The sequence below is a fragment of the Oncorhynchus clarkii genome, chromosome 29 (genome assembly GCF_045791955.1).
Source record: "Oncorhynchus clarkii lewisi isolate Uvic-CL-2024 chromosome 29, UVic_Ocla_1.0, whole genome shotgun sequence".
NCBI classification, from domain to species: domain Eukaryota; kingdom Metazoa; phylum Chordata; class Actinopteri; order Salmoniformes; family Salmonidae; genus Oncorhynchus; species Oncorhynchus clarkii.
This window is the reverse complement of record NC_092175.1, coordinates 27,248,663-27,320,751: the sequence shown is the minus strand read 5'-3', so window position 1 is coordinate 27,320,751 and position 72,089 is coordinate 27,248,663. Positions and strand designations below refer to the sequence as shown.

General features: G+C 43.8%; 2 protein-coding genes across 5 annotated transcripts; both read right to left on the bottom strand.

Annotated features, from left to right (window-relative positions):
• Positions 1 to 3,483: 3,483 nt before the first annotated feature.
• LOC139387907 (nucleophosmin-like) lies at positions 3,484 to 10,584 on the bottom strand. Its single transcript, XM_071134264.1, has 11 exons — positions 10,292 to 10,584; positions 9,037 to 9,116; positions 8,791 to 8,910; positions 8,589 to 8,682; positions 5,614 to 5,714; positions 5,310 to 5,338; positions 5,186 to 5,231; positions 5,007 to 5,087; positions 4,699 to 4,821; positions 4,452 to 4,526; positions 3,484 to 4,213 (listed from the first exon to the last, which is right to left on the bottom strand). The coding sequence occupies exons 1-11, from the start codon at positions 10,329 to 10,331 to the stop codon at positions 4,163 to 4,165; spliced, it is 840 nt and encodes a 279-aa protein (XP_070990365.1). The 5' UTR covers positions 10,332 to 10,584; the 3' UTR covers positions 3,484 to 4,162.
• Positions 10,585 to 13,264: 2,680 nt separating this feature from the next.
• LOC139388541 (A-type potassium channel modulatory protein KCNIP1-like) lies at positions 13,265 to 67,332 on the bottom strand. 4 transcript variants are annotated; one of them, XM_071135256.1, is made up of 8 exons: positions 31,220 to 31,560; positions 20,015 to 20,139; positions 19,361 to 19,430; positions 19,165 to 19,235; positions 18,583 to 18,690; positions 18,386 to 18,490; positions 18,181 to 18,243; positions 13,265 to 16,007 (listed from the first exon to the last, which is right to left on the bottom strand). In XM_071135256.1, exons 1-8 carry the CDS (start codon positions 31,278 to 31,280, stop codon positions 15,960 to 15,962), a joined length of 651 nt encoding a protein of 216 aa, XP_070991357.1. In that variant the 5' UTR covers positions 31,281 to 31,560; the 3' UTR covers positions 13,265 to 15,959. The 4 variants fall into 4 exon arrangements, with proteins under 4 accessions (XP_070991357.1, XP_070991358.1, XP_070991356.1 ...); XM_071135257.1 differs by lacking the exon at positions 31,220 to 31,560 and adding an exon at positions 22,314 to 22,814; XM_071135255.1 differs by lacking the exon at positions 31,220 to 31,560 and adding an exon at positions 67,233 to 67,332 and having other exon boundaries at positions 14,968 to 16,007.
• Between the last annotated feature and the right edge of the window lie 4,757 nt (positions 67,333 to 72,089).

Here is a 72,089-nt window from a genome sequence, read left to right as displayed (position 1 = left end):
TCCAACACCGATGACACATCTGTGGTAGGCCTGATCACCGACAACGAGACAGCCTATAGGGATGGGGTCAGAGACCTGGCCATGTGGTGCCAGGACAACAACCTCACCCTCAACGTGATGAAGACAAAGGAGATGATTGTGGACTACAGGAAAAAGAGGACTGAGCACGCCCCCATTCTCATCGACGGGGCTGCTGTGGAGCAAGTTGAGAGCTTCAAGTTCCTTGGCGTCCTCATCCCCAACAAACTAACATGGTCCAAGCACACCAAGACAGTCGTGAAGCTGGCACGATAAAACCTATTCCCCCTCAGGAGACTGAAAAGATATGGCATAGGTCCTCAGACCCTCAAAAGTTTTGACAGCTGCACCATCACTGCCTGGTATGGCAACTGCTCGGCCTCCGACCACAAGGCACTACAGAGGGTAGTGCGAACGGCCCAGCCAAGCTTCCTGCCATTCAGGACCTCCATAACAGGCGATGTCAAAGGAAGGCCCTAAAAATTGTCCAAGACTCCAGCCACCCTAGTCATAGACCGTTCTCTCTGCTACCACACGACAAGCGGTACCAGAGCGCCAAGTCTAGGTCCAAGAGGCTTCTAAAACAGCTTCGACCACCAAGCCATAAGACTCCTGAACATCTAGTTAAATGACACCATTCTATCTAGTTTGTGCTTAGTGGGACTGTCATTTGTTTTTCAACAGGACAATGACCCAACACACCTCCAGGCTGTGTAAGGGCTATTTGAACAAGAAGGAGAGTGATGGAGTGATGCATCAGATGGCCTGGCCTCCACAATCACCCGACCTGAAGCCAATTGAGATGGTTTTGGATGAGTTGGACCGCAGTGAAGGAAAATCAGCCAACAAGTACCCAGCATATGTGGGAACACCTTCAAGACTGTTGGAAAAGCATTCCAGGTGAAGCCGGTTAAGAGAATGCCAAGTGTGCTGCCATCCTGTTAGAAGGTAACAGATTATTTTATTACAAGGGTTCAATTGGATTTTCATTGTGTGCAATGGTGTTATTTGCCCCCTAGTGGATGTTTCTGGTACTTAGAAAGACTACGCAAACAGAAAGTAGAGAATTTGTTCTGCACGCATAGAAGCAGCTACAAACAACGCTACGGTGCAGGTCTTTCAATGTAGTTATTTCTTGTCACGCTTCAGCCTTGGAAAATATTTGTTTGTAAGTTCAATTCAAGCATTTAGCTAATGGTTATAATCTTGTTATTGATAGAGTTGCTTACATGTCAATGTTGGTTGCATTTACTCACAAATTGCAATGCTTTTCATGTATGTCGTTAGCTGTATTACTTTGCTCGTGCGTCATGCAAACGAATTGTAAAATATACAATACTGTAGTTTGTTACTGTTCCTAGTGTAATATGCTTTGTTATTCTACATAAATGGTTGTACATTATTAGAGTAATGAAAGGAGCTAATTACCATATGAGTAACAATTAGCTATATGGTTTGGCATCATGCCAGATGCATGGTACCTTAGCGCGTGCTTTGTATTTATGCAACTTCAAATGTATAATGTACAGCTACTGTCGGTGTGAATTGAATACTAAAGTATATTATTTTCTGTATTTTGCAGTTTCACAACATAAACGTTTTCAATATATTCATTCAAGAAAAGTCACGCCTTGGGAGTTTTATTGAAGACTTAGTTGTTAGCTATCTGTCTAGTTTTGCATGGGAACGCAACTCAAGGGCAGAATACTAAGTGCGCAAAGCTGCCATGGCAAAGGGTGGCTACTTTGAAGAATCTAAGATATTAAACAAATTTTGGTTTAACACTTTTTTGGTTACTACATGACTCCATATGTGTTATTTCATAGTTGATGTCTTCACTATTCTACGATGTAGAAAATTGTCAAAATAAAAACCCTTGAATGAGTAGGTGTGTGCAAACTTTTGACTGGTACTGTATATCTCAGCATCACCAATAGCTATTTGTATGGTAGGACTATTCATAGCCACACACAGTAGAGCTGAACGTGATGGTGCAACAGTACTAACCCTCTTCCTGACAGTCTGATGCCGTTAGGGAGAGCAGCCATTAATACAGCGTAACTGCTAAGGTTAATTGATACAGGAAGTGTTAGTGTTCAAATACTGGAGAGTTGAGACCAAATCACGGACGCTGGACAGAGTGGATTTCAGTTGTAACGAAAGACAGTTTTAATGAGTCAGAGATATCTTGTCCCGCAGTTTTACGTGCACGGACCTAGTTCACATAACTCGGCAAGGAGCCAGGTGAAAAAGAGGCCTATACAATGGTTACATACATTTTTATACATAGAATAAAGTAGGTGGAGTCTTGTCGTTTCGGTCTTCTTGACTGGTCGGAGGGTTGGAGGCGGGCCTTGCTCTAGCCAGAGCGGGCCCCATTGGTGCACAGCAAAAGTTCTTTGCTCTTGGGACCGGCCAGTTAGAGGGAGATGAGATGTGTGTTTATATAAGGAAGAGGGGGTCAGTCTTCTGGCTGGGTGTATGTGTTCTTACGACGGAATGTCTTTGTTTATATGAGCTATGTGTATGAATATTTATATAACAGAAGTCTCCAGGTCTGGGGGGGGGGGGGGGGGGGATAAAATCACCCCTCATGGATGCAACACAACCAAGGCTGCCGGGCAAAGGGATGATTTGTACACTAGCCCCTTTACTGGCCAGAGTCAATACTGACCCGTAGGGGAATGAGACAATGACATCCCAAACTTACAGACTTTCATCCAGTAAAGGGTGTCATCCCTCAGTCAGGGAAGTGGACACAATGCAGCTGTCATCAGTGATGGAGGTCCTGGAGGTAGCAGGCCTTCAAGGAAGAGCAGTGCTGTCTAGTCTCAGCAATGTCTGCCAGACAGAGATTGACATTTAGCCTGAGGTGAGACAAAGTTGGAAACTATCTGCATAACAGTGATGAGACCTTTTGAGGATGTAACAAGTGATTGTGTATGCGAAAAACCAAATGAGAGCTAGTACAGACACCCAGTGGACACCCACCAGTAGTGAGACAGCGCAGACCATGTTCTGGGGTGGGGAGTTTCTCTGCTCATACAGGACCAATGGAAAGCCTAATTCACAAATTGTAGTTTTCTGCAGTTGCTATGGGCAACAAAGAAAAATCAACTGTCTTGTAGCTTCTGGTCAGACAATGCCCCTTTTCATGTCTGAATGAGTATTAAGAGTAGGCCAATAGTTTATCAACCTTAAGGTATTTTGTAATTCAGACTAAGTCTGTATTATGGTATTAAACTGGAACACCGTCCAGATCATTAATCCTTATGCTCATTAACAGCCATGCAGATAGAGGGGTCACAATTATATTGTACCATGTAGTCATCAATAAAAGGCAAGTGTTCCCCCAATATTTTTTTTTTTATTGCAGATCACAATATTCCTGTGGCTAGAGAGCTGTTAATTTTACATTGTATAGCAATTCAATGGAACAGAAGTTACAAGGTCACAAAGCAGGTATGATACAATATAATTATTTATTAACTTTCAGATGACATCTGACACCGGTGCGTTAGCTGCTTCACTCTACCCTTACAGCAAAATATAAAACCGTGAGCATGACTTAAAACCTGATTGGACCAGTTAACATATTGTCTTATATTAAGTGTTCAATGTTAACATCTCAGACCCTGAGGAACCTACCCTCTGGAAGGGATTGACAGGAGCATCCAGACACCCAACAACTTATGGATGACATGAACAGCCATCAAGTCACTTGACCCATTTACAAACATACCCCCAAAAAGAACATGCATATGAACAGATATCTTCCAAACTGCCAGAGGGACAGTCCTTCAAAACAAACTGACCAGACTTTAAAAATGCTACATTCAAACAGTAACAAGTATGTATTTTACACATTTATAAAATGTTATGTTCCAAGTGGGTTTTCCCAGGTCTACCCACATGAAAGCTGGAATAGTATCACTCCTCCCACCCTCTGAGAGGGTCGTGGTGCTGGTAGGGTCAGGGGCTCAGTCATTAGTTCCATATTAGTCGGTGTGCCACAGCAGTACACTGGGGACTGGACGGGCTGCAGAAGTTTGATTGACATGGGAAGGGCCAGGAGAGGCCAGAGCAGGTCAAGGGGGGGGGGGGGGGTTGCAAAATAAAATCAAAAAAAGGTTTACCAAAATATTTATTTTTTGTCTTCCACAGTCTGTCTCCACTTCCACAGTTCAGCCATTGCCTGAAAAAAGATGGGAAAAACATTTACCAAAGCATAAATCATAATGTCATAGTGAGAGCTCAGAACTTTAGAGGTACTGGTGTTTCTCACTGCTGATCAAAACCAAGTTGTGTCTTCATTGCTCTTCCAGGATGTGTTCCAACAGCACTATGGTTGTCATTTCACAAACATCCAATTGAACCACATTACGTTCCAGACAGGTCAAATTTCACAACGTTCCTGGGGAGCATTACCATACCTTGGTGTCTGTGACTCTGAAGCTGTTCTTCACAAAGCTCTCGAACTTGGGCTGGAGTTTAGGCAGGTTCACTCCCTGAAATAATATGACATTACTATAGGTATTCAGATGTCCCTTTAATCTTGTGTTCGGTCAGTTTTTTGGTTAACAGTTCTTTAACATCAGCTAGATCAGTTCATCCTATCTCCGTTTTAGGCAAGTGTATTTCCAGATAATATATACATCAAGACAGAAAACATACACCCACCTTCTCCATAGTCGCCTTCATCTTGGCCTTCAGCTCAGGGATGGTGAGGACTGGTTTGGAGGTCTGAGGTGTTTTAGGGGTTGCTTTGGGGGTCTGGCCATTTTTGTCACCAGGCATATTTGACTGAAAAACAGAACTTGTTAGACAAGACATGTAACATGACTAACAAGCATCACTACAATACTCATCTTCAGTCTCAGTCTTTTGGTAAGCAGTGTTGAAAATGCATCAGTAAATCAACTCAACAAATATCATCTTTGACTAGAAACAATGTGATGGTAGGGCAAAAGATGTGTGAAGAGGACTACCTGTTTGCCAGCTGGTGTGTTGGCTTTAGGGCCCTTTCCATTCTGGGCAGGAGTCTGAGGTTTGGACGGAGTCTTCTTAACCTGAGTAAAACAGAGGTTTCTTGTGTCATTTTCAAAGGTAGAATGAAAATAGGCTGAACTAAACTAAATATTACAGGTGGGCAAATAAATGCACTCACCTTAACAGGAGTTTCTTCAGCCTCACTCTCCTCATCATCATCATCCCTAAAGAGATGTTACAAATCAATTCTAGATTAAACCTCACCATGGAACATTGGTTAGTCAGTCAAACACTACACTTACTCCTCATAGTCATCCATCTTCATCTTCTTCTGTGAAGAGGAGAAAGGGAAGGATATAGTAAGTGTCATGAGGTGAGGATGTGACGCAAGAGTAAAGAGTGGATAACATTCAGAAATGGGAATGACCCTCTTCAGTCTCAGTCTTTTGGTAAGCAGTGTTGAAAATGCATCAGTAAATCAGCTCAACAAAGATCATCTTTGACTAGGGAGGCCATGCAATATTAGGGCACCAGATATATACATTTTGTAACGCAGGTTATTTCCCCGTTGGCGTGTTGGATCAAAGGCCAGTATCCGGGACCAACCTGAGATTTAAGTGCTGGTACTGATGCAGCCCTTTTCTTGGGCGTTTGTACCCCTTCCTCTTCATCATCGTCCTCGTCAAAAGTTTGGTCTCCTCCCATCACTGGTGGAAAAACAACAAGTTAACTTTGAGTAGATAGAATATGACAACTTCCCTAGGATCGGGGGCAGCATTTGGAATGAAAAGCATGCCCAAATTCAACTGCCTGCTACTCATCCCCAGAAGATAAGATATTAGTAGATTTGGATAGAAAACTCTGAAGTTTCTAAAACTGTTTGAATCATGTCCGAGTATAACAGAACTTATTTAGCAGGCGAAACCAGAGGACAAACATTCAGATTCTTTTTTTTGGAGGTCCCTCTTTTCAATGGGTATCCAGATTTCCAAGGGACCTTCTTGCAGTTCCTACCACTTCCACTGGATGTCAGTCTTTAGAAATTGGTACAGGTTTTTCCTTTGTGTAATGAAGGAACACTGTCCAGAACGAAGCTAGAGTGAAGAGGACTGTTAGAGGCGCGTGACCTGAAAGCTAGCTACAGTTTGTTTTCCTCCTGTATTGAACAGATCCAGCCATCAATTTGATCTAATATTTACATTAAAAAATACCTAAAGTTGTATTACAAAAGTAGTTTGAAATGCTTTGGCAAAGTTTACAGGTAACTTTTGAGATATTTTGTAGTCACGGTGCGCAAGTTGGTACCGGTGTTTTTCTGGATCAAACGCGTCAAATAAATGGACATTTTGGATATATATCTACGGAATTAATCGAACAAAAGGACCATTTGCGATGTTCATGGGGACATATTGGAGTGCCAAAAGAAGCTCAAAGGCAAGGCATGAATAGTGGTGTGGGGGCTGTGCTTTGGCAAAGTGGGTGGGGTTATATCCTTCCTGTTTGGCCCTGTCCGGGGGTGTCCTCGGATGGGGCCACAGTGTCTCCTGACCCCTCCTGTCTCAGCCTCCAGTATTTATGCTGCAGTAGTTTATGTGTCGGGGGGCTCGGGTCAGTTTGTTATATCTGGAGTACTTCTCCTGTCCTATTCGGTGTCCTGTGTGAATCTAAGTGTGCGTTCTCTAATTCTCTCTTTCTCTCTCTCGGAGGACCTGAGCCCTAGGACCATGCCCCAGGACTACCTGACATGATGACTCCTTGCTGTCACCAGTCCACCTGGCCGTGCTGCTGCTCCAGTTTCTTTCAACTGTTCTGCCTTATTATTATTCGACCATGCTGGTCATTTATGAACATTTGAACATCTTGGCCATGTTCTGTTATAATCTCCACCCGGCACAGCCAGAAGAGGACTGGCCATCCCACATATGCTCTCTCTAATTCTCTCTTTCTCTCTCTCAGAGGACCTGAGCCCTAGGACCATGCCCCAGGAATACCTGACATGATGACTCCTTGCTGTCCCCAGTCCACCTGACTGTGCTGCTGCTCCAGTTTCTTTCAACTGTTCTGCCTTATTATTATTCGACCATGCTGGTCATTTATGAACATTTGAACATCTTGACCATGTTCTGTTATAATCTCCACCTGGCACAGCCAGAAGAGGACTGGCCACCCCACATAGCCTGGTTCCTCTCTAGGTTTTGGCCTTTCTAGGGAGTTTTTCCTAGCCACCGTGCTTCTACACCTGCATTGCTTGCTGTTTGGGGTTTTAGGCTGGGTTTCTGTACAGCACTTTGAGATATCAGCTGATGTACAAAGGGCTATATAAATAAATTTGATTTTGAATTATATCTTTATTTCTGCATTTTGTGTCGCTCCTTTAGGGTTGAAATATGCTTGTCAGTGTTTGTTTACTATGGTGCTATCCTCAGATAATAGCATTGTTTGCTTTTTTGAAATCTGAAGCGTTGGCTGGATTCACAGCGTGTGGCTTTAATTTGGTGTCTTGCATGTGTAATTTCAAGTTAGATTTGTAGAGTAATTTTTGAATTTGGCGCTCTGCATTTTCACTGGCTTTTGGCCAGGTGGGACGCTACCGTCCCACATATCCCAGAGAGGTTAAGATTATATGAGAACATCGCCCAGCAGACAAATCATTACAAACAGTAACCAGCCAAGTAGAAGACCTACACAAGTCAGAAATAGAGAAAATGAATCACGCGCCTTTGATGATCTTCATTCATATGGATGCAATCAGAAGATATTCATTTACTCAATAAATGTTCCTTTTGTTCGATAAAGTCTCTCTTCATATCCAAAAACCTGTTTTGTTAGTGCGTTTTCTTCAGTAATTCACAGGCTCAAACGCAGTCACAACAGGCAGACAAATTCCAAATTGTATCCGTAAAGTTCAGAAACATGTCAAACAATGTTTATATTCAACCCTCAGGTTGTTGTTAGCCTAAATAATCAATATTTCAACCTGACAATATCATCAATATAAAAAGGTAAACAAGACACTCGGTCGCGCGCATGAAAAAGCTCTGTGACACAGCAGGGTCCACTCATTCAGACTTGCTCTTACTCCCTAATTTTTCAGAATACAAGCTTGAAACAATTGCTAAAGACTTGACATCTGGTGGAAGGCATAGGAACTGCAATTTGAGTCCTAAGTAAATGGATACTGTAATGGCACTGAATAGAAAACTACAACAAAAGAATCCTACTTCCTGAATGGATTTCGCTCAGGTTTTCACCCACCAAATCAATTCTGTTATACTCACACTATTTTAACAGTTTTGGAAACATGTGTTTTCTATCCAAATCTACCAATTATATGCATATCCTATCTTCTGGGCCTGAGTAGCATGCAGAATTCAAAATGCTACCCTCTACCCCAGAGGAGTTAATAAAGATACATTAAAACAAAAATCTAATAATTCTCTGTATTTGATATTTCAGTATTTTGGTATGCAGTGTTGAAAACACATCAGTAAGTCATCTCAACAACTATCATCTGACTACAGAGGCCATGGCAGCACCAAATATACCATGGGAGTAACAGTCCTGAGATAAGCAATACTCACTGACAAGGTGCTGGCCACTGATGTGGATTGGACCAGAACCAGCCTTGAGACGGAAAACTGCTGGGGATGTGATTGCGAACCCACTAAGACACACCTGCAACACACAATTAACTGCTCAGTAGGCATGAACTCTACACAAGGCCATACAACCACCATCTCCCACTCAGGGATAGAAGATAAGTATTGACAACTGACTACTCACACTTGGCAAGGTGGAGGGTTTGAGCGCAGCTAGCACAGCCTTCACCTTCTCACCCTCTGCGTCCTGTCCTTCCACCTCCACAACATGCAGCTCATCCTTGGTGCTGGGGTCCACACACACCTAAGACCAATCAACAGGAGACATATAAAGTTCATAAATAGTTTATCATACCTATAACAAGAAATGGTTAAACAGAAATATTGCCATCAATTCACATTATATAAAATAAGCACCAGTAACCCTCACCATCCTTAGGTCCAGTTGGTGCTCAAAGTCATCCTCTTCTGGGTTGAAGACAACATCCTTCCCAGATTTCAACTCGCACCCTATTGAAAAAAAAGTGTCAATTACATATGAGGAAATACTACCCTTTCCCTTAGTTGATGGCAATGTTGGGCTGGGCAATTTCTTATCCTGTAATAAAATGGTGGGTCTTCAGGCGTTTTTCCAGCCAGTAAAACGGCTGATGCAACTAATAACGACTCAATTGAAGACTGCCATGTTGAATCACTTGCGTTCCTGGAAAAGGAAAATGCACGCACCCAAACCGTTAACTTGTGGAAAAGGTTGCCCATTACTGGACATCTCCCAGTTTGAGGTGTCTGAGGTGAGGCCAAAATATGGGTCACATACTCACGTGGTTGGAAGAGTTGTGAGCCCTGACAAAGGGAACGTGTTCAATGCAACTAACTAGCTCTTAGACATGCTGCTATGAACATTATGTGAGTCAAACTACTTACAAAAACCACCACATGTACCATTTGGAATTCACGTATTATTTTAATTTTCCAATCACCATTTCAATCTGGGACTTAATGCCACGTCTTTAACAATAACATGTTAATTTATCACAGGTAACTAGTTAAAACAGCTTTAGCCAAAACTAGCAACTTAGGCAATGTTAACATCTTGCTGCACAGCATGAGCACGTTTCTAGACGGCCTTGTGCGCCATCTTTAAAACACGTGTTCAGACGCATGGAGGGCCAACTAGCTAGCCCGGTAGTTTGTGGAACATCGCCTGTAATGTCAAATTTGTCCAGCAATGTGAACTTATCAGTCTGGCCCAACTACCACAACAAATTAAATCAACCAGGGAACCAATATGATGAAAGCATTACCCAATTTAGCGAACTACTAAAAAAAGGTCTCAAGATGGTTTGCAAGCTAACTACTATAATACCGTCCATGTCTCGTGGCTATCTACTAAGCTGACAACTGGGTACATTATTTCCATTCCCAAGCATTGTAACTAATGACATTGTATTCAGAAATCTTAACGTTATTGAACCATGCATTGACGAAACTCACATCGCCCAATTAATTTTAGCTAACTAACATTAGTTACTGTAGCTAGCCATTGTGCTGGCTGTGTAGCTACCTCGTGCGATGTTGGCGTCTGATGAACAGCTCTTTTTCTTGCTAACTAGTTGACATGGATTTGAAACTATACTGAAAACACCAAATTATGTTACTTAAAAAAATAAAATAAAACATCTCACCATAGAGAAAGGTCTGTGGTCCCATTTGTTCCTCGTCCATCCCGTTCAATTTGATTACTAACAGCGGGCTCTTCCGAAATGAACTGAAATACCTCTTTCAACGCAGGCATACGCTACACGGACTCAATGGCCACACCTCCTTTCTAGATTGATGGAAGATTTTCTTTGGTATAGCCCAATCATCACAGTTATTTACTGAAAGAGGCGTATTTATAAATATTCATGATCTTTAGAGACAAAGTGGAGTCGCAATTCAACCGCTGACCTGCGTCCGCCATCCCGCTTCTTGATTTTGTCTACCAACACCAGACACGATCAGGACACACAGGTTGAAATGTCAAAACGAACTCTGAACCAACTATATTAATTTGGGGACAGCTCAAAAAAACATGTATGGCAATTTAGCTAGCTGCTTGCTGTTGTTAGCTAATTTGTCCTGGGATATTAACATCGGGTTGTTATTTTACCTGAAATGCACAAGGTCCTCCACTCCTCTACAATTAATCCCACAGTTAATTTCCAGTAATCTCTCCTCCTTCGGGCTTCTTATTTTTTGGACTTTATATGGCGGTTGGCAGCCAGTTTTAAGGTGCACTACCAACAGGACTGGATTGTGGACCTCAGTTCATCTTCAATCACCCACATGGGTATATGCTCTTAAAAACCAATGAGAAGATGGCACATGGGTATATAACCAACGAGAAGATGGGAGAGGCGGGACTTGCGTGTCAAGCACAACAAATAGAACAAAGTTCTATTTTAGAGCCTGGCTACGCAGACACTCGCAAGCAGTGTTGGAGCAATGATTGGATAACATGTATGTGTACATTTATTTTACAAAGCTCGTACACGCTACGCAAGCGGTGTGGTCAGCATGTCAGACACTAGACATATGTGGCAAGGTCTACGGACTACAAAGGGAAAACCAGCCACATCACGGACACCAATGTCTTGCTTCCAGACAAGCTAGACACCTTCTTCACCCACTGTCAGGAAAGTGCAACCAACGCAGCCCGCTACCAAGGACTGTGGGCTCTCCTTCTCCATGGCCGACATGAGTAAGACATTTAAGGGTGTTAACCCTTGCAAGGCTGCCGGCCCAGATGACGTCCCTAGCCGCGTCCTCAGAGCATGCACAGACCAGCTGGCTGGAGTGTTTGTGGACATATTAATCTCTCCCTATCCCAGTATGCTGTCCCCACTTGCTTCAAAGTGTCCACCATTGTTCCTGTACCCAAGAAAGCAATGGTAACTGAACTAAATGACTATCGCCCCGTAGCACTCACTTCTGTCATCATGAAGTGCTTTGAGAGGCTAGTTAAGGATCATATCACCTTTACCTTACCTGACACCCTAGACCCACTTAAATTTGCTTACCGCCCCAATAGGTCCACAGGCGATGCAATCACCGTCTTACTGCCCTATCCCATCTGGACAAGAGGAATACCTATGTAAGAATGCTGTTCATTGACTATAGCTCAGCATTCAACACCATACTTCCCGACGGGCCGCCCCCAGGTGATGAAGGTAGGAAACAACAACACCACTTCGCTGGGTACTCCCTGTTCACCCATGACTGCGTGGCCATGCATGCCTCCAACTCAATCCTCAAGTTTGCAGACGTCACAACAGTAGTAGACCTGATTACCAACAATGACGAGAAAGCCTACAGTGAGGAGGTGAGGGCCTTGGGAGAGTGATGCCAGGAAAATAACATGTCACTCAACGTTAACAAAACTAAAGGAGCTGATCGTGGACTTCAGGAAACAGCAGAGGGAGCACGCCCCTATCGACATCAACGGGACCGCAGTGGAGAAGGTGGAAAGCTTCAAGTTCCTCTGCGTACACATCACTGACGATCAGAAGTGGTCTACCCACACAAACAGTGTGATGAAGAAGGCGCAACAGTGCCTCTTCAAACTCAGGATGCTGAAAAAAATTGTCTTGCCCCTAAAACCCTCACAAACATTATCACTGCCTGGTATCACCGCCTGGTATGGCAACTGTACCGCCCGCAACCGCAGGGCTCTCCAGAGGGTGGTGTGGTCTGCCCAACGCATCACCGCGGGCAAACTGTTTATCTATGCATGGTAACTTTACAAATTACCTTGACTAACCTGTATTCCCGCACATTGACTCGGTACCGGTACCCCCGTATATAGCCTCGTTATTGTTATTTTTCTTGTTACTTTTTTGTTTTATAAAATGTCTTCCCTTTATTTAGTCAATATTTTCTTAACTCTATTTCTTGAACTGCATTGTTGGTTAAGGGCTTGTAAGTAAGCATTTCACGGTAAGGTCTACCTACACCTGTTAAATTCGGCACGTGACAAATAAAATGATTTGATACTACCTGCCCTCCAGGACACCAACAGCACCCGATTTCACAGGAAGGCCAAAAAGATAGTCAAGGACATCAACCACCTGAGCCATGGCCTGTTCACCCCGCTATCATCCAGAAGGCAAGGTCAGTACAGGTGCATCAAAGCTGGGACCGAGAGACTGAAAAACAGCTTCCATCTCAAGGCTGTCAGACTGTTAAATAGCCATTACTAGCCGGCTTCCACCCGGTTACGCAACACTGCACCTTAGAGGCTGCTGCCCTATATACATAGTCTTAGAATCACTGACCACTTTAAAAATGTTTACATACCGCTTTACTCATCTCATATGTATATACTATATTCTATTCTATTCTACTGTATTTTAGTCAATGCCACTCCGACATTGCTCGATCTAATATTTATATATTTCTTAATATTATTATTTTACTTTTAGAGTTGTGTGTTTTGTTAGATACTACTGTGCTGTTGGAGCTAGGAACACAAGCATTTTGCCACACCCGCAATAACATCTGCTAAATATGTGTATGTAACCAATAAAATGTAATTTCATTTGACTGACTAACTTCATATTTTATTTAATCCAGAGATCCCTCTTTCTCTCCTCTCCCTCTGTGCACACACACACACATTTTCTCGAAACATTTTATTGGTAGCATTTGCAATGTACAACAGAACATGAAAGCTTAAGCTCTCTCCTATCTGTCTATCAAATATAGAGTATTGTATGAGGTGAACCTCTTTGTTACATTTTATATTCAGATTGTTTTAAGCGCTGATTATCATTCATCATTATTTACCCCTTTGACACCTGAGGCAAAAATAATTGCAACATAATCAATATATATCTATAGTGCATTTGTAAAATAGTCAAGACAACGTCCCTTTTTCCTCTTTTCAAACTTTACAAACTCAACTATTCATGGGTATGACGCTACAAGCTTGGCACACCTATATTTGGGGAGTTTCTCCCATTCTTCTCTGCAGATCCTCTCAAGTTCTGTCAGGTTGGATGGGGAGCGTCGCTGCACAGCTATTTTCAGGTTTCTCCAGAGATGTTAGATTGGGTTCAAGTCCAGGCTCTGGCTGGGCCACTTAAGGACATTCAGAGACTTGTCCCGAAGCCACTCCTGCATTCTCTTGGCTATGTGCTTATGGTCATTGTCCTGATGGAAGGTGAAACTTCGCTCCAGTCTGAGGTCCTGATGACTGCCACCAACATGCATCACTGTAAGGATGGTGCCAAGTTTCTTCCAGGCGTGACACTTCGCATTCAGGCTAAAGAGTTCCATCTTGGTTTCATAAGACCAGAGAATCTTGTTTCTCATGGTCTCAGAGTTGTTAGGTGCCTTAAGGCAAACTCCAAGCAGGCTGTCATGTGCATTTTACTGAGGAGTGGCTTCCGTCTGGCCACTCTACCATAAAGGCCTGATTGGTGGAGTTCTGAGAGATGGTTGTCCTTCTGGAAGGTTCTCCCATCTCCACAGAGTAACTCTAGAGATTTGTCAGAGTGACCATTGGGTTCTTGGACACCTCCCTGACCAAGGCCCTTCTCCAGCTCTCAGATCGAGTCTTGGTAGTTCCAAACTTCTTCAATTTAAGAATGATGGAGGCCACTGTGTTCTTGGGGGCCTTCAATGCTGCAGACATATTTTGGTTCCCTTCCTCAAATCTGTACTTTGACACAATATTGTCTCTGCGCTATACGGACAATTCCATCGACCTCACTGCTTGGTTTTTGCTCTAACACGCACCGTCAACTGTGAAAACTTATATAGACAGGTGTGTGCCATTCCAAATGATGTCCAATCAATTGAATTTACCACAGGTGGACTCCAATCAAGTTGTAGAAACAGCTCAAGGATGATCAATGGAAACAGGATGCACCTTAGCTCAATTTCGAGTCTCATAGCAAAGGGTCTGAATACCTATGTAAATAAAGGTATTTCTGTTTTTTATATTTAATAAATTAGAAAACATTTCTAGAAACCTATTTTTGCTTTGTCATTATGGGGTATTGTGTGTAGATTGACGAGACAAATAATTTAATTAATTTTAGAATAAGGCTGTAACACAAGAAAATGTGGAAAAGGGGAAGGGGTCTGAATACTTTCCGAATGCACTGTATCTATTTGCCATAATGTACACTGAGGAGGAACTGACAAAGTCAGCACAAATTAGTAATTCGTTGAAGAAAAATTATAGTTGTTTCACATTAGAAGAATGTTGGTTTTGTCCTGTGATGAGTTTGGGGGTTTAGCTTAACTCCTGTATCCCTCACTACACACTTCAACAGACAGGTCAAAACACCAATGACCAACACCTTTCACGTTGCGTTACTCAGATGTTCATCTTCTATCATTAGTTTGATTCAGCCATCATGCAAGAGGATGTATCATCAGTCATAAACCAAGTCTATTAGGTGTATTTATAAGCATACAGTAGAACAGGCATCAGGACAGACACAATTACAAGGATAGACAGGAGTGCGACAGCCAAGCCAACAGAGGTACAGAGGTCACCACGACAACAGTGAAACAGAAACAACAATTAAAACAAACAAATAATACATTAGGACAACCGCATATTTTTCGAGCATAAACACATTAATAAATAAGCAGATATGTAGATCATAGCTATCGATAAATCAATCACTGAATGAATGAGTTTAAAGGTCCAAGTCCTGGACAAACAAATGGTTGGTAGGGCGCATAGACGTAGAATCATGATTCTATTTCTATGGTAGGGAGGGAGGAATCCCTCTGGCTCAAGCATGCATCTATTTTGGCAAAAAGAACAGAGTCAAAAGAACCCAAAGTATCCCGGCGTAGTTTCAGTGTTTGACAGGTAGGGGTCAGGAGTCTTTCAGGAGTTTCCACATAGGCCTAATTGGGGAGCAGCGTATGGGTTTGAGTTTTCTCAGCTGTATCCCACTGCAGTCTATATTGTATGATCATCTGATTTACAAACCTTTATGTCACATAAAAAGGCAGAAAGCATTTTCCAGGTAATTTGTTTGCATACTCCCAGGCTCAGCAATATGACTAGCAAGTCCAGGGTTCTCTCAGCGGTTCTGGCTTCATCTGATCCATACCCAGGCAGGTAGCCAGGCAGAGACATTATTTGGCAAACACATGAATGCTGACAAGTTAGATGAGAGGATGAGAGAGATTGATATACATCCACATTCATCCACTCTGACAGACGCACGGATAAACAAACGTGTGGACACACGCACATGCGCACATGAACTCACACGAATGCACTGAAACACACACAATCTCTCTCATTATCTAATTCTCTCCTTCCTTCCATCGGCTCCTTTTTTACATCACATTTTCGAAGAGCTGCATGGATCTCATCATCATTTCATCCTGAGGGGAGAAGAGGAGAAAGATGGTAAGACAGAATGTTGCAGCTCGGATGGTTGAGGGGCAGCTCTCTGAGAACTGCTGGAGGATCTTGGATGGTTGGTGGCCTGGCAGTTGGGAGCTTGGGCCGGAGGCAGAAAGGTCGCTGGTTCGGGTCCCCATTTTGACTTAGTGGGAGACGTGCCCTTGGGTGAGGTGCTTGACCCTGGTTGCTCTTGTGGGTCGCTCTGGACAAGAGCCGGTTAGATGACTGAATGTAATGTAAATTTTGAGCAGCTTCACTGCACGTAGATTGTATGTTTTAACAATATTCAATTATAAAAAATATATACAGTGCCTTGCGAAAGTATTCGGCCCCCTTGAACTTTGCGACCTTTTGCCACATTTCAGGCTTCAAACATAAAGATATAAAACTGTATTTTTTTGTGAAGAATCAACAACAAGTGGGACACAATCATGAAGTGGAACGACATTTATTGGATATTTCAAACTTTTTTAACAAATCAAAACTGAAAAATTGGGCGTGCAAAATTATTCAGCCCCCTTAAGTTAATACTTTGTAGCGCCACCTTTTGCTGCGATTACAGCTGTAAGTCGCTTGGGGTATGTCTCTATCAGTTTTGCACATCGAGAGGCTGACATTTTTTCCCATTCCTCCTTGCAAAACAGCTCGAGCTCAGTGAGGTTGGATGGAGAGCATTTGTGAACAGCAGTTTTCAGTTCTTTCCACAGATTCTCGATTGGATTCAGGTCTGGACTTTGACTTGGCCATTCTAACACCTGGATATGTTTATTTTTGAACCATTCCATTGTAGATTTTGCTTTATGTTTTGGATCATTGTCTTGTTGGAAGACAAATCTCCGTCCCAGTCTCAGGTCTTTTGCAGACTCCATCAGGTTTTCTTCCAGAATGGTCCTGTATTTGGCTCCATCCATCTTCCCATCAATTTTAACCATCTTCCCTGTCCCTGCTGAAGAAAAGCAGGCCCAAACCATGATGCTGCCACCACCATGTTTGACAGTGGGGATGGTGTGTTCAGCTGTGTTGCTTTTACGGCAAACATAACGTTTTGCATTGTTGCCAAAAAGTTCAATTTTGGTTTCATCTGACCAGAGCACCTTCTTCCACATGTTTGGTGTGTCTCCCAGGTGGCTTGTGGCAAACTTTAAACAACACTTTTTATGGATATCTTTAAGAAATGACTTTCTTCTTGCCACTCTTCCATAAAGGCCAGATTTGTGCAATATACGACTGATTGTTGTCCTATGGACAGAGTCTCCCACCTCAGCTGTAGATCTCTGCAGTTCATCCAGAGTGATCATGGGCCTCTTGGCTGCATCTCTGATCAGTCTTCTCCTTGTATGAGCTGAAAGTTTAGAGGGACGGCCAGGTCTTGGTAGATTTGCAGTGGTCTGATACTCCTTCCATTTCAATATTATCGCTTGCACAGTGCTCCTTGGGATGTTTAAAGCTTGGGAAATCTTTTTGTATCCAAATCCGGCTTTAAACTTCTTCACAACAGTATCTCGGACCTGCCTGGTGTGTTTCTTGTTCTTCATGATGCTCTCTGCGCTTTTAACGGACCTCTGAGACTATCACAGTGCAGGTGCATTTATACGGAGACTTGATTACACACAGGTGGATTGTATTTATCATCATTAGTCATTTAGGTCAACATTGGATCATTCAGAGATCCTCACTGAACTTCTGGAGAGAGTTTGCTGCACTGAAAGTAAAGGGGCTGAATAATTTTGCACGCCTAATGTTTCAGTTTTTGATTTGTTAAAAAAGTTTGAAATATCCAATAAATGTCGTTCCACTTCATGATTGTGTCCCACTTGTTGTTGATTCTTCACAAAAAAATACAGTTTTATATCTTTATGTTTGAGGCCTGAAATGTGGCAAAAGGTCGCAAAGTTCAAGGGGGCCGAATACTTTCGCAAGGCACTGTATATATTTAATAAATTAGCTAAAATCTATAAAAGCCTGTTTTCACTTTATCATTATGGGGTATTGTGTGTAGATTTATGATAATTTGTTATATTTAATTCATTTTCGAATAAGTCTGTAATGTAACAAAATGTGTAAAAAGGGAAGGGGTCTGAATACTTCCTGAATGCACTGTGGACACCAACAGCACTATAAAATGTATAAACATGCATGTTCTATACATACCTCCTGGCATGCGACAATGAACTCCTCTAAAGTCACAACTCCAGCTTTGTTTTTATCCATTTTCTGTGGGAAGGGAAAAAGTGAGTGAAATGTAAATTTGTAGGTAAGTATGAAATTGTTATGTGGTTTAAACTGTTGTGCCCTACTAAGGGGTAGAGTATGCATGTGCTTTAATATTACATTATACTCTAGGATATCAAGTCACCTGGAAAAAAGCATCCACATGCTGTTTAGGGACATCTCCCTTGAGTGCAGGGTAGGTATATTTCCCCATCATGTCGTAAATGGCCCTCACAATCTCAGTCATCTCCTGAAACACATAAATACAAACGGTATTAAAACAAGATTACTTCATATGTGAATCTTTCAATACATAACTGACATGTAAATACAAACAGAGACCTCTCTGTTAATGTATCCATCGTTGTTGATGTCGTAAAGATGAAAAGTCCACTCCAGCTTCTCTCTCATAGTACCCCGCAGCAGTGTAGACAGTCCCATTACAAACTCCTGAGAGAGTCACCACATGAGCGAGATTAAAGATAAAATACTTAGTAAAGACTGAGTGAATAAGATAGACATAATTCTTCATATCCCTTCATTTAAAGCAGGGGTCGGCAACAGGTGGCCCACGAGTGATTTCTTTTGGCGCCCAAAAGTTTTCAGTAAAGAAAGAAAAAAATATATATATTCGGGGAAAAGAAAATGTTGAATTTAGGAAATCTGTTCCAAAGTATTCCCACTAATAAAAAAATATACATTATATGATTGTATCTCAATGTAATCAAGGTATGAATGTATTTTTATTTTCAAATTACAATGTCTTTTTGGGCTTAGTTGTGGTCAATTTGCAGTGTACAAATTATAAATATGTTCTGTTCCCCCGTCCTTCGGCTCCAACAAAAATCGTCCCACGGCTGAATCTAGTTGCCTCCCCTGATTTAAACTGTCCACTGAGTAATAGTGATGGTGTTTGGTTTTTACCTCAAACTTAATGGATCCATTGTTTGTTGTGTCAAATGCATTGAAGAGATAATGAGCGTAAGTGCTGGCATCTGCAACACAACCAGATACAGGCATGAGATTTTATAATCCCAAAGTAGTGCTAGTAAATGAGTCCCAAACAAGTAAGGAAGGGCATGTTATGTGTCTAAATGAGAGGTATCTGGCTGTACTGTACCTCCGTGGGGGAAGAACTGGGCGTAGATGTGTTTAAATGTTTCTTCATTCACCACTCCACTTGGACACTCCTGTGGAAACCATGTGAAAACACTATTTCAAGCTAAAATAATGCAGCTTCTTCTGGGTAACGGCCAGATCAACCAATCATTTACACTCGAATGGCACCACCCATGGTTACAGAGAATTAGCGTCAATCAAATCTGACAGCTAATTAACTGGAAATTAACTATCAATTTCCATATAACTTGTACGTGGGTGTATGTCAATGTGTGGGTGGGTATTTGAGCATGTGTGTATGTAGAGAATATATGTTTATATATATTTTATTTAAAAAATGTTTGGTTTATATGGGTAATGCAGCATGTAATTGTTGCTATGGTGTATGATAGGCTTAGTTGTTCTGGCTGCAGGCAGTACAATCTGATTAGCACCATATGAAGTGATGAAGGCGCGAAGCTAAAATAATTTACATATTGGAGTCGCAGATGAAAGAGAACAGAGCTTTGACAAACACTTGTGAAGATGAGAATCAACATAAGCAGGAGTATACATAAGTGGCAGGGAGAGAGATAGAGTAAAGACAGGCAGAAAGAGAGAGGAAAAGAAGACAAAGATAGACAGACAGTAAAGAAAGGGAGAAGGCTGTGCGTACATTCTTGAAGCCGCGGTAGAGGATCTGTAGCTCTCCCTTGGTGAAGTTGGTCTGGGCCTCCAACTGCTCCAGACCCTCAGGCCTGTGACACACCATGGTCATCTCCAACTCATCATCAATCTTGTCTAGATAGATAGAGAGAGATTCATTGTGTGTTTATATAAGGGACAGATCAAAATGTATTGTGGGGAGAGGCTGTTCCAACTTAATGTGTCATAAAAAAAATGCACCCCCCCCTCCCCAATACAACAATGATCAGCTAAGGGGAAATCAGATTTTCAACATAATTATATAAAATATATTCAATGAATTTTCCGACAACAGGTTTCTATGCCAATGCACCATACAACCAATAAACAAAGCATACCGACTTCGGCACTTCAATATCATGGCACTTCAAAAGTTTGGAAACACCTACTCATTCCAGGGTTTTTCTTTATTTTTACTATTTTCTACATTGTAGAATAATAGTGAAGACATCAAAACTATGACATAACACATATGCAATCATGTAATAACCAAAAAAGTATTAAACAAATCAAAATATATTTTATTTGAGATTCTTCAAAGTAGCCGACCTTTGCCTTGATGACAGCTTTGCACACTCTTGGCATTCTCACAACCAGCTTCACCTGGAATGCTTTTCCAACAGTCTTGAAGGAGTTCCCACATATGCTGAGCATGTGTTGGCTGCCTATTCTGTCCTCACAGGCACCTGTGAGGCCCAAATGGCCTAAATGTTCCATCCTAACAGGCACCTGAGTCTGTGTAGGGATGTGATTTGAATGTGACTGAAGGAGTGGGATGGTTGTTTTGATTTATTTTTCTATTTTGCAAAATCATGAAAAATAAAAAACTGAAAAGCTTTATTTACATAAGTATTCTGACCCTTTGCTATGAGATTCGAAATTGAGCTCAGGTGAATCCTGCTTCCATTGATCATCCTTGAGATATTTCTGCAACTTGATTGGAGTCCACCTATGGTAAATTCAATTGATTGGACATGATTTGGAAAGGCATACAGCTGTTTATATGAGGTCCCATAGTTGACAGTGTATGTCAGAGCAAAATCCAAGCCATGAGGTCGAAGGAATTGTCCGACACAGGATTGTGTTGAGGCACAGATCTGGGGAAGGGTACCAAAACATTTCTGCAGCATTGAAGGTCCCCACAAACACAATGGCCTCCATCATTCTTAATTGTAAGAAGTTTGGAACCACCATGACTCTTCCTTGAGCTGGCTGCCCAACCAAACTGAGCAATCGGGGGAGAAGGGCCTTGATCAGGGAAGCGACCAAGAACCTGATGGTCTCCAGAGTTCCTCTGTGGAGATGGGAGAACCTTCCAGAAGGACAACCATCTCTGCAGCACTCCACCAATCAGGCCTTTATGGTAGAGTGGCCAGACGGAAGCCACTCCTTGGTTTGCCAAAAGACGCCTAAAGGACTGTCAGACCATGAGAAATATGATTCTCTGGTCTGATGAACCAAAGATGGAACTCTTTGGCCTGAATGCCAAGTGTCACGTCTGGAGGAGACCTGGCACAATCCCAATGGTGAATTATGGTGGTGGCAGCTACATGCTGTGGGGATGTTTTTTAGCAGCAGGGATTGGGAAACTAGTCAGGATAGAGGGAAAGATGAACGGGACAAAGTGGGGCGAAGGTTCACCTTCCAACAGGACAACGACCCTAAGTACAGTGGCTTCGGGACAAGTCTCTGGATGTTCTTGAGTGGCCCAGCCAGAGCCCGGACATGAACCCGATCGAACATCTCTGGAGAGACCTGAAAATAGCTGTGCAGAGACGCTCCCGATCCAACCTGACAGAGCTTGAGAGGATCTGTAGAGAAGAATGGGAGAAACTAGAGGTGTGCCAAACTTGTAGCTGATGGCAGAGGTAGTGCTTGGGGCCAGTGAAAAGGCAATGCTAGGGCGCAGAGAACAAACCAGGTGGTGTCTCCATTCACTGGTGTTTGAGCGTTGAAAAAGAAAAGTAAAGGGCTGTTTAGTACACATCCAAAACATTAATGAACATCGAATATCATTAACCGAGACTACAATAGACTATATATTGTTGCAAACATTTGAGCAGAGTTGAGTAGGCCTGGCCTAGCTACTCAACTTTGCTCAAACAAAATTATTTTCTTTCTATGACAAAATGGCATTGGATCAAAAGTTGTAAAGATCTTTAGTTTAGTTGGTTGGCTTGCTATCCCTGCCTGTGTACGCTGCTAGCCAGCCAAATAGCTAGACATGGCTACTCTTTTCGCCGACTACAATATAACATACAATAACATACCCCATCCTTTGGTGAAGACGGCATGTTGCTTTCAGTCTTCCCATGCTCCACGTGCCAAACAAGCCAGCAGCAACATTTCTGGAGTAGCCTTTCTTCTGGAATCTCCACTGCAGCCCTTGGTTCTTTTCTTTGCATTGTCGAACTTGTCACAAACTCTTCCCCAATTTTTTGAACAAGCGGTTGGGTCGGACCCCAGTGTCTCTGCAATCTCCCTCCATGAATTGGCATTTACATGCTAGTCTTTATATAATGCAGTGGAGAAGGTACTTCTCAGTCAATCGATGCTCGATGTTGTCGTTTGTCATGTCGAATCCACATAGTTTCGTGCTAAATCAACAAAAAGCAGAAACTCGTGTCAACCCTACAGTTGACCAATCAAGGACGAAGGTGCACACTTTGTACAAAATGATAAAATGCAGTACTACAGGATATTTATTAACGTAGCTCTTTATTAGCTAGCTATAACTGGCATGTTCACGTATCGCCAACCAGGATCAAACTAACGATGACCTAACCATTTGGGTGGTCTTAACCAACCATAGCACAGTATGATATGGCGGTAAAATGCATCCAATTACAATTCAGTATGTTTACACATATGAATATTACAGAAGGGGTGTAGACTTCGGCTTCCAAACTTCGGGTGGGTGTGCCCGAACAGCCGACGAACCCTAACCGAACTCCAAAACGAACAAAAACATCGCAAAATGAAGTCATAATATATGCACAAACTGTACCTGGAAGCATGCGGCCGCCTTTGAGGAGGGAGGGAGCAGGTTAGCATTTTTTGTCATCAATCTTGTTCTGGAGGTAGCTCTGCAGAGTGTCACTACCTGGCACAGCCACAAAATCAGATTTTTTAAAGCCTTAACCTTAAGCACACCGCTAATCCTAATGCCTAACCCTAACCTTAAATGAAGACCAAAAAGTAAATGTTTGGTTTCAGGAATTTTTACAAAATAGCCAATTTTGACTTTGCAGCTGGCCCATCTAGTGGAAATGACTTAGTTCTGCCTCCTGGACAAGACTCATAAACATCAACCTGGGCCTCCTGAGTGGCACAGTTGTCTAAGGCACTGTATCACAGTGCTAACTGTGCCACTAGCGATCCTGGTTCGGGTCCAGGGACTGTCGCAGCTGGCTGATGTTCTTGTCCCATCACACTCTAGCAACTCCTGTGGCGGGGCGGTCACCAGGTGTACAGTGTTTCCTCCGACACATTGGTGTGGCTGGGTTAAGTGGGCATTGTGTCAAGAAGCAGTGTGGCTTGGCTGGGTTGTGTTTCGAAGGATGCATGTCATCCTGAAGGGAGGGAGGAGGGATGAGAGGTATGGCAAATTGGACTCCCTCCATTGACTTGGGGAACTGTACTGATGGTAACTTTGTGCTTTGGGTGCCAGAGAGAGATGGATGTTGGGTAATGATGTGATGAGCTGGTGTCCTCTCAGGGGAGTATACTCTCCTCTGGTATACTGTAGGAGAGGAAACAGACACATCAGTGCTCCTCTCAGAACAAACATAGGGGCGTCACGCACTCCAAAAATCTGATGGGGCACAAAGTATGTGAGGAAGGCTCGAGGGTGGTCCGGGAACCCCTCCCTGTCCGTAAATTGGAGAATTTGGCATTTTCAAAAAGCTCTTTCCTGCAATCTAGAGCCATAATCATTATGCTTAATTCTATGTAAAAAATACAGTATGTCTATTTTTCTGCATATCTGAGCTGCCTGTATCCGACTGGTGGTTCTATTTTTTAAGAAACTAAATATGCTTCTCTGCATCGCTGCTAAAATCTGGGTAAAAGAATGAAAGGATTGTGAGTCTTATTCAGTACATTTAGTTTAGTTTTTCTAAAGTCTACCAACCTTGCCAGCAGGCATGCCAGGTAAGATACAGTAGTTAGACAAGCTACCCACTGGGCACAGACATCAATTCAAAGTCTATTCCACATTGGTTCAACGTAATTTCATTGAAATGAGGTGGAAACAATGTTGATTCAACCAGTGTGTGCCCAGTGAGTAGCTACTCTGACTTGATTGATAGCCTGAAATGGCTTCTTGGTAGCTAATTATGAGGTTGGGCGATCTTTATATACAGTCCAACTGTTAGGAGAGGGAAACTGCTGAGGGGGGAAAAGACCGCAATGGAATGATAGATGTGAAGGGTCCCTGATGATGCCGCGCCCTACGCAGACACCACTTGTGCTGGAGGTCTACGATGGCAGGGAGCTGAATCAGGGACCCTTCACATCTATGCCACAAACTGTTTGCCCTCCTACCATCAGGCAGGCGGTACAGGTCTCTACATTCCTGCACTAGCAGGCTCAAGAACAGTCTCTTTCCAACTGAACTCTGTGACACGGCACTAGCCACATCCAACCACCCACCACTTAGTACTGCCTCTCAGGGACCTTGTTGTATTACTCTCTTTGCACTCTTCACGGTACTACTGGACTCTGATATTGCTTTGCAAAGTCTGATTAAGGACGTTATTCAGTTGTACATGTGTACCTCGGTAACCTCATTGCTGCTATTCCTGCATTTCAATTGCATGCCTCCTTGTACTTTCAATTTGCCTTCATTGCACATTTAGACTTGCCATTTGTACTTGCCATTTGCCTTCATTGCACATTTATACATCCCACTTAATGATATACATTGTACTTAATTGTTAAACTTGTAAATTTTTTGTACTCTTTTATTTGCGCTTCTGCTTAGATGCTGACTGCATTTTGTTGTACTGTACTTGTACTTGTTCAATGACAATAATTTTGAATCTAATCTATACACTCACATATGCATGTGCTCACACGCACATGCATACATACACACACACACACACACACACACACACACACACACACACACACACACACACACACACACACACACACACACACACACACACACACACACACACACACACACACACACACACACACAGGGTGCGAGGGAGGGAAAGGGTGCTAGGGAGGGACATGAACATGAACGAAATGAGACTGATGCAGGGGAAATGGACCATGTGGAAGGTGGTACTTTGCAGAGGGTGTCAGTGAGCCCCCCCCCTCCCATCATTCAGACTGAAAAGACTTACTGACTGCTGTACTGACCTTCCTGTAACTCCTAATGAGTCACACTGCATCACAATGGGTGTCTGTCTGTACCTCTTGGGTATAACTCCAGCAGGATATGACAAAGCTATAATCCCCCTACAGCTGTGTCTTATGGGCCCTACACACTTCACGCAAACTCAGCGACAGAGAGTCGCTTTCACATCATAGTTCTACATACTTTTGTGTGGTAATCATTTGGGAACGGACCATATATGACACTCCATCGCTCTGTTTGCGTGAAGTGTGGAGTGGTCTTTAGTGCCTAGCTCCTACACGCAGCTCCTTGGTAATAGGTCCCTTAACACACTGTGTAATCACCACTCTACCATCCTGGACACCCTTGCTGGATAGGCTTTTCTTTATCCGTTGAATCCATTTGTGCAGTACAACTCATATTGAATCTTGATATATTGTGTTTTGGTTGTTAGAGGGTTAAATCCTCTGCTCATTACTGTATCAGGGAGACGTGATTTAATTTGAATCCATACTTGAACTGATCAAATGAGGATGTCAGTGAATTCAGATCACGTATCAGTACCAAACAGTTGCGGACAGTGCCGTTTAAGATGAGGGAGGACATTTTTTCTAATGAGCATAGCCTTTTTTCTATTACAGCATATTGGATGACTGTCATTCAATGTAACAGTGATAGGTTTAGGCTACAACATGATGCTAGAATTTTCCCTGTATCCACCCTGAGGTTACTACAACCTAGCCTATGAATTAAATTTTACAACATAGGTGCATACAGGTCGAGAGACAAATTTGAGGTGACAGACAGTGGCACATGGACAGCCAGTGACATTCAATACAGCCTTGCACACTCTTGCCTGCATCTAGCTGATATAGGGTGTAATCATTAGTTCAACAGTTGCAAACAAGAGTTTCTATTGGACAAATTCAGGTATGTTTATCCCCATTTTTTCCCGTTTGCTTCCGTTTAAGAAACGTTTTTCAACAGAATCAGCGGAATGAATACACCCCTGATCACACGTAAACATAGTTCACTTTCATAGCAGGCACGTTGTAGTCATTCTTGTATCTATGCGCTCTCCTCTTACCTCTTCACTTCGCTTGTGGACTTCAATGCACAACACATCAGCTGTATGTGACTGTCGAAAAAACCTTTCCAAGCCAAACCATTACACACAGCTTACATCGTTGTCACCATATTAGCTAAAGTAATGTCATAGTCAGCATATCTAATGGGACTAAAACATTAGTCAACGCGCTACATTCATACAGTAACGTTGCAGTGTACAGTCAGTCAGTAAGTAGTTACACCGACGGGCCCCATTGCAATATATTTGTAAAACCAAAAGCTTACATTGACTTGGAAGAGTTCCAATGCTGTGTTGGAAAGTCATAGTGTGCTAGCTAACATAGAACCCCTCTGTTAATTCAGGGTGTTACAGTAGGCTAAACTAGCTAGTTGCATTTGCTAGCTAAGTAACGTTTTGTGAAACTGAAAGTTAAAAAAAAAATACTATCTCTCTCTATTTCTCTCGTGCTTCTCCTTCATTTTGAATTTTTGTTTTGTTGTTCAACTACTGTCTTTCTCTCTTTGAGTCAACTACTCACCACATGTTATGCACTACAGTACTAGCTAGCTGTAGCTAATGATTTCAGTACTAGATTCATTCTCTGATCCTTTGATTGGGTGGACAACATGTCAGTTCATGCTGCAAGAGCTCTGATAGGTTGGAGGACGTCCTCTGGAAATTATCATAATTAATGTGTAAGTCTATGGAAGGGGATGAGAACCATGAGCCTACTAGGTTTTGCTTTGAAGTCAATGTATCCAGAGGAGGACAGAAGCTAGCTGTCGTCTGGCTACACCATGGTGCTACCCTACAGAGTACTGTTGAGACTACTGTAGACTTTCATTGCAAAATGTGTTTTAATCAATTATTTGGTGACGTGATTATGTTTAGTATAGTTTTATCTAAAAACAATAACTTTTCAAATGTTTTTACTATTGTTATTTTTATGAAATTCGCTGAGGAGGATGGGACCTCCTCTGAGGAGCCTCCACTGGTACGAAAACTGATCATGCAGTTGAAGATGACAGACTACAGGTTTATGATCATCTGGATTAAAGATGATGAGATAATGAAGCGTACACGTTAGAGGGCTCTTCTTCAGGAGACAGACTTCACACACTCATCACAGACTCATTCTCACAAAGACACTCCTTCCTCACTAACTTTGTTACGAGGAATATCTTTATCACACTCTATGTGAAGTTAATTCACTGTGATTGCTGTGAAATTGACAAATTCTTAAATCGACTGGTGAGAATTTATCCCCCTTCTCTATCCTGGTCCCGCTCTCTTCCAATATTGGTTATTCTACTCCTCTTGTTTTAATTTCCACTTTACCTTTTGGTCAATACACTCTCTCAGTCCTTCTCACCAATCTCTCTATCAATCTTTCCCTCGCTCACTGTTGGAATCTCTGACATTTTAGACATTTATTTTTGTCATGGAGACAGACAGATTTCCAACATGTTTTGAACACAGGCACTAATTGAATACATGTATTAAAAAGATGAACACATAAACCAGCAAAGTGCATGCATAAGACCTCCTCCCACGTAAACCAACATTGGTAAGGAGAGCTTCACTGAATGCGTGTGTGGCTGGCTTATTGTTCTGTGCGTTTATCTACTGTCGGCCTGACTGAACAAGATTTACATAATGGATACTGACAGGCTATTTACTATAAAACTCTACAGCATACACACACCTCAGAAAGCACTTGCCCTGCTGCAGATAACTAGCTACTCCTATAACACAAACAGGCACACACACTCACACCAGTAATCATGAAAAAGAGTACAGAGGACAACCTGAATAACATCAGTTAATGACTTATAGAGTAACTAACACAGAGCTAGGGAAAGGGGAGAGAGATAAGGTGGGAATGAAAGAGGATGAAAAGAGGGTAGGAAATAGTGGGTGGTAGGACAGAGTGAATGTGTGAAAAGGAAGCAAGCTTTAGCGATGAAGAAAAAAAGAGGGAGAGAGTGAAAGAAAGGAGAGGACGACACAAACACATGGAGGCAGAGAACAATAGAGAAACCAGTTTACACTCGTAGAAAAAAGGTTTCCAAAAGGGTTATTTGTTTGTCCCCATAGGAGAACCCTTTTTGGTTCTAGGTAGAACCCTTTTGGGTTCCATGTAGATAGCTCCTTTTTTCTAAGATTGTTTGGAAGATGGGACAGGGATGAGAAGAACCGGGGGGAAGATTTAGACACAGTGAATGAGAACCTCATCAGACCGAGCCCAGCAGGATGGTGAGGGAACATACCTTCATTCTGCTCAGCCTGGTCACATGGAGAAACCAGCTTGGCCTTTCAATACTAACATGGCCTCAATACTTTTATCCTACACAACTACAATACTGACACAACTACAGTCTGATTACTAATGCACAACATAGCCTATGGACAGAGCTTCAAAACTACACATCACTGAAAAATAAACCCAATTAACTGAAAGACAAACATTTCCATTACTGAGTCCCTTGGCAACAGGACCAAATAAAACCTCTGTGGAAATAGGTCTGGACACAGGTTTGTGGGTAAATCAGACAGTCAGAGAGAGTGTCAGAGATGAGTACATAATGAGTAAGGGTCTAGATCCCCAAGGTGGCACAAGGTGACTGTGTATCTGACATGCTATAAGCACCTCTGTGTCACACACTCCATCTCTCCTCCCCAGTAGAAAACAAGCTGTCTGAAGGAGGTTTTTCTCTCACAAACTTTTGAAGGGGATTAGATGTGTTAGTGATGGTCAAATGATTTACTATGTGTTGCCAAGTGGTTTTTGAGATTCATCTGAATATATCACTGCCTCTAATCTCTGGGAATCAAGGTCACATGATCAAAACTAACATCAGCCCTAATCACTGACAGGATTTTAATCAAGGAGATCAATCCTCCTAGTTGATTGCTAATGAGAATTGGTAACCCTAGCCCCAAGCCATAACTAATATAGCATTAAAATGTTTTAGATAGTCAACAGTTTGGAAATGGTCACGGTGTGTCCCCCCTAAAACAATTGAAAGTTGGTATAGTAGATTGGACAGTGCATCATCAGTTTTACTCTGGTCATGTTAGTCATTGCATAATTTAGAGAGCTATTTATAACTTGTCAAAAATGTCCAGATCAAGAAGCCATAGCTAGGTTTTTTAGCCCATAGATTTTGTAGCAACGTTCGAGTCACTCAAATATTACATGAATACACATTAGACATGGAAAAAAGTATAGAAATGCAAGAAAATTAGCTTAAAACTGCAAAATGTTCTCTGCACCCCATGACAAAATGTGTCGAATTCCAGGAAATAAGCCTTAAACCTGCTATTTTTTTTCTCTCTGCCAACAAGAGGGGTGTGAACAGTTTATGTCATGAACAGTGCTTGTGCCCATAAAAATAGATGTGGGCCGCAGGATCTTTTCCAAAGCTGGAAGGGGGGACTGAGTGAAAAAGTTTGGGAACCCTGCTCCATAACATAGCTCCCTAACTTCATCATCCATCCAATAGGCACCACAGAGTACTGTTCACATTCCCCTTATGCCCCCACAACCCTGCAGTCTCCATGACAACGGCCCTCTCAAGCATACGGAAAGGAAGAGTTATGAGATGTGAGCAGAGTGCTAATGTACATGCTCACACACAAACACACCCACACACACTCTTTCTCTACCGAGTACACATGCATGCGTATCTGTGCACACACAAGCAAGAGCTCACGCACGTACACACACTGTAACGAAAAACCATTGAGTCATGGGCAATGATTCTGGACCCTGTCTTTCTCAAGGGCATCTCTCAACCATGACTGTGGTACAGCCACGTGCACCACAGCAAGAAATGACACATATTTCACAGAGGTCTCCCCTGATCACTGTTCCTCAGTCTATGTTTAAACTTATGTGTTAGCAATGCTATCCATCTCTCTCTCATTTTCTCTGTTAGGCAGTCTCACTCTTTCATTTTCTCTGTTGTGCCGTCCCCTGATTTCTCATTTTGTCCACACTTGTTAGTGTACAACCATTAGGGCAGCACGAGTGGAACTCATTCCTCTATGTTTGTCTATCAGCAGTAATGGAATTAATTTATGTGGGTCTATTGTACTTTGTTTGCCTCCTTATTGACTTATCTGTCTGTCTATCTATCAGACATATTAGAGAAGGTAAACGTTTGTGAAGCCCACAAGTATAATGCAATATAATGTTGCAAAGAAAGCAGTCTAAGACTTGTTCTAAGCAAGATCTCCCTTATATTGTCATATTATCATCTCATTGTGATGAGTTATGATCTGAATCGATAATCATTGACCATCAGATTTAAACAATGAAGTCACAGAGAACGATCCAATAGATTATAATATCATATCATTGTACATGCCAGCTTTAAGTATGTGTCTTACTATAGAGACTAAGACATGTCACAGCCATGCTGATGGTTATTCCCTCAGTCATGAGTGTGTAGTTCAGGTGCTCTATTCTGTTTGGTTGTCCCTCTATGTGGCTTGTCTTTCTAGTTTGTCGTTCTCTGTCTCTCTGTCCTCGTCTCTCTGGTCTGTCTGCTTGTCTGTCTATCTCTCCTGTCTGTCTGTCTCTCTGGTCTGTCTGTCTATCTCTCCTGTCTGTCTGTCTGTCTGTCTGTCTGTCTGTCTGTCTGTCTGTCTGTCTGTCTGTCTGTCTGTCTGTCTCTGTTGTGTCTGTCTGTCTGTCTGTCTCTGTTGTGTCTGTCTCTCTGTCTGTCTGGTTGATGTTGTTGACGTACCTCTGGACGGTCGTCTCCTCTGCTTGGTCTGCATGGTCAAAGTGCCCACCACTGCGCCCATGTTGTTGCCGTGAAAATCTGCTTGTTCAAACAAACGACTAAGCAGTCCTCTTCTCTCTATTTATCTTCCCTTTTCTGTCCTTCTCCCTCCCTATCTCTCTGAATAAGCCCCTGCCCCCCTCTTGTCTCGTCTCTTAGTCTGGTCAACGTTGGGTCTCTCTATGGTGGTGCCCCTGTTCCTTTACCGTCGTTTCTGTGTGAATGAAATATAGCTCAAATTCTCCTTCCCCAAACGCACACAAGCTGCTCCTGCTTCTCTATGCCCCTCCCACTCTTCTCTCCACTCCTCGGTCACCGCTCTCTCTCTTTCCCTCTTTTTCACTCTCCATTCTTCCTTCCTTCCCTCTCCCTTCCTCCATCCTTCCCTCCCACCCTCTCCCTCTCTCTCCATACCCTGTTGTTATGCAGTGTCAATAACTGTTGCTGTGCTCACACCCCCATACAATGAATGGTATGGATGTAGAGTATGTAAGGCTGAGAGTGTTCCATACTGTCCACATTTCACTATGGTGCTGCATCTTCTCTCCATATGACCTTCCCTCCATGTCTACCCTATGACAGAGTGGAATATCTAAAGCTAAGTGGGCCTCTCCTCCTGTTACCTTAGAGCTCTCTGTATTTCTAATCCACTAGCACACACACACACACACACACACGCACACACACACACACACACACACACACACACACACACACACACACACACACACACACACACACACTGCATGATTGCTTCGACATATGGCAGTGTCCTGCCTTGGTGTTGCATGTTATGTGTATTTTGCCTGAGAACAGCATGTCAGAGCCAGCTAGGAGGGATGAGGAGGGGAGATGTGGATTTTTCATTTCATGAGAAAAAGGTAATGAAGGAACTTATAATGACGACTGATTTTATGTAAAAACATCTACACAATCCCATGCACCCACCCACACACAGAGTTGTATATGCATGTACGCACGTAAACACACACTCGCGTATGCATGTGTGCACATGCTGTGTGTGTGTGTCTCAGAGGGCAGCCCAGTCCTCCAGCTGGAGTGTCCTTCTCTATCTCTAATGGTCTGTATAAATAGCTGCTTGTTTTTGGCCACCTGCTTGTCTGACGTTTGTTCTCATTAAGTCCCATTAAGCCGTCATTGTAAATAAGTATTTGTTCTGAAATGACTTGCCTAGTTAAATATAGGTAAAATATATTTTTTATTAAAATACAATTAAGTGAGAGGGTTGACATGACCCCAGAGAGAGAGAGAAAGAGAGAGAGAGAGAGAGAGAGAGAGAGAGAGAGAGAGAGAGAGAGAGAGAGAGAGAGAGAGAGAGAGAGGAGAGAGAAAGTGGAAGGAGGGATATGGGAAAGAAGGAGAGGGAGAGGATATATCTGAGAGAGCAGAGGGGGATGTTCTTCAAGTCAAATCAAAACTTCACATCCTAATTAATTATAAGAAAACAAACTTTTTCGAGGACTGAGATTCCAATTCCTCCCAATGATGGTGAATTTCTGGCTGCAGAGCACATTGCGGCCTATTATAGACTAATACTTATATATTACCTGGGCTTGAATTATGTTTAGGAGAAAAATTATGAAATTCAGAGCCTATCAAACCTAGGCAGCTGTGTCTGATTCTTAACACTCCATTAATAGACAGTCCTCTCACAACCACTATAACCCAGTCTATTTAGTCCTTAAACCTGTTACGGCTAGACGTTCCGCTACCGGAGCGCGAAATTCAAATTAAATTATTCGAAATATTTTACATTCATTAAATCACAAGTGCAATACACCAAAATAAAGCTTAACTTCTTGTTAATACAGCCACCATGTCAGATTTCAAAAAGGCTTTACAGCGAAAGAAAACCATGCGATTATTTGAGGACAGCGCCCCATCATACAAACACATGAAAATCATATTTCAACCAAGCAGGTGCGACATGAAAGTCAGAAATAACGATATAATTCATGCCTTACCTTTGAAGATCTTCTTCTGTTGGCACTCCAATATGTCCCAGAAACATCACAAATGGTCATTTTGTGATTTATTTGGCTAGTTTGATTCAGAAACACACCGGTTCCAACTCGCCCAACATGACTACAAATTATCTAATAAGTTACCTGTAAACTTGGTCCAAACATTTCAAACAACTTTCCTAATCCAACTTTAGGTATCATAAAACGTAAATAATCGATAAAATGTAAGACGGAATATACTGTGTTCAATAACGGATAAAATCAAAGTGGAGCAAGCTCCAGGTCACGCGCACCAAACAAAAGAGTCCACTTGGCTTGGAAAGTACAGCCGTACTTCTTCATTTCTCAAAGGAAAAACATGAACCAATTTCTAAAGACTGTTGACATCTAGTGGAAGCCATAGGAACTGCAACCAGGTGCCTGGATGGTTTGTCCTCTGGGTTTCGCCTGCCAAATAAGTTATGTTATGCTCATAGACATTATTTTAACAGTTTTAGAAACTTTAGAGTGTTTTCTATCCCAATCTGCCAATTATATGCATATCCTAGCTTCTGGGCCTGAGTAGCAGGCAGGTTACTTTGGGCACACTTTTCATCCGGACGTGAAAATACTGCCCCCTATCCCAAAGAGGTTTTAAACAGGCAATCAAAATCAGGTTCCTCACTAAAGAAGTTAATATGAACCAGGCATACACAGAAACAAAGAAATTAACCATAACCAGTCTACTCAGGATCCAGGACTCAGAAGCATGCAACAGCACCCTATCTTCATTTTGAGACAGACAGACAGACAGACAGACAGACAGACAGACAGACAGACAGACAGACAGACAGACAGACAGACAGGGGAGTTACAATTCCCACCAGAAAGCTCCAGGGGATTTGAATCAAGGGCTTCAAACATTCTTAGAGGTTTTGTGTTTTTACCCAGAATTTCTAATCCCATTAACTCTGTACCAACAGCGTAAATTCTCTCTCTCTCTCTCTCTCTCTCTCTCTCTCTCTCTCTCTCTCTCTCTCTCTGTGTGTATATGTGTGTGTCAGTGTTGTAAAACATCTCCCATTGTTTAAAATGCATTCCCTCTCAATTGGGCAAAAACAAAGTCCATAGATACATCAAATGGTTAAATTATGCATTCATTCTATTCCATGAACTCTACTGGACAGGCTGTTGATAACTATGATGAGAAGAGATCCAACAGACAACTAACTACCCTTGATATCAATAGCTAATACATTCAGTATTCCCTTTACATCAGTTTGTGTTATGTCCTTGGACTCTGTCAGATGCCCTTTGTACTAATCTCAGTACTGAAAATAGATCAGTGTTGCTCCACTAGTTTGAAACACTGTCATGTACAGTATGTCAGCATAGCCAGTAGAAGTAAATGATCAGGCAGTGTTATTGTAGCCAACCATCTGAAAGACAACAGGTTACACACAAGCTAACGTTAGTCTCTTAGTTACTAAAGTAAGAATGTTTTAAGTCTGTGTGTGTGTCTGTGTGTGTGTTTTTGCACTTGTACGCGTGGATGGTTGCGTAGGTTACTTTCTAAATGTAATCCATTAGTTACTAGTTATTTACCTGTCCAAAATTGTAGTCAGTAGCGTAACTTTTGGATTACCCAAACTCAGTAACATAATCGGATTACTTGCAGTTGCTTTTGGATTACTTTCCCCTAGAAGAAGACAAAAAGGATCCATCAAACGCATGTGCTGTGTCATCATAGTGGTCTCTGACTTGTGGTCAGACTCGCTCAGGTGGAACAAACTTAAACCTGCACCTTTTTTCAACGCTGAATTGAATGTCATTGAAAAAACAAAGCATCATAATGTATTTTTTCGCAAACATCCTTTCTGAATTTAAAAGGAATCCAAAAAGTAATCATGTAGTTTTCTGTAATCTTACATGTGATGAATTACACCCCAACCCTGTGTGAGTATGTGTGAGTGTGTATGCATGGAATGGATTGCATGGTACGTGAGTGCCCAGGTTGAGTTGAAACAGAATCTTAGCAGACATGCAGTAGCGTTTAATTAAACATCAAGGCATGAATATTCATGGTTGTGTAACCATCGGCCTCTCCCACCATTCTCATACTGTATCTCCCATTCTTATCTCTTGTTTACAGCCTCTTCCCTCTTTTTCTCTGCTTTCTATCACCCCGGTCTCTCTCCCTCTCATTCTTCATTAAAAACAGCTCACAGCAAATAGTAACAATTAAGAGATAATGGTTTTTGAAAAAGCCGATCAGTAACACTTTGATAACTGCTCATAGAGAAAAGACACAGAAACACCAGCACAACACCTGAACATCTCTCTCTCTCTCGCACACAAACACACGCACGCACGCACACACAGACACACACACACACACACACACACACACACTGCCCTAAAAAAATGCTCAGTTTGGTCACTAACTCCCCTAACACTCACAGGAACGCCACAATGTATTAAACACACTCACAGGACCCTCAGACTGTACTAAACACACTCACAGGACCCTCACACTGTATTAAACACACTAACAGCACTCTCATACTGTCACGTTCTGACCTCTATTTCCGTTGTTTTGTATTTATTTAGTATTGGTCAGGGCGTGAGTTGGGTGGGCAGTCTATGTTTGTTTTTCTATGTTTTGGGGCAGTTCTATGTTTTCGGCCTAGTATGGTTCTCAATCAGAGGCAGGTGTCATTAGTTGTCTCTGATTGAGAATCATACTTAGGTAGCCTGGGTTTCACTGTGTGTTTGTGGGTGATTGTTCCTGTCTTTGTGTAGTGTTCACCAGATAGGCTGTATTAGGTTTCACGTTCCGTTTGTTGTTTTCGTATTCATTTAGTTATTTCATGTATCGTCATTTATTTCATTAAAGAACATGAGTAACCACCACGCTGCATTTCGGTCCTCTCTTTCAACAAACGAAGAACGCCGTTACAGAATCACCCACCCAACTCGGACCGAGCAGCGTGTTAACAGGCAGCAGCGAAAGGAGGACGTTATGGACAGCAATGGCATGGAGTATACTACTTGGGAGGAGATCGACAGGTGGGCGGCCGACCCAGGGAGAGTGCCGGAGCCCGCCTGGGATTCGATGGAGCAGTGCGCGGAAGGTTATCAGAGAATGGAGTTGGCGAAGTAGGCACGGCGGCGCGGAAGGAAGCCCGAGAGGCAGCCCCAAAAATTTCTTGCAGGGGGGCTAACAGGGAGTATGGCTACGCCAGGTAGGAGACCTGGGCAGACTCCCTGTGCTTACCGGGGGGCTAGAGAGACCGGACAGGCACCGTGTTATGCAGTGGTGCGCACGGTGTCTCCAGTGCGGGTGCATAGCCCGGTGCGGTATATTCCAGCTGCGCGTGTCAGCCGGGCTAGATTGAGCGTCGAGCCTGATGCCATGAAGCCGGCTCTACGCAGCTGGTCCCCAGTGCGTCTCCTTGGGCCGGCTTACATGGCACCAGCCTTGCGCTCGGTGTCTCCGGTTCGCCTGCATCGCCCAGTGCGGGCTATTCCACCACGCCGCACTGGCAGGGCGACCGTGAGCATTCAACCAGGTAAGGTTGGGCAGGCTCGGTGCTCCAGTGCGCCTGCACGGTCCGGTCTTTCCAGTACCACCTCCACACCCCAGCCCTCCGGTAGCAGCTCCCCGCACAAGGCTTCCTGTGCGTGTCCTCGGCCCAGTACCACCAGTGCCAGCACCACGCATCAGGCCTACAGTGCGCCTCGCCTGTCCAGCACTGCCGGAGCCTCCCGCCTGTCCGGCGCCTCTGCCGGAGCCTCCCGCCTGTCCGGCGCCTCTGCCGGAGCTTCCCGTCTGCCCAGCGCCATCGGCGCTTCCCGTCTGCCCAGCGCCATCGGAGCTTCCCGTCTGCCCAGCGCCATCTGAGCTTCCCGTCTGCCCAGCGCCGCCAGTGCCGCCCGTCTGCCCAGCGCCGCCAGTGCCGCCCGTCTGCCCAGCGCCGCCAGTGCCGCCCGTCTGCCCAGCGCCGCCAGTGCCGCCCGTCTGCCCAGCGCCGCCAGTGCCGCCCGTCTGCCCAGCGCCGCCAGTGCCGCCCGTCTGCCCAGCGCCGCCAGTGCCGCCCGTCTGCCCAGCGCCGCCAGTGCCGCCCGTCTGCCAGGAGCCGCCAATGCCGCCCGTCTGCCAGGAGCCGCCAGTGCCGCCCGTCAGCCAGGGGCCGCCAGTGCCGCCAGTCAGCCAGGGGCCGCCAGTGCCGCCAGTCAACCAGGGGCCGCCAGTGCCGCCAGTCAGCCAGGGGCCGCCAGTCAGCCAGGGGCCGCCAGTGCCGCCAGTCAGCCAGGGGCCGCTAGAGCCCCTCCGCCCAGAGCAGCTGTCCCTCTGTCCCGAGCAGCTGTCCCTCTGTCCCGAGCAGCTGTCCCTCTGTCCCGAGCAGCTGTCCCTCTGTCCCGAGCAGCTGCTTCACCTCTGTCCCGAGCTGCCCCTCTGTCCCAAGCAGCCCCTCTGTCCAGTGGGGTCATTGAGAGGGGTGGGCATGGTGAGTAAGCCACGGAGGCGGACAATAAGGCGGACTAAGACAATGGCGAAGTGGGGTCCGCGTCCCGCGCCAGAGCCGCCACCGCGGACAGACGCCCACCCAGACCCTCCCCTATAGGTCAAGGTTTTGCGGCCGGAGTCCGCACCTTTGGGGGGGGGGGTACTGTCACGTTCTGACCTCTATTTCCGTTGTTTTGTATTTATTTAGTATTGGTCAGGGCGTGAGTTGGGTGGGCAGTCTATGTTTGTTTTTCTATGTTTTGGGGCAGTTCTATGTTTTCGGCCTAGTATGGTTCTCAATCAGAGGCAGGTGTCATTAGTTGTCTCTGATTGAGAATCATACTTAGGTAGCCTGGGTTTCACTGTGTGTTTGTGGGTGATTGTTCCTGTCTTTGTGTAGTGTTCACCAGATAGGCTGTATTAGGTTTCACGTTCCGTTTGTTGTTTTCGTATTCATTTAGTTATTTCATGTATCGTCATTTATTTCATTAAAGAACATGAGTAACCACCACGCTGCATTTCGGTCCTCTCCTTCAACAAACGAAGAACGCCGTTACACATACTGTACGAAACACACTCACAGGACGCTCACACTGTATTAAACACACTAACAGCCCTCTCATACTGTACGAAACACACTCACAGTACCCTCATACTGTATTGGACACACTCACAGCACCCTCATTCTGTACAAAACACACTCTCAGAAACCCAAAACTGTTTTAAACACACTCACAGGACACACTCAAAGAACCCTCATACTGTATTAAACAAACTCACAGCACCCTCATACTGCATTAAACACACTCACACGACGCTCATACTGTATTAAACACACTCACAGCAACCTCATACTGTATTAAACACACTCACAGCGCCCTCATACTGTACTAAACAAACTCACAGCACCCTCATACTGCATTAAACACACTCACACGACACTCATACTCATAATCAGTTTGAAAGATGTCAGTTTGTCTCTGTGAATGGTTTGTCCTCTGACAAATCAACTGTAAATTTCGGTGTTCCTCAAGGTTCCGTTTTAGGGCCACTATTGTTTTCACTATATATTTTACCTCTTGGGGATGTTATTCGAAAACATAATGTTAACTTTCACTGCTATGCGGATGACACACAGCTGTACATATCAATGAAACATGGTGAAGCCCCAAAATTGCCCTTGCTAGAAGCATGTGTTTCAGACATAAGGAAGTGGATGGCTGCAAACTTTCTACTTTTAAACTCAGACAAAACAGAGATGCTTGTTATAGGTCCCAAGAAACAAAGAGATCTTCTGTTGAATCTGACAATTAATCTTAATGGTTGTACAGTCGTCTCAAATAAAACTGTGAAGGACCTCGGCGTTACTCTGGACCCTGATCTCTCTTTTGAAGAACATATCAAGACTGTTTCAAGGACAGCTTTTTTCCCATCTACGTAACATTGCAAAAATCGGAAACTTTCTGTCCAAAAATGATGCAAAAAAATTAATCCATACTTTTGTCACTTCTAGGTTAGACTACTGCAATGCTCTACTTTCCGGCTACCCGGATAAAGCACTAAATAAACTTCAGTTAGTGCTAAATACGGCTGCTAGAATCCTGACTAGAACCAAAACATTTGATCATATTACTCCAGTGCTAGCCTCTCTACACTGGCTTCCTGTCAAAGCAAGGGCTGATTTCAAGGTTTTACTGCTAACCTACAAAGCATTACATGGGCTTGCTCCTACCTATCTCTCTGATTTGGTCCTGCCGTACATACCTACACGTACGCTACGGTCACAAGACGCAGGCCTCCTAATTGTCCCTAGAATTTCGAAGCAAACAGCTGGAGGCAGGGCTTTCTCCTATAGAGCTCCATTTCTATGGAACGGTCTGCCTACCCATGTCAGAGACGCAAACTCGGTCTCAACCTTCAAGTCTCTACTGAAGACTCATCTCTTCAGTGGGTCATATGATTGAGTGTAGTCTGGCCCAGGAGTGGGAAGGTGAACGGAAAGGCTCTGGAGCAACGAACCGCCCTTGATGTCTCTGCCTGGCCGGTTCCCCTCTTTCCACTGGGATTCTCTGCCTCTAACCCTATTACAGGGGCTGAGTCACTGGCTTACTGGGGCTCTCTCATGCCGTCCCTGGAGGGGGTGCGTCACCTGAGTGGGTTGATTCAATGATGTGGTCATCCTGTCTGGGTTGGCGTGCCGTGGCGGAGGTCTTTGTGGGCTATACTCAGCCTTGTCTCAGGATGGTAAGTTGGTGGTTGAAGATATCCCTCTAGTGGTGTGGTGGCTGTGCTTTGGCAAAGTGGGTGGGGTTATATAATTCCTGTTTGGCCCTGTCCGGGGTTGTCCTCGGATGGGGCCACAGTGTCTCCTGACCCATCCTGTCTCAGCCTCCAGTATTTATGCTGCAGTAGTTTATGTGTCGGGGGGCTAGGTTCAGTTTGTTATATCTGGAGTACTTCTCCTGTCCTATTCGGTGTCCTGTGTGAATCTAAGTGTGCGTTCTCTAATTCTCTCCTTCTCTCTTTCTTTCTCTCTCTCGGAGGACCTGAGCCCTAGGACCATGCCCCAGGACTACCTGACATGATGACTCCTTGCTGTCCCCAGTCCACCTGGCCGTGCTGCTGCTCCAGTTTCAACTGTTCTGCCTTATTATTATTCGACCATGCTGGTCATTTATGAACATTTGAACATCTTGGCCATGTTCTGTTATAATCTCCACCCGGCACAGCCAGAAGAGGACTGGCCATCCCACATATGCTCTCTCTAATTCTCTCTTTCTTTCTCTCTCTCGGAGGACCTGAGCCCTAGGACCATGCCCCAGGAATACCTGACATGATGACTCCTTGCTGTCCCCAGTCCACCTGACTGTGCTGCTGCTCCAGTTTCAACTGTTTTGCCTTATTATTATTCGACCATGCTGGTCATTTATGAACATTTGAACATCTTGGCCATGTTCTGTTATAATCTCCACCCGGCACAGCCAGAAGAGGACTGGCCACCCCACATAGCCTGGTTCCTCTCTAGGTTTCTTCCTAGGTTTTGGCCTTTCTAGGGAGTTTTTCCTAGCCACCGTGCTTCTACACCTGCATTGCTTGCTGTTTGGGGTTTTAGGCTGGGTTTCTGTACAGCACTTTGAGATATCAGCTGAAGTACGAAGGGCTATATAAATACATTTGATTTGATTTGATACTGTATTAAACACACTCACAGCACCCTCATACTGTATTAAACACTCTCACTGCACCCTTATACTGTATCAAACACACTCACAGCACCCTCATACTGTATTAAACACACTCACAGAACCCTCATACTGTACTAAACAAACTCAAAGAACCCTCGTACAGTACTAAACACATTCCCAGGACCCCACACTGTATTAAACACACGCACAGGTCCCCCACACTGCATTAAACACATTCACAGGACCTCCACACTGTATTGAACACACTCACAGGACCCCCACACTGTATTAAACACACTCACAGGACCCTCAAAATGTACTAAAAACACTCACAGCAACCTCATACTGTATTGAACACACTCACAGCACCCTCATACTGTATTAAACACACTGACAGCACCCTCATACTGTATTAAACACACTGACAGCACCCTCATACTGTATTAAACACACTCAAAGCACCCTCATACTGTATTAAACAATCTCACAGCAGCCTCATACTGTATTAAACACATTCACAGAATGCCCATACTGTATTAAACACACTCACAGCACCCTCAAACTGTATTAAACACACTCACAGGACCATCATACTGTATTGAAGGCAGTCACAGCACCCTCATACTGTACAAAACACACTCACAGGATCCCAACACTGTACAAAACACACTCACAGGAAACACTCACAGCGCCCTCATACTGTATTAAACAAACTCACAGCATCCTCATACTACATTAAACAAACTCACAGGACCCCCACACTGTATTAAACACACTCACAGGACCATAATACTGTATTAAACACACTCACACGCCATCATACTGTACTAAACACACTCACAGGACCCCCACACTGTATTAAACACAATCACAGGACCATAATACTGTATTGAACACACTCACATCACCGTCATACTGTATTGAACATACTCACAGCACCCTCATACTGTTTTGAACACACTCACGGCACCCTCATACTATATTAAACACACTCACAGCGCCCTCATACTGTACTAAACAAACTCACAGGACCCCCACACTGTATTAAACACACTCACAGGACCATAATACTGTATTGAACACACTCACAGCACCCTCATACTGTATTGAACATACTCACAGCACCCTCATACTGTATTGACACACTCACAGCGCCCTCACACTGTACTATACACACTCACAGGACCCCCACATTGTATTAAACACACTCACAGGACCATAATACTGTATTTAACACACTCACAGAACCCTCATACTGTATTGAACACACTCACAGCACCCTCATACTGTATTCAACATACTCACAGCACCCTCATACTGTATTGACACACTCACAGCGCCCTCATACTGTACTATACACACTCACAGGACCCCCACATTGTATTAAACACACTCACAGGACCATAATACTGTATTGAACACACTCACAGCGCCCTCATACTGTACTAAACAAACTCACAGGACCCCCACACTGTATTAAACACACTCACAGGACCATAATACTGTATTGAACACATTCACAGCACCCTCATACTGTATTGAACATACTCACAGCACCCTCATACTGCATTGACACACTCACAGTTCCCTCACACTGTACTATACACACTCACAGGACCCCCACATTGTATTAAACACACTCACGGGACCATAATACTGTATTGAACACACTCACAGAACCCTCATACTGTATTGAACATAATCACAGCACCCTCACACTGTATTCAACATACTCACAGCACCCTCATACTGTATTGCCACACTCACAGTTCCCTCATACTGTACTAAACACACTCACAGGACCCCCACACTGTATTAAACACACTCACAGCACCCTCAAACTTGATTAAACACACTCACAGGACCCTCATACTGTATTAAACACACTCACAGCACCCTCATACTGTACAAAACACACTCACAGGAACCCAACACTGCATTAAACACACTCACAGGACACACTCACAGCACCCTCATACTGTATTAAACAAACTCACAGGACCATAATACTGTATTTAACACACTCACAGAACCCTCATACTGTATTGAACACACTCACAGCACCCTCATACTGTATTCAACACACTCACAGCACCCTCAAACTTGATTAAACACACTCACAGGACCCTCATACTGTATTAAACACACTCACAGGAACCCAACACTGCATTAAACACACTCACAGGACACACTCACAGCGCCCTCATACTGTACTAAACACACTCACAGGACCATAATACTGTATTTAACACACTCACAGAACCCTCATACTGTATTGAACACACTCACAGCACCCTCATACTGTATTCAACATACTCACAGCACCCTCATACTGTATTGACACACTCACAGCGCCCTCATACTGTACTAAACACACATACAGGACCCCCACACTGTATTAAACACACTCACAGCACCCTCAAACTTGATTAAACACACTCACAGCACCCTCAAACTTGATTAAACACACTCACAGGACCCTCATACTGTATTAAACACACTCACAGCACCCTCATACAGTACAAAACACACTCACAGGAACCCAACACTGCATTAAACACACTCACAGGAAACACTCACAGCACCCTCATACTGTATTAAACAAACTCACCGCATCCTCATACTGCATTAAACACTCACAGGACACTCATACTGTATGAAACACACTCACAGCACCCTCATACTGTATTGACACACTCACAGGGCCCTCATACTGTACTAAACACACATACAGGACACCCACACTGTATTAAACACACTCACATCACCCTCAAACTTGATTAAACACACTCACAGGACCCACATACTGTATTAAACACACTCACAGCACCCTCATACTGTATTAAACACACTCACAGGAACCCAACACTGCGTTAAACACACTCACAGCACCCTCATACTGTATTAAACAAACTCACAGCATCCTCATACTGCATTAAACACACTCAAAGGACCCTCATACTGTATGAAACACACTCACAGCACCCTCATACTGTATTAAACACACTCACACGCCCTCATACTGTACTAAACACACTCACAGGACCCCACACTGTATTAAACACACTCACAGGACCATAATACTGTATTGAACACACTCACAGCACCCTCATACTGTATTGAACACACCCACGGCACCCTCATACTGTATTAAAAACACTCACAGCGCCCTCATACTGTACTAAACAAAATCACAGGACCCCCACACAGTATTAAACACACTCACAGGACCATAATACTGTATTGAACACACTCACAGCACCCTCATACTGTATTGACACACTCACAGCGCCCTCACACTGTACTATACACACTCACAGGACCCCCACATTGTATTAAACACACTCACAGGACCATAATACTGTATTGAACACACTCACAGCGCCCTCATACTGTACTAAACAAACTCACAGGACCCCCACACTGTATTAAACACACTCACAGGACCATAATACTGTATTGAACACATTCACAGCACCCTCATACTGTATTGACACACTCACAGTTCCCTCACACTGTACTATACACACTCACAGGACCCCCACATTGTATTAAACACACTCACGGGACCATAATACTGTATTGAACACACTCACAGAACCCTCATACTGTATTGAACATAATCACAGCACCCTCACACTGTATTCAACATACTCACAGCACCCTCATACTGTATTGCCACACTCACAGTTCCCTCATACTGTACTAAACACACTCACAGGACCCCCACACTGTATTAAACACACTCACAGCACCCTCAAACTTGATTAAACACACTCACAGGACCCTCATACTGTATTAAACACACTCACAGCACCCTCATACTGTACAAAACACACTCACAGGAACCCAACACTGCATTAAACACACTCACAGGACACACTCACAGCACCCTCATACTGTATTAAACAAACTCACAGCATCCTCATACTGCATTAAACACACTCACAGGACCCTCATACTGTATTAAACACACTCACAGCACCCTCATACTGTATTAAACACACTCACAGCACCCTCGTATTGTATTAAACACACTCACACGCCCTCATACTGTACTAAACACACTCACAGGACCCCCACATTGTATTAAACAAACTCACAGGACCATAATACTGTGTTGAACACACTCACAGCACCCTCATACTGTATTGAACATACTCACAGCACCCTCATACTGTATTGAACACACTCACAGCGCCCTCATACTGTACTAAACACACTCACAGGACCCCCACACTGCATTAAACACACTCACAGGACAATAATACTGTATTGAACACACTCACAGCACCCTCATACTGTATTGAACATACTCACAGCACCCTCATACTGTATTGAACACACTCACAGCTCCCTCATACTGTATTGAACATACTCACAGCACCCTCATACTGTATTGACACATTCACAGCACCCTCATACTGTATTAAACACATTCACAGCACCCACATACCGTATTAAACACACTCACAGCACCCTCATACCGTATTAAACACACTCATAGTACCCTCATACTGTATTAAACACACTCACACAAAGTACCTCCTCTAAAACAAATGCAAACAGTCCACTCACATCAAAGTTTACATTTGTGTAAAGAATAATGTCCTGAATCCTCCTAAACAAAATCAATGATCAATAAGTGAACAGGCTCTAATCAAGCCCCGAAATCGGTCTCTTGAAGAGTGCTTCGCTATTGACTTGGTCATTTCACATACACTCACATACGCACACACACGCACGCATGCACACACTTTCTCTCTCACTCACACACACACACACACACACACACACACACACACACACACACACACACACACACACACACTTCCATGTATATGATGATACATTCTCATACCTCGTCTTCTGTAGTCAACCTGTTTGGTGTGCATAGGGAAAGTCCCCAGCACAACCCCCATCTCAATGTCTCCTCCTCTTCTCAAGATTTTTGAGTTCTCTACCTCTCTCCGTCCCTGTCTTTCTGAGTTCCTCTCTGTAATTATGTTCTCTATACCTCTCAGTCTCTGTTGCTCTAATACACAAGTGCATGCTCCTCTCTGTTGTAAAGCATTGTCTTTGTTTCAAAAGTCTGTGATCCTCACTCTTCCTCTCTCCCTCTCTCTGACTGGTTTTTCTGCTCCCTGAATCCTCCTCTCTAGTTCCCCCTCCTTTACTATCTTGTGGATTTTCACATATGCACTTTTTGCTGGGATGCACATTTGATTAACACAGTTTGTACTTCTCTCCTTCTCGTCTCAATTCTTCAGTGCCCACTATCTCATACAATCCCTAAATACGTGAAGGAGACGAGATTATTGTTAAACCCTTCTTCCCTCATCTTTTGTTCATGAAAGTCAACAGCACTAATAAACACAACATACAGTACTTGGAAAGTTGGCCAACAGGCTCATTCAAATGCAACAAACTACACCGGTACTTTATAATGAAAAGTTGAGAGTAGATTAATTAACACATCCCAGAATGCTCCTGACCATGTCCTGCCCTTTGTCTCCACACACGCTCAGTTTCAGTACAACAATATTCACAGAGTTAGTTACCCTACCCTTTGCCAATGACAACTGTCCCACACTAGCTATTGTATGTATCTGTCAGGGATGCGAGTCGAACACGCCCAGTGCTCTTCAGACACTGAGGAGAGATCAGGGCCCTTATTCATAAAGCGTCTCAGGGTAGGAGTGCTGATCTTGGATCAGTTTAGAATTTTAGATCATAATGAATAATGTTATTTGGACAGATCCTAGGTCAGTACTCCTTCTCTGAGACTCTTTGTGGATACGGGCCCAGAGCTGAGAAGATTAAATATAGATTAAATTAGATAGTTAATTAGAAACATCAGGGAGGATGGTGAAAGGATATTTTAATCTGAGTATCACTGACTAAATCTCCCCCTACAGAGAGAACAGAGGGATCACACAGGACAATACAGTGGAGATCGGAGTGCACTGGAAGGGACAATTAAAAACTACAACATTTGTTCACTTTCTCGCTGTGTGTCGTCGTCCTTGGATGGTGTAATGATGTGAGGGAGAAAAGGTTATGAGTTGGTAGAGACAGTTTAAATTAGGGAAAATTAGGGAAAAAGATGGCTCCACGGAGAAAGGGGAATAGAGAAACTCATGATCTGACGAGAAAATATCCTCCGAAAGAGAGGAGGGAGTGCTGGAGATCAGGGGGAAATTATGAGACATTCCCCTGTCTATGTGGATGGTACTGTCAGCTGCCATAACAAGCCTCAGTGATGCTGGGCCTCAATCGAACCCCCTTTAATCTGTCCACACAAGAACCCTCATCGTTTCATCTTCCTGTAACTCTCCCCCGCACTCTCTCATTTTAACCTTAACATCCATCCCTCTCCTGCTCTGCCCTCTTTTTCCCTCTCGTCACACCGGGTCCTGACAGAGAGGAGAGGACACCAACCAGCAAAGAGGAGTTAGGAGGAGAGGAGGATAGAGGAGAGGACACCAACCAGCAAAGAGGAGTTAGGAGGAGAGGAGGGTAGAGGAGAGGACACCAACCAGCAAAGAGGAGTTAGGAGGAGAGGAGGGTAGAGGAGAGGACACCAACCAGCAAAGAGGAGTTAGGAGGGTAGAGGAGAGGACACCAACCAGCAAAGAGGAGTTAGGCGGAGAGGAGTGTAGAGGAGAGGACACCAACCAGCAAAGAGGAGTTAGGAGGAGAGGAGGGTAGAGAAGAGGAGCCTGTATATCTCTCTCTACGTTCCCCCTCATTTCTTAATATTGATTTACACACGTGTACTTGACACTTGATCATTTACAAACCCAACAAAAGCCTATTTCTCTCTCAACTTTACAATAATTTGCTTTATATGCACACGCAACACACCACCAGCATATACAGATAAATACATTAAATCATACATAACTATGAAATCAAATCAAACTTTATTTGCCACATGTGCCGAATACAACAAGTGTAGACTTTACCGTGAAATTCTTACTTTCAAGCCCTTAACCAACAGTGCAGTTCAAGAAGAAGAAAATATTTACCAAGTAGGCTAAAAATAATAATAATAGTAATAATAAAAAGTAACACAATAAGAATAACAATAACGAGGCTATATACAGGGGGCACCAGTACCGAGTCAGTGTGTAGGGGGTACAGGCTAGTTGAGGTAATCTGTACATGTAGGTGGGGACGAAGCATATGCATAGGTAACAAACAAACACAGAGTAGCAGCAGTGTACAAGAGGGGGGGTCCTGGATGGCAGGAAGCTTGGCCCCAGTGATGTACTGACCGTTCGCACTACCCTCTGTAGCGCCTTACAGTCAGATGCTTAGCAGTTGCCATACCAGGCAGTGATGCAACTGATCAGGATGCTCTTGATGGTGCAGCTGTAGAACCTTTTGAGTATCTAGGGACCCATGCCAAATCTTTTCAGTCTCCTGAGGGGAAATAAGAACAGGAACTTGAAACTCTCGACCCGCTCCCCGTAGAGCCCCGTCGATGTTAATTGGGGCCTGTTCGGCCCGCCTTTTCCTGTAGTCCACGATCAGCTCCTTTGTCTTGCTCACATTGAGGGAGAGGTTGTTGTCCTGGCACCACACTGGCAGTTTTCTGACCTCCTACCTATAGGCCGTCTCATTGTTGTCGGTGATCAGGCCTACCACTGTTGTGTCGTCAGCAAATGTAATGATGGTGTTGAAGTCATGTTTGGCCACGCAGACATAGGTGAACAGAGAATACATGAGGCGATTAAGTACACACCCCTGAGGGGCCCCCGTGTTAAGGATCAGCGTGGCAGACGTGTTGTTGACTACTCTTACCACCTGGAGGTGGCCTGTCAGGAAGTCCAGGATCCAGTTGCAGAGGGAGGTGTTTAGTCCCAGAGTCCTTAGCTTAGTGATGAGCTTCGTGGGCACTATGCTGTTGAACGCTGTGCTGTAGTCAATGAACAGCATTCTCACATAGGTGTTCCTTTTTTCCAGCTGAGAAAGGGCAGTGTGGAGTGTGATTGAGACTGCGTCAGCTGTGGATCTGTTGGGGTGGTATGCGAATTGGAGTGGGTCTAGGGTGTCCGGGAGGAGGCTGTTGATGTGAGCCATGACCAGCCTTTCAAAGCATTTCATGGCTATCGACGTGAGTGCCATGGGGCAGTAATCATTTAGGCAGGTTACCTTAGCTTCCTTGGGCACAGGGACTATGGTGGTCTGCTTGAAACATGTTGGTATTTCAGACTCGGTCAGGCAGAGGTTGAAAATGTCAGTGAAGACACTTGACAGTTGGTCCGCACATGCTCTGAGTAAATGTTCTGGTAGTCCGTCTGGCCCAGCGGCTTTGTAAATGTTGACCTGTTTAAAGGTTTTGTTCACATTGGCTACCGAGAGCGTTATCACACAGTCGTCCAGAACAGCTGGTGTTCCAATCTGTGCTAGCAAAACAGTCCTGTAGCTTAGCATGCGCCTCATCTGACCACTTCCGTAGTCACTGGTACTTCCTGCTTTAGTTTTTGCTTGTAAGCAGGAACCAGGAGGATATAATTATGGTCAGATTTGCCAAATGGAGTGTGGGGGAGCACTTTGTATGTATGCATCTCTGTGTGTGGAGTAAAGATGGTCTAGGATTTTTTTCCCTCTGGTAGCACGTGATATGCTGGTAAAAATGTTTGCCTGCATTAAAGTCCCAGGCCACTATGAGCACCACAAACATGAGATCACCATGCCATACATATCTTGCTCCAGCTCCTAACAGAGAGCATCCTTCACTTCTCATCAATCAAGCACTCCCCCCACCTCTCCCGCAGACATCTATATCCTCTCATCCTCTCTGTACCCCGCCTCCCCTCCTGAAGTTCCCTGCTCATTATTAGACATGTACAGTCGTCCCGTACCCCCCCCCCCCACACACACACACACAAATGATTTAAATTCAAATTATTCCCCATTCCTATAATACACTATTTTGTTTCAAATATTCTCTCTCATTCATGGCATTCTACTGTCTGACATGGACACTGATAGGGCAGGAGCACATTGCCATCTGGTGGCAAAATGAGATAAAACGAGTCTCACCAGAGAAAAAGCAAAGGAGAAAAATGTATTGCTCTATTTTCTTCACATTTTCAAAACTCAGGTTTCTGTATTTGAGAGTTGCATCTCTAATAGATCAATGTATCTCTACCATATCTGTTGATATTTTAAGAGGTGCATTACAATGAAGCATACATACTCATCACATAAAGCACATAAACACAGAGCACACACACCGGTACACAGAAAACACACAAACACACACAGTGTAGCAGTGCCTGTAATAAGTTGTTGTGGTGCCAATTCATGACCAACAGGTGGCAGCATTGTAGACAATTGCAATTAAGGTTGAGACCTCTTCTATGATACGCTACTCCAAATATGGCCATATCCGATATAATAACTTTGTGGCATTAATGACTAAATAATTCCAGCCCGTGCAATTTTTCTGCTTATTTAGCATATTATAGTCGGATTCTCATTAAATAATCTTTGTTGTGGCGAAAAAACATGGCTTATATAATTCACAGTACAACAATTCGCAGTACAACCTGTAATTTAAATGGATTTTCATTTGGATTTCATGTAATGGACATACACAAAATAGGCCAAATTGGTGAAGTGAAATGAAAAAAATAACTTGTTTAAAAAAATTCTTAATCAGTTGGATTTAGGGGGCGCTATTTTAGTTTTTGGATGAAAAACGTTCCCGTTTTAAACAAGATATTTTGTCACGAAAAGATGCTCGACTATGCATATAATTGACAGCTTTGGAAAGAAGACACTCTGACGTTTCCAAAACTGCAAAGATATTGTCTGTGAGTGCCACAGAACTGATGTTACAGGCGAAACCCAGATAAAAATCCAACCAGGAAGTGCCGCTTTTTTTGAAACCGCCTCATGCCAATGACTCCTTATATGGCTGTGAATGAGCCACGAATGAGCTTACGTTTTCCACGTTTTCCCCAAGATGTCTACAGCATTGTGACGTCTTTTTAGGCATTTCCTTGAAGAATGGCTGTAAGGGACCATATATGGCATGTGGTCACATGGTGTCTCCCGCAGAAAACCTTGCGTAAAATACTGAGGTAGCCATTTTTCCAATCGCTTCTTATGAGAAACCAACTGCCTCGACGGATATATTATCGAATATAGTTGTTAAAAACACCTTGAGGATGGATCCTAAACAACGTTTGCCGTGTTTCTGTCGATATTATAGAGCAAATTTTAAAAAAAGTTTGGCGTTATAGTTGTAGCATTTTAGGGTCGATTTCTCAGCCAAGCATGATGAACAAACGGGAGCTATTTTGCCTCCAAAAATAATATTTTTGGAAAAAAGGAACATTTGCTATCTAACTGGGAGTCTCCTGAGTGAAAGCATCTGAAGTTCTTCAAAGGTAAATTATTTAATTTGGTTGCTTTTCTTATTTTCGTGAAAATGTTGCCTGCTGCCAGCAGAGCCTAGCATAGCACTATGCCATGATAAACTTACACAAATGCTTGTCTAGCGTTGGCTGTAACACATATTTTGAAAATCTGAGATGACAGTGTTGTTAACAAAAGGCTATGCTTGTGTTTGAATATATTTATTTCACTTCATTTGAGATTTTCCTGAATAGGAAAAGTTCATAGGGGTATTTATGTCCGTTGCGTTATGCTAATGCATTTGAGGCTATGATTACGCTCCCGGATACGGGTTTGCTCATCGCAAAAGGTTAAAAAACAAAATGGAAAAGTGGTGCGTGAACATGTATTCACCCCCTTTGCTATGAAGCCCTTAAATAAGATCTGGTGCAACCAATTGCCTTCAGAAGTCACATAATTAGTTAAACAAAGTCCACCTGTGTGCAATCTAAGTGTCACATGATCTCAGTATATATACACCTCTTCCGAATGGCCCCAGATTTTGCAACACCACTAAGCATGTGGCACCATGAAGACCAAGGAGCTCTCCAAACAGGTCAGGGACAACGTTGTGGAGAAGTACAGATCAGGGTTGGGTTAAAAAAAAAAAAACTTTGAACAACCCACAGGGCACCATTAAATCCATTATTAAAAAAATGGTAAGAATATGGCACCACAACAAACCTTTCCAAGAGAAGGGCCGCCCACCAAAACTCACTGACCAGACAAGGAGGGAATTAATCAGAGAGGCAACAAAGAGACCAAAGACAACCCTGAAGGAGCTGCAAAGCTCCACAGCGGAGATTGGAGTATCTGTCCATAGGACCACTTTAAGACGTACCCTCCACAGAGTTGGGCGATTGGAGATTGGAGTATCTGTCCATAGGACCACTTTAAGCCGCACACGGAAGAGTGGCCATAAAATAGTAATTGTTTTAAAAAAAATAAGCAAACACGTTTGGTGTTCGCCAAAAGGCATGTGGGAGACTCCCCAAACATATGGAAGATGAGACTAAAATTGAGCTTTAGGGTCATCAAGTAAAATGCTTGGTCTGGCGCAAAACCAACACCTCTCATCACCCTGAGAACACCATGTCTACAGTGAGGAATGGTGGTGGCAGCACCATGCTGTGGGGATGTTTTTCATTGGCAGAGACCAGGAAACTGGTCATAATTGAAGGAATGATGGATGGCGCTAAATACAGGGAAATTCTTGAGGGAAGCCTGTTTCACTCTTCCAGAGATTTGAGACTGGGGCGGAGGTTCACCTTCCAGCAGGACAATGACCTGAAGCATACTGCTAAAGTAACACTCGAGTGGTTTAAGGGAAAACATTTTAATGTCTTGGAATGGCCTCGTCAAAGCCCAGACCTCAATCCAATTGAAAATCTGTGGTATGACTTAAAGATTGCTGTACAACAGCAGGAACCCATCCAACTTGAAGGAGCTGGAGCAGTTTTGCCTTGAAGAATGGTCAAAAAGTCCCAGGGGCTAGATGTGGCAAGCTTATAGAGACATACCCCAAGAGACTTGCAGCTGTAATTGCTGCAAAAGGTGGCTCTACAAAATATTGACTTTGGGGGGGATGAACAGTTATACACACTCAAGTTCTTTTTTTTGTGTGTTATTTCTTGTTTGTTTCACAAAACAAATATTTTGCATCTTCAAAGTTGTAGGCAGGTTGTGTAAATCAAATGATACAAATGCCCCGACAAAATATCTATTTTAATTCCAGGTTGTAAGGCAACAAAATAGGGAAAATGCCAAAGGGGGTGAATACTTTCGCAAGCCACTGTATACAGTTGAAGTCGGAAGTTTACATACACCTTAGCCAAATACATTTAAACTCAGTTTTTCACAATTCCGGACAGTTAATCTCAGAACAAATTCCCTGTCTTAGGTCAATTAGGATCACCACTTTATTTTAAGAATGTGAAATGTCCGAATAATAGTAAAGAGAATCATTTATTTCATCTTTCATTTCTTTCATCACATTCCCAGTGGGTCAGAAGTTTACATACACTCAATTCGTATTTGGTACCGTTGCCTTTAAATAGTTTAACTTGGGTCAAACTTTTCGTGTAGCCTTCACCAAGCTTTCCACAATAAGTTGGGTGAATTTTGGCCCATTCCTCCTGACGGAGCTGGTGTAACTGAGTCAGGTTTGTAGGCCTCCTTGCTCACACATGCTTTTTCAGTTCTGCCCACACATTTTCTATAGGATTGAGGTCAGGGCTTTGTGATGGCCATTCCAATACCTTGACTTTGTTGTCCTTAAGCCATTTTGCCACAACTGTGGAAGTATGCTTGGGGTCATTGTCCATTTGGAAGACCCATTTGCGACCAAGCTTTAACTTCCTGACTGATGTCTTGAGATGTTGCTTCAATAGATCCACATAATTTTCCTACCTCATGATGCCATCTATTTTGTGAAGTGCACCAGTCCCTCCTGCAGCAAAGCATCCCCACAACATGATGCTGCCACCCCTGTGCTTCACGGTTGGGATGGTGTTCTTCGGCTTGCAAGCATCCCTCTTTTTCCTCCAAACATAATGATGGTCATTATGGCTAAGCAGCTCTATTTTTGTTTCATCAGACCAGAGGACATTTCTCCAATATCTTTGTCCCCATGTGCAGTTGCAAACTGTAGTCTGGCTTTTGTATGGCGGTTTTGTAACAGTGGCTTCTTCTTTGCTGAGCGGCCTTCAGGTTATGTCGATATAGGACTCGTTTTACTGTGGATATAGATACTTTTGTACCTGTTTCCTCCAGCATCTTCACAAGGTCCTTTGCTGTTGTTCTGGGATTGATTTGCACTTTTCGCAGCAAAGTACATTCATCTCCAGGAGACAGAACGCGTCTCCTTCCTGAGCTGTATGACGGCTGCATGGTCCCATGGTGTTTATACTTGCGTACTATTGTTTGTACAGTACCTTCAGGCATTTGAAAATTGCTCCCAAAGATGAACCAGACTTGTGGAGGTCTACAATTTTCTGAGGTCTTGGCTGATTTCTTTTGCTTTTCCCATGATGTCAAGCAAAGAGGCACTGAGTTTGAAGGTAGGCCTTTAAATACATCAACAGGTACACCTCCAATTGACTCAAACTCAAAAAAGTTGTTTAAAAACACAGTCAACTTAGTGTATATAAACTTCTGACTCACCGGAATTGTGATACAGTGAATTATAAGTAAAATATACTGTCTGTAAACAATTATTGGAAAAATTACTTGTGTCATGCAAGGTAGATGTCCTAACTGACTTACCACAACTATAATTTGTTAACAAAACATTTGTGGAGTGGTTGAAAAACTAGTTTTAATAACTCCAACCTAAGTGTATGCAAATTTTCGAATTCAACTGTATATATATATATATATATATATATATACTTGCACAGTTGGTGGCTGACTAAATACTTTTTTGCCCCACTGTATATATATATATATATATGAGAGTAGAGGAAGAACAGGTTGAGCAGTGGGGAGTGGGGAAGTGAAGAACACAGAGTGGGGAGTGGGGAGGTGTATAATGTAGAGTGGTGGGGAAGGTGTAGAAAGCATAGTGGGGACTGGGTAGGTGTAGAAAGCAGAGTGGGGACTGGGTAGGTGTAGAAAGCTGAGTGGGGACTGGGTAGGTGTAGAAAGCAGAGTGGGGACTGGGTAGGTGTAGAAAGCAGAGTGGGGACTGGGTAGGTGTAGAATGCAGAGTGGGGACTGGGTAGGTGTAGAAAGCAGAGGGTGGACTGAGGAAGGGTAGAAACTAGAGTGGGGACTGGGGAGATGTAGAAAGCAGAGTGGGGACTGGGGAGATGTAGAAAGCAGTGGGGACTGGGGAGGTGTAGAATGCAGAGTGGGGACTGGGTAGGTGTAGAAAGCAGAGTGGGGACTGGGTAGGTGTAGAAAGCAGAGTGGGGACTGGGTAGATGTAGAAAGCAGAGTGGGGACTGGGTAGATGTAGAAAGCAGAGTGGGGACTGGGTAGGTGTAGAATGCAGAGTGGGGACTGGGTAGATGTAGAATGCAGAGTGGGGACTGGGTAGGTGTAGAAAGCAGAGTGGGGACTGGGTAGGTGTAGAAAGCAGAGTGGGGACTGGGTAGGTGTAGAAAGCAGAGTGGGGACTGGGTAGATGTAGAATGCAGAGTGGGGACTGGGTAGGTGTAGAATGCAGAGTGGGGACTGGGTAGGTGTAGAAAGCAGAGGGTGGACTGAGGAAGGGTAGAAACTAGAGTGGGGACTGGGGAGATGTAGAAAGCAGAGTGGGGACTGGGGAGATGTAGAAAGCAGTGGGGACTGGGGAGGTGTAGAATGCAGAGTGGGGGACTGAGGAAGGGTATAAACTAGAGTGGGGACTGGGGAGTAGTAGAATGCAGAGTGGTGACTGGGGAGATGTAGAAAGCAGGTGTTAAACCAGAATGGGGACTGGTGAGGTGTTAAACCAGTGTGGGGACTGGGGAGGTGTTAAACCAGAATGGGGACTGGTGAGGTGTTAAACCAGTGTGGGGACTGGGGAGGTGTTGAAACCAGAGTGGGACTGGGGAGGTGTAGAAACCAGAGTGGGGACTGTGGAGATGTTGAAACAGAGGTGGGACTGGGGAGGTGTTGTAACAGAGTGGGGACTGGGGAGGTGTAGAAAACAGAGTGGGGACTGGGGAGGTGTTGAAACAGAGTGGGGACTGGGGAGATGTTGAAACAGAGGTGGGACTGGGGAGGTGTTGTAACAGAGTGGGGACTGGGGAGGTGTAAAAAACAGAGGTGGGACTGGGGAGGTGTTGTAACAGAGTGGGGACTGGGGAGATGTTGAAACAGAGGTGGGACTGGGGAGGTGTTGAAACAGAGTGGGGACTGGGGAGATGTTGAAACAGAGGTGGGACTGGGGAGGTGTTGAAACAGAGTGGGGACTGGGGAGATGTTGAAACAGAGGTGGGACTGGGGAGGTGTTGTAACAGAGTGGGGACTGGGGAGGTGTAGAAAACAGAGTGGGGACTGGGGAGGTGTTGAAACAGAGTGGGGACTGGGGAGATGTTGAAACAGAGGTGGGACTGGGGAGGTGTTGTAACAGAGTGGGGACTGGGGAGGTGTAGAAAACAGAGTGGGGACTGGGGAGGTGTTGAAACAGAGTGGGGACTGGGGAGATGTTGAAACAGAGGTGGGACTGGGGAGGTGTTGTAACAGAGTGGGGACTGGGGAGGTGTTGTAAGCGGAGGAGAGGAAAGGAGAGTGGTCCAGGATGTACTGTTTAGAAGGCTGAGTCACAGTGAGCATGTCTTGAAGGGCAGAGTCAGATGACTGAGAGAGAGAGCAGTGGGGGGTAAGAGGGAGGGGTGTTGAATACCTAAGGGTCAGGGATAGAATGTAATGGAGGGGGAAAATGGGCTTGCTGTGGTCCCACACCACACCCAATGGGACCTGAGTCCAGGTCTTCTAGCTAAACTCACCCAAGTGTATGACAATATGCATGATCAGACCTTGAACATAGATGTGAGTGTATCAAGGTGTGTGGGCCCATGAGAGTTTTGCATGTGTTGTGTGGGTATCTGTGTGTGTGTGTGTGTGTCTGCGTGCGTAAGACTCGTCATTGTGTTTGCCTGTTCGTGAGAGAATGTGTCTGTATCTCTGTGTGTGTCCAAGCGTGTGAGTCTGTTTTCAGTTTGTGCTACTATGGTCTCTCCAGAGAATCGCCCACCTTTACCCATACTCCTCTGGGAGAGAGCTGAGTGATTGGGCAGAAGATGCAGTCAGCAGCACCACTCTTGTTGCCCTCACTCCCACTTCAATGTTTCGCTTCACTCCCTCAAGCTTCCCCCTCAAGACCCCTGAAAGGTCTTTCAAAAATAACTCTTAACCATAACCATGGTAACTGATACAGCTCAAGCACGTCTATGGTAATTATCTTGGTATTATTTTATTTATTAATTAAGTTATTTAGATATGCCTGAGGAAATCAGATCTGCCACAGTCCAATGGACAGATTTGCTAAAAATAACACTTCACGACTCCAAGGGATGTAATTTGTGCGATTAGAAGTTAGACTCTACCAACATAGACAGGGCTCTAACTCTTCTAGCTCCACAATGAAATAGAGTGCAGGCCAGGCAGCAGGCTGTTAGCCAGCCTGCCAGCTTAGTGGAGTCTGCCACTAGCACAGTCAGTGTAGTCAGCTCAGCTATCCCCATTGAGACCGTGTCTGTGCCTCGACCTGGGTTGGGCAAAACTAAACATGGCGGTGTTCGCCTTAGCAATCTCACTAGGATAAAGACCTCCTCAATTCCTGTCATTATTGAAAGAGATCGTGATACCTCACATCTCAAAATAGGGCTACTTAATGTTAGATCCCTTACTTCAAAGGCAATTATAGTCAATGAACTAATCACTGATCATAATCTTGATGTGATTGGCCTGACTGAAACATGGCTTAAGCCTGACAAATTTACTGTGTTAAATGAGGCCTCACCTCCTGGTTACACTAGTGACCATATCCCCCATTCATCCCGCAAAGGCAGAGGTGTTGCTAACATTTAAGATAGCAAATTTCAATTTACAAAAAAAATAATTACTTTTTCGTCTTTTGAGCTTCTAGTCATGAAATCTATGCAGCCTACTCAATCACTTTTTATAGCTACTGTTTACAGGCCTCCTGGGCCATATACAGCGTTCCTCATTGAGTTCACTGAATTCCTATCGGACCTTGTAGTCATAGCAGATAATATTCAAATTTTTGGTGACATTAATATTCACATGGAAAAGTCCACAGACTCACTCCAAAAGGCTTTCAGAGCCATCATCGACTCAGTGGGTTTTGTCCAACATGTCTCTGGACCTAGTTTTGTCCCATGGAATAAATGTTGTGGATCTTAATGTTTTTCCTCATAATACTGGACTGTCGGACCACCATTTTATTACGTTTGCAAATGCAACAAATAATCTGCTCAGACCCCAACCAAGGAGCATCAAAAGTCGTGCTATAAATTCACAGACAACACAAAGATTCCTTGATGCCCTTCCAGACTCCCTCTGCCTACCCAAGGACGTCAGAGGACAAAAATCAGTTAACCACCTAACTGAGGAACTCAATTTAACCTTGCGCAATACCCTAGATGCAGTTGCACCCCTAAAAACTAAAAACATTTCTCATAAGAAACTTGCTCCCTGGTATACAGAAAATACCCGAGCTCTGAAGCAAGCTTCCAGAAAATTGGAACGGTAATGGCGCCACACCAAACTGGAAGTCTAGCTTGGAAAGACAGTACCGTGCAGTATCGAAGAGCCCTTACTGCTGCTCGATCATCCCATTTTTCGGACTTAATTTAGGAAAATAAGAACAATCTGAAATTAATTTTTGATACTGTCGCAAAGCTAACTAAAAAGCAGCATTCACCAAGTGAGGATGGCTTTCACTTCAGCAGTAATAAATTCATGAACTTCTTTGAGGAAAAGATCATGATTATTAGAAGCAAATTACGGACTCCTCTTTAAATATGCGTATTCCTTCAACGCTCAGTTGTCCTGAGTCTGCACAACTCTGCCAGGACCTAGGATCAAGAGAGACACTCAAGTGTTTTAGTACTATATCTCTTGACACAATGATGAAAATAATCATGGCCTCTAAACCTTCAAGCTGCATACTGGACCCTATTCCAACTAAACTACTGAAAGAGCTGCTTCCTGTGCTTGGCCCTCCTATGTTGAACATAACAAACGGCTCTCTATCCACCGGATGTGTACCAAACTCACTAAAAGTGGCAGTAATAAAGCCTCTCTTGAAAAAGTCAAACCTTGACCCAGAAAATATAAAAAACTATCGGCCTATATCAAATCTTCTATTCCTCTCAACATTTTTAGAAAAGGCTGTTGCGCCTTCCTGAAGACAAACAATGTATACGAAATGCTTCAGTCTGGTTTTAGACCCCATCATAGCACTGAGTCTGCACTTGTGAAGGTGGTAAATTACCTTTTAATGGCATCAAACCGAGGCTCTGCATCTGTCCTCGTGCTCCTAGACCTTAGTGCTGCTTTTGATACCATCGATCACCACATTCTTTTGGAGAGATTGGAAACCCAAATTGGTCTACACGGACAAGTTCTGGCCTGGTTTAGATCTTATCTGTCGGAAAAATATCAGTTTGTCTCTGTGAATGGTTTGTCCTCTGACAAATCAACTGTAAATGTTGGTGTTCCTCACGGTTCCGTTTTAGGACCACTATTGTTTTCACTATATATTTTACCTCTTGGGGATGTCATTTGAAAACATAATGTTAACTTTCACTGCTATGCGGATGACACACAGCTGTTCATTTCAATGAAACATGGTGAAGCCCCAAAATTGCCCTCGCTAGAATCCTGTGTTTCAGACATAAGGAAGTGGATGGCTGCAAACTTTTCTACTTTTAAACTTGGACAAAACAGAGATGCTTGTTCTAGGTCCCAAGAAACAAAGATATCTTCTGTTGAATCTGACAATTACTCTTAATGATTGTACAGTCGTCTCAAATAAAACTGTGAAGGACCTCGGCGTTACTCTGGACCCTGATCTCTCTTTTGACGAACATATCAAGACTGTTTCAAGGACAGCTTTTTCCATCTACGTAACATTGCAAAAATCTAAAACTTTCTTTCCAAAAATGATGCAGAAAAATGTATCCATGCTTTTGTTTCTTCTAGGTTAGACTACTGCAATGCTCTACATTCCGGCTACCTGGATAAAGCACTAAATAAACTTCAGTTAGTGCTAAATACAGCTGCTAGAATACTGACTAGAACCAAAAAATGTGATCATATTAGTCCAGTGCTAGCCTCCCTACACTGGCTTCCTGTCAAGGCAAGGGCTGATTTCAAGGTTTTTACTGCTAACCTACAAAGCATTACATGGGCTTCCTCCTACCTATCTCTCTGATTTGGTCCTGCCGTACATACCTACACGTACGCTACGGTCACAAGACGCAGGTATCCTAATTGTCCCTAGAATTTCGAAGCAAACAGCTGGAGGCAGGGCTTTCTCATATAGAGCTCCATTTTTATGGAATGGTCTGGCTACCCTTGTGAGAGACGCAAACTCGGTCTCAGCCTTTAAGTCTTTACTGAAGACTCATCTCTTCAGTGGGTCATATGATTGAGTGTAGTCTTGGCCCAGGAGTGTGAAGGTGAACGGAAAGGCTCTGAAGCAATGAACCGCCCTTGCTGTCTCTGCCTGGCCGGTTCCCCTCTTTCCACTGGGATTCTCTGCCTCTACCCCTATTACAGGGGCTGAGTCACTGGCTTACTGGTGCTCTTTCATGCCGTCCCTAGGAGGGGTGCGTCACTTGAGTAGGTTGAGTCACTGATGTGATCTTCCTGTCTGGGTTGGCGCCCCTCCCTTGGGTTGCGCCGTGGCGGAGATCTTTGTGGGCTATACTCGGCCTTGTCTCAGGATGGTAAGTTGGTGGTTGAAGATATCCCTCTAGTGGTGTGGGGGCTGTGCTTTGGCAAAGTGGGTGGGGTTATATCCTTCCTGTTTGGCCCTGTATCACCGGGGGTATCATCGGATGGGGCCACAGTGTCTCCTGACCCCTCCTGTCTCAGCCTCCAGTATTTATGCTGCAGTAGTTTATGTGTCAGGGGGCTCGGGTCAGTTTGTTATATCTGGAGTACTTCTCCTGTCTTATCCGGTGTCCTGTGTGAATTTAAATATGCTCTCTCTAATTCTCTCTTTCTCTCTTTCTTTCGGAGGACCTGAGCCGTAGGACCATGCCTCAGGACTACCTGGCATGATGACTCCTTGCTGTCCCTAGTCCACCTGGCCGTGCTACTGCTCCAGTTTCAACTGTTCTGCCTGTGGCTATGGAATCCTGACCTGTTCACTGTGCTATCTGTCCCAGGCCTATTATTTGACCATGCTGGTCATTTATGAACATTTGAACATCTTGGCCATGTTCTGTTATAATCTCCACCCGGCACAGCCAGCAGAGGACTGGCCACCTCTCATAGCCTGGATCCTCTCTAGGTTTCTTCCTAGGTTTTGGCCTTTCTAGGGAGTTTTTCCTAGCCAACATGCTTCAACACCTGCATTGCTTGCTGTTTGGGGTTTTAGGCTGGGTTTCTGTACAGCACTTTGAGATATCAGCTGATGTACGAAGGGCTATATAAATACATTTGATTAGATGTGTTTATTAGTCACATTCATCGATGTAATCACAGGGTACAGTGAACTTATTTTGCTCCGAGCTCCAACAGTGCAGGTAAGTAAATCAGAAGGACTGCTTCTCAGTGCTAGAGGCGTCACTACAGACTCTGGTTCGATCCCGGGCTGTATCACAACGGGAGTCCCATAGGGCGGTGCACAATTGGCCAACAACTCGTTGTTGTTGGTAACCAGGCCTGGCACTGTCATGTCATCAGCCAACTTGATAATGGAGTTGGAACTGAATGAGGCAACGCATTCATGGGTATACATGGAGTACAGGAGGGGACTGAGGATGCACCCTTGTTGGGCCCCAGTGGTGAGGATCAGTGTGGAGGAGATAATGTTGCCCACCTTCACCACATGTGTCCAGCCCGTCAGGAAGTCTAGGACCCAGTTGCATAGGGAAGAGAGCTTTGTGATGAGCTTAGAGGGCACTATGGTATTGAAGGCCAAGCTGTAGTTGATGAACAGCATCCTCACATATGCATTCCTTTTGTCCGGGTGGGTGAGGGCAGTGTGCAGTGCAAAGGCAATTGTGTCATCTGTGGATCTGTCAGTGCGGTAGGTGAATTGGAGAGGGTCGAGTGTGTCGGGGAGAGAGGAGGTGATGTGGTCTATGACTGGCATCTCAAAGCACTTCATGATGACAGTAGTGAGTGCTAAGGGTCGGTAGTCATTCAGTTCATTTACTTTCCCTTTCTTGGGCACAGGGATGATAGTCAACATCTTGAAGCAGGTTGGGATAACAGCCTGAGCTAGAGAGAGATTGTAAATGTCTGAAAACACAACAGCTATCTGGTCTGCACATGCTCTGAGGGTGCGGCTAGGGATACCTTGCAAGAGTTAACACGCTTGAATGGCTTCCATACATCCTCCGTGGAGACGTATTCCCCGTTGTCCTCAGGGGCTCTCCTCGTCAGCTCAGAGTCATTATGCTCGAAGCGGGAGAAAAAGGTGTTTAACTTGTCCCGTATGGCGGTGTTGGTGTTCTAGGAAATAGTTACACCTTGTCTTCACATTTGGAGCAATGTACAAGGAGAGAATAAAGTGACAATTCTGTCGGATCAAATATCTTTCTCAATCCAGAGTAAAAACACTGGAATATCATATAGCTGCTTTAACCTTAGACACAAAAATGCCCTTTAATTAATGGACCATGCACTCTCTCTCTCTCTCTCTCTCTCTCTCTCTCTCTCTCTCTCTCCTCTCTCTCCTCTCTCTCCCTCTCTCTCCATTGCTCAACATTTCAATAACTTTCCCTCCTCTCATTCCACCTGCTCTCTCTGATTGTTTCTGTGTGTGCTGAGTGGATGACTGGTGTAGCAGAGGAGCAGTCCCACGGCACTCCAGCTAGTCCCTGCAGCCTGCTGATAGGAGGCATCCCAGCCAGCCCCTGCAGCCTGCAGATAGGAGACACCCCAGCTAGCCCCTGGCAGTTAGGAGGCACCCCAGCCAGACCCTGCAGCCTGTAGATAGGAGGCACCCCAGCCAGCCCCTCCAGCCTGCAGATATGAGGTACCCCAGCCAGCCCCTGCAGCCTGCAGATACAGTAGGAGGCACCCCTCCCAACCTCATTTAGCCTGCAGATAAAAGGCACCCTAGCCAGCACCATGCAGCCTGCAGACAAGAGGCACCCTAGCCAGCACCATGCAGCCTGCAGATAAGAGGCATCCTAGCCAGCACCATGCAGCCTGCAGATAAGAGGCACCCTAGCCAGCACCATGCAGCCTGCAGATAAGAGGCACCCTAGCCAGCACCATGCAGCCTGCAGATAAAAGGCACCCTAGCCAGCACCATGCAGCCTGCAGATTAAAGGCACCATAGCCAGCACCATACAGCCTGCAGATAAGAGACACCCTAGCCAGTCCTGCAGATAGGTGGCAACAGCCTGTGTTTATGGCTGAGGTCACGATGCACCCCAGGCATACACATACACACAAATCCAGAAATACACACAAACCTATGTAAATACCTGTATATACACAATCATCTTGTTCTCATTACTTACTCATTGTGTGAGGAAAGAGAAGAGGTGGAAGAGAAGGGTGGTAGTGTTGTGAGCCTGATTTTTTTTGTTGCTGGATCTAATGTTACATTTACATAAGACACTGCCGGAGAAAATTTGGCATCAGAACATTCCAGCTGTGCCAATGAGAGAAGAAAAGTATTTGTAATGAGAGGATGAAAGGACAGAGGGTACAGTAAAAAGGAAAGATACTGGAACATAAGGAAATCAACAGGAGAGAGTTGGAGGGAGAGGGTGAGAAAGATAAAGAAGCCTGAAATGGAAACGGTAAAGAACATCTTGTAAACTGACACTTCAATTGTGTCTTTAGCCTCAAGGAGAGGGTAGTGAGAGGAAGGTCTTAGTCCTGCATGAATTCAGGTTTAGAATCCACACACGCACACACTGAAACATATATGCACACACACACACATACACACAGATGCGCACACGCGCCCCCACACAATCCACAAAGGCAGCGCAGGCACAAAGACAAGCTTATGTTGAAATATCACATTGAAGGCTGATACAGCATTAAAGTAAAAGTAATGTGGACACACACACACACACACACACACACACACACACACACACACACACACACACACACACACACACACACACACACAAATCCCCGAAAGGCAAAAAGCACTCAGGTAACAATGCTTTTCGCCAGAGTGTGAGGGAATGGTTTTACTTCTGGTTTTACTTCCAAAAGGGCCAGATTGATCGATTTTCAAAAAATGTCAAGCACTTTTTCATTTTCCTCCAGTCCTTACAGTACCAAATAGATCTTACTGTACCACACAGATCTTACAGTACCACATAGATCTTACTGTACCACACAGATCTTACTGTACCACACAGATCTTACAGTACCACATAGATCTTACTGTACCACACAGATCTTACTGTACCACACAGATCTTACAGTACCACATAGATCTTACTGTACCACATAGATCTTACTGTACCACACAGATCTTACAGTACCACATAGATCTTACTGTACCACACATATCTTACTGTATCACACAGATCTTACTGTATCACACAGATCTTACAGTACCACATAGATCTTACTGTACCACATAGATCTTACTGTACCACATAGATCTTAATGTACCACACAGATCTTACAGTACCACATAGATCTTACTGTACCACACAGATCTTACTGTACCACACAGATCTTACAGTACCACATAGATCTTACTGTACCACACAGATCTTACTGTACCACACAGATCTTACAGTACCACATAGATCTTACTGTACCACATAGATCTTACTGTACCACACAGATCTTACAGTACCACATAGATCTTACTGTACCACACATATCTTACTGTATCACACAGATCTTACTGTATCACACAGATCTTACAGTACCACATAGATCTTACTGTACCACATAGATCTTACTGTACCACATAGATCTTAATGTACCACACAGATCTTACAGTACCACATAGATCTTACTGTACCACACAGATCTTACTGTACCACACAGATCTTACAGTACTACATAGATCTTACTGTGCCACACAGATCTTACTGTACCACACAGATCTTACAGTACTACATAGATCTTACTGTGCCACACAGATCTTACTGTGCCACACAGATCTTACTGTACCACACAGAGCTGTAAAGCAGGGTGAAAAATAAGAGAGCAAGTCTTGTTTTTGCTCACTGTAAAATACCATCAAACAGAGACACACCATTCCACGATAGGCCAGGCTAAACCGACCATGCTAAACCGACCATGGCACCTAGATTAGGGTTGCCATGGGAAACAGCTCACAATTAGCATATTTTCAATGGCTGATTGTAACTGTTGCAGGCCATTTCTGTGGACTCTTTTTTCAGTTATTGAGTCTCTTTGTCCATGTGTGATAGTTTTTGCTCGTGTACAAGTTTTTGCTTGTGTGTCCACACACACACACACACACACACACACACACACACACACACACACACACACACACACACACACACACACACACACACACACACACACACACACACACACTATTGGCTTCTAGGATTCAGGGGTGGCAGTTAGCCTAACGTTGGACCAGTTACCGAAAGGTCGCTGGGTCAAGCCGACTATTTGGAAAATATGTGGATATGACCTTGAGCAAGGCTTGAGTGCAAAAATTAGGTAAACAACCTCTCCCTCAACGTCAGCAAAACAAAGGAGTTGATTGTGGACTTCAGGAGGAACCAGGTTGGGCACTCCCACATCCTCATCAACATTGCCACTGTGGAGACAGTCAAAAACATTTATCCTGCCCCAACCCCCCAATCGACACTTATCATTGTTACATCTGTAAATATGTACAGTTTCTTTCCTTCTTAATGCATTTGAGCCAATCAGTTGAGTTGTGAGAAGGTAGGGGTGATATTCAGAAGATAGCCCTATTTGGTAAAACACCAAGTCCATATTATGGCAAGAACAGCTCAAATAAGCAAAGAGAAAAGACAGTCCATAATTTCTTTGAGACATGAAGGTCAGTCATTGTGGAAAATGTCAAGAAATTTGAAAGTTTCGAGAGAGAGACAGAGAGACTCTGACAGTAGTGCCAGGAACTGGCCAGCCTTTATGCTTAGTTCTCAACACTTGCATTACCAAGCATCAAACCAAAACTGTCAGTTAGAGGGACTGCTCAACTACCACTGAGTGTTATCAGGCCCTGTCAGAAACTCTTAGCTCCAGTGAAATGTTCACAATTGTGGTTTAATTTAACTGCCATCTAATACTGCCTGGTTCATTTGACAGTGATGGATTGGCTAGTGTAGATTTTGCAGCCCAGAGAAAGTGAACAGGTTGTTCTCACTTTTTCCAGCCTGTGATATCATTGAGAACACAGACTAATGGCCAGCGTCTGAATGATTTGATTAGTCTCCATTGAAGAAGCTCAATAAAAGGGTGCTGAACCTGAGGAGCCAGAGCCCGTGCCTCCAGCCACTCTCACAGCCTTCTGCAGACACCAGGTAGAGCAGGCAGTGTGTGAAGAAGAGGACGATAAAGTGGACAATAGACTGTATGTGATAAGAGTAGCTTTATTAGTCAGAGTGGTCAAGTGCTCTATATAGAAATAGCTAAATGCTGCTCTATCTGTCAGGTCTCCCTGAGCTGTGTTGCCATAGTGACACACCATGCAGCGCTTTTCTGCTGATGTGGGGATAGAAGGTGAGGAATAGAGACAGCAGGCCACTGACACCAGAGGGAGATACAATCAGATAGCTGTGTGAAGGAGGTAAGGAGAGAGGAAAATGCAGGCATAAAGGACAGGCGTAGGAGAGGACCTGGTGAAACAGGAGGGGGAGGTAGAGAGTAAAGACACAGAAGTTGCCTAGGGGGAGTAAACAGAGGATACGCCAGTGTCACAACTTGAGCTCATCACTTAGTTCCTCAGGGGCGATGACGGGGCAACAACGGGGCATCACTGGATGGATGTGACACCACTGTTCACTACTGTCAGCCTCAAGCTTGACCCAGCACCAAGCTAATGTCACTGTTACCCTAGCTAATGTCACTGTTACCCTAGCTAATGTCACTATTACACTAGCTAATGTCACTGTTACCCTAGCTAATGTCACTATTAAACTAGCTAATGTCACTGTTACCCTAGCTAATGTCACTATTCCCCTAGCTAATGTCACTATTCCACTAGCTAATGAAAAAAAGTAGAAGAGCTAAAGGAGTGTTAGTTGAGGAGGGTGCAGTACCTTTAGTGAGGGTCCCAAAAACGAGTCTGCGTAAAGACTGGATGAACTTGAGCACCCCCTGTCTGCAGCGGCAGGTACAGCCAGCCATCCTGACACAGAGACAGCGAAAATCCTTGGAGAAAATCTGCCACTGTCCTTCTCACCCACTCCTAATAGAGTAGAGTAGGTAAAATAGTCTCTCAAAGGGTCCTTATAGGAGAGAGGAATGCCTCCTTCAAAGTGTTGATAGGAGTCTAAGGTGGATAAATATATCCAGTGGTTCCTTACACGCGAAGGAGGTATCCTTTGAAATGATCCTGGTAGAAAACACAAATCTTCTTGACAAGGTCCTTAGAGAAGAGATTGGATCCTCACTGGGAAAACTGTGAGGAAAGATGAAGTCGCTTGTAAGTCAGAGGTACCCGTCTTCTAGCCTTTCTAACATTGATGCATTCAAACTCAATCATTTACTCATTCAGACAAACACTCACTTAATCACTTATACACTCAATCGCACACTCACTAATACACTTTCTCACCAACACCAACACACACACACACACACACACACACACACACACACACACACACACACACACACACACACACACACACACACACACAAAACAGCCAACAAGTGACACAAAGAGATGTTGGTAGGTAAGAAATACTCGAACCTCCGTCTCTCAAACTTTTAAAAGGAAAAGTTTTCTGCTGTCGGATGAGAAGGGAAATATGAATAACCATCGTGGAGAGCAGAGTGCACTGCTGAAAGTTCCCTGTGTCCATGGAGATGACGAGTACCTCCTCTCCCCTCCTGTCCTCTATATTTATGTCTATTTGATCACCCTCTTATCTCCCCCTTTCTGGTGTGTTTCTCTGCGTGTCTCTGTGGACAGCCAGCGAGGTCTCTCTCTGTGTGTTGGCTGGTCCTCTCTGGGCTGCTTGTAGCTGGAACCCTGCGGCTGTGCTGTGCTGCTGTGTAGTGTAGCTGTGTAGCTCTGCTCCAGGACAGATCGCTGCAGCAGAGAACACCAGCCACCACCCGACCGCTTGTGCTTGTGTTCTCTCTCTCTCTCTCTCTCTCTCTCTCTCTGTCTCACACACATACACACTTTTCCTACCCCACTCTGGCGCATACCCAATTGCAGATGAGCCTCCAAAAAACTGACATCCCTCTGCTCCATCTTCCCCTTCCACCACGTAATTTATTTTTTCTTTATTTCAATTTATTTTAAGTGAGCCTTAAGCCACTGATTATTATTTGCAGTCATTGTGTTAATACGCCAGCCAGCTGCAGGGATTGTGACTGCTAGAGGAGGACGTCACTGAGATGACAGTACACTCTTAGAAAAAAGGGTTCCAAAAGGATTCTTCGGCTGTCCCAATAAGATAACTATTTTTGGTTACAGGTAGAAAGAACCCTTTTGGATTCCATGTAGAACACTATGTGGAAAGGGTTCTACATGGAACCCAAAATGGTTCTACCTGGAACCATAATAGTTATATCTGGAACCAAAAAGGGTTCTTTAAAAGGTTCTCCTATGGGGACCGCTGAAGAACCCTTTTAGATTAGAGATAGCACCTTTTTTGAAGTAGGACGAGTTATTGGGATTATTGTGTGAAGAGGCTGTAGAAGGATGGGATAGAGGGATGGATGGAAGCCTGGAAGAGGGAAAGGTGGGGAATAGGTATTCCTATTCTTTCATCCCCATCCTCTCACCTGTAACTATTCCCCAGGTCGTTGTTGCAAATGAGAATGTGTTCTCAGTCAATTTACCTGGTAAAATAACGGATAAATAAAATAAAAAAATAAAAGGTGTGAGGTCAGACGATGATATGCTTTTAAAAAGCCTTTCACATTTGTATTTGAAGTCCAGATTAGTGTTGGGCCTTGCTTGGTCCATTGTACGAGTTTCAGAAGTGGATTATCCCCACGGGAAGGCATATCTCACATTGCAATTACTGAAGCCATTCATATGACTACTATTTATTGTATAATAATATCACAACCAAACACTAATAGCATAACTGTATATTGGGGTAGGTTGAGCAGAAACGTTCAGCCAGGATTAGGGTTGCAAAGGAGGGTAAATTACTGGAAACTTTCAAAGGTTACTAGTAAACTACCAGAATTTTGGTAACTTTCAAGGATTTTATGTAATTTATCACGAGACATCTAGTGGCCATTTTTGGGACTTTAGATTATCAACAAGTGTCTGAAATTATATCTGGCCCTCTGTGTGTCCTCTGTGTGTCCCTGTAAAAGGTATGAAATAATGAAATAAGATCATTCTGAAATAAAAAATAGAATGACAAAAGCTGTAAAACATTGCCCTACATATAAACCATCAACTTAGTGAATACCATTGGTGATATGAGTGTTTCTGCAATGTTGTGGCACCAAACTGGTGGCAGTTGTGAAAAAAGTAAATAGTTGGAAGAGTTGCAAAGTTAATTGTAAATATTTGAGCTGGATTCTGCCGGGACAGGACCCGCCACCTCTCAGATTTGACCTTATTTGTTCCGGCACCTATTTGCCCGGCTCGTGTACATCACGCGGCATTATTTATACAATTTTTTCACTGTTTGCACTGTAATTTAAAAAAAAAAAGCAATCAGAGTTAAATCAATTTGCCTCCTGGTTACTTCTCCTGCCTACCAGAAAAACCATATATAAAAGCCCAGTGAAGAGGTCCCTGTGAAAACACGTCACATAGCCAAGGCTAGTCGTCTCCCTACTGAAGTTGAAACTGAGAGAAAGCCAAATCAGAAAGGAATAAGAAAATAAGAAAAGAAAAGTTTATCAAGTGCAAAAATCCTGAAAAACAGCGTGAATCGAAACTGAAACGAGCCAGAGAACTGCCAGTGCCGGATGAGAGGAGTGAAAAGCAAACTGCTCCTGATGGCAATGCCTTAGCTAGCAGCGCTGCTTATCCCGCTAGTTCAGCATCACGACCGGCACCTCCACTAGCTAGTAGGCCTACTAGAGAGTCAGACTCAGAGGGAGAGGCTGACGAGGAGCGGGGGGTAGTCCATCTACCGACGAAGTGCCTGGAGCAGGTGAAATTTGGATTGAGGCTCAGTTCAAGACCAAGCAAACTTATAACCCCCGCTTGTCAAGCAAAATTCAAAGCGGAGTTGGACAACATAGAAACTAAGAAAAGAGTGGGTGGAATGTACAGTACAATCCTCTGCCTCTGATGTAAAAAAGCAACAAAAAGCCCTCAGAAAACAGTATTTTGAACATGCCCAAACCAAGTCCCATTTAATAGTTGGAAGAATATTTTGCATCTTCAAAGAGGTAGGCATGTTCTGTAAATCAAATGATACAAACCCACCCAAAATCTATTTTAATTCCAGGTTGTAAGGCAACAAAATAGGAAAAATGCCAAGTGAGGTGAATACTTTTGCAAGGCAATGTACAGCAGCATATTTAATCTGAATTGAAACTATTTGAAAAAATAGTACAGTGCTCTCCCAAAATCAGCCTAATGCTCGATGAGGCTACTAGTTTGAATAAAAAAGAGTGCCTTGATTGTATACATCAAACTTCAGCTGGCAGATAAGAACGTAGCAGCTAACATTTTTGTTGATTTTGTGGAACTGGAGGAATTATCTGATGGGGGAATTGTTCGTAATCTGTAATCTGCATTAGAGGGTGTAAAGTTTACTGAGGACTTTATCTCCAAAACCCTCATTGGAATTACGTGTGATGTTGCGTCTGTCATGCTGGGACGCAAGAGCGGAGTAACAGCAAGGCTCCAGGCCCTCTTCCCCAATAGAACTGTTTGGCACTGCTCGGCACACAGGCTTGAGCTCGCAGTAGGCGATGTGGTAAAAGAGATGGGAGCTATCAAACACTTTAAAATATTTATGGACAAGCGATATGTGCTTCATAGCGTATCCAACAAAAAAACGAATGGAGCTGGTAGACTCCAATCAAATTGTAGAAACAAACTCAAGGATGATCAATGGAAACAGGATGCACCTGAGCTCAATTTCAAGTCTCATAGCAAAGGGTCTGAATACTTATGCAAATAAGGTATTTCTGTTTTCTAGTTTTAATACATTTGCAAAGCATTCTACAAACCTGTTTTCACTTTGTCATTATGGGTTATTCTGTGTAGATTGTTGAATATTTTTATTTTCTTTCTTTTTACTTAATCCATTTTAGAATAAGACTGTAACGTAACAAAATGTGGAAAAAGTCAAGGGGTCTGAATACTTTCTGAAGGCACTGTATATTCTGATATCAAATCAAGTTATTGTGATATGTTTGTTCTACTGCTACATTGATATCTTGAAAAGTACATGACATTCGAGTCTTGTAAGCCCCACAGCTGAGTATGTATGCATATGGCGGGATTTAATTTGAGAAACTATAAGAGGAAATAGTTATAGAAACTATGTCAGAGAGCATGTCAGCCTGTCAGAACCGCCCATTTTGAACAAACTGTTTAAAATGGTGGGTTAAGAATTAACATATCAGACCAGAGTGACTTCGGGCTGTATCTCACCTTTAAAGTGGTTTGAACTCTGAATCTCAACACGAGGTAGAGACGATAGTCAAGTCCCGGACAATCACTGGTCACGGCTGATTAGCTGTCCTTAGTAAAGTATCTTCGAAAGTGAATTTAAGTAGGACCATTCTACTACTCTTCTCCAATCACTGTAGTACGCTACTCTCATCACCCCACTGGGAACCACCGACACTAGCCCATCTTCAAATAAGCCTCTTCCAGAGCGAATGGAAGTAGAATAAACTGTAGTTCTGTTCAGGACTACATGACAAGTCACCAGACACCGGACGATGGCAGAGGAGAACAACAGTGGAAGACGGGTGGGAACCCCTTTTGGACAATCAGAGCCTTACAA

Coding starts and splice junctions, on each gene's coding strand:
- LOC139387907 (XM_071134264.1), bottom strand. CDS start 10,331: ATGGACGAGGAACAAATGGGACCACAGACCTTTCTCTATG. Junction 5,088..5,185: donor CTGAAGAAACTCCTGTTAAG/GTGAGTGCATTT, acceptor TGTTTTACTCAG/GTTAAGAAGACTCCGTCCAA. Junction 4,822..5,006: donor ACACACCAGCTGGCAAACAG/GTAGTCCTCTTC, acceptor TCTGTTTTTCAG/TCAAATATGCCTGGTGACAA.
- LOC139388541 (XM_071135258.1), bottom strand. CDS start 20,686: ATGTGGGAACTCCTTCAAGACTGTTGGAAAAGCATTCCAGGTGAAGCT. Junction 18,491..18,582: donor ATGGATACATTAACAGAGAG/GTCTCTGTTTGT, acceptor TATGTGTTTCAG/GAGATGACTGAGATTGTGAG. Junction 18,244..18,385: donor ATGTGGATGCTTTTTTCCAG/GTGACTTGATAT, acceptor CCCTTCCCACAG/AAAATGGATAAAAACAAAGC.